Source organism: Pararge aegeria, chromosome 13 (genome assembly GCF_905163445.1).
Source record: "Pararge aegeria chromosome 13, ilParAegt1.1, whole genome shotgun sequence".
Classification (NCBI taxonomy): domain Eukaryota; kingdom Metazoa; phylum Arthropoda; class Insecta; order Lepidoptera; family Nymphalidae; genus Pararge; species Pararge aegeria.
The window spans coordinates 18,039,531-18,111,619 of NC_053192.1; the positions used below are offsets into that span (position 1 = coordinate 18,039,531).

The following is a 72,089-nucleotide window of genomic DNA, read 5'->3' on the forward strand; positions in this document are numbered from 1 at the left end:
TCTTTTTCAACATCATTTTACAGTTTACAATGAAAGTGAAGTGGAAGTCCTACCCATTGGGTTTAGGTTCCTACATTTATTATATATATATATATATATATATATATATATATATATATATAATAAATGTAGGAATTGTTGTTGAATGTGTTTATTATATATATATATATATAATAAATGTAGGAACCTAAACCCAATGGGTAGGATTTCCACTTCACTTTCAGGGGGGGGCGAGTTCGAATCCCAGCATCCCTTCCTCCAACTTTTCTAAGTAATGTGCGTTTTAAGCAATTAAAATATTGCTTGCTTCAACAGTGAAGGAAAATATCGTGAGGAAACCTGCATACCTGAGTTCTCCATACTGTTCTCAAAGGTGTGTGGAGTCCACGAATCAGCACTGCACTAGTTGGTGGACTACGGCCTCAACCCCTTCTCATTGTGGGAGGAGACCCGTGCTCTGTAGTGGGCCGGTAATGGGTTGATATGATGGGGAAACCTAAACAGACCTATAAAAATAATTCCAACGACTTTAGAATCTTTTACAACTGCAGTAGTGCAAATTTCAGACTAGGGTACTGAGATTTTTTATTTGCCACAAATATATAATGATGTTCTCGGTACCACAGAGCACCGCACCAAGCCGGATGGTTTGCTTGCTTCAATGCTTTTTAAAACACTCAATGTCAATGTTTCCTACTGTTTCCATTGTATTGGCCGATACGTCATATTATTTATATTTGAAGTAATAAGTTATGTGCGATTGGAGTTATCAAAATATCACCTGCACGTTGAAGGAAAACATCGTTTGACAGATTATCGGCGCAATGGGCAGTGACCTGAGGGTTCTAAGGGTTCGATTCCCACAACTGGAAAATATTTGTGTGACGAACATGAAGGTTTTTCATTGTCTTTGTGTTTATTTAAATATTGTATGTATAATATAAGTGTTCCTGTCTATTATTCATTAAAAGCTACAAGTTACGCTTACTTTGGCGCTAGATGGTGATGTGTGTATCGTCGTATTATATTTATTTATTTATTATAATTACAACTGCTACACGGTTCGCGCCGTGTGATGACGGCAGGTTAGAATACAGTTGTTATCACCCCGCTTGTTTCCACGGGTCCCGTACAAAGCTAGTTAATAATATAACGGAAAACGGTCAGCATCGTCTTCTGTGCTGTGCTAGTTTGGTCTAGCAGTGGACTGTTGTAGGTTATTGATAAATATTAGTCAACGGAGCAATCCAATTATTAAATTTTTAATTTAAGTGGTTACGGAAATTTTATCAAAATTAAGCTTAATTTGCTATACTCCGCGAAAAGCAGGAGTATAGCAAATTAAGCTTAATTTTGATAATATATCATGGATTTCCGCAAAGTAACGCCTGCTTCTATCAAATATACGGAGATTTTACTAGAAATAAACTAATTGTTTTATATCTCTATTAATATTCGATTAACATAAGTAGGTATGTTTTATGAACTAAGTTTCTTAATATGCAAGTTATATGATTCTGTCAGACAGACTGGTAGTCAGACGGAATTCCACTAAAGTAAAGTTTAAAACCATACTTCTGATAGCCTCCGATTATTAATTACGAAACAATTATTTAAAAAATAATTAAGTGCAAACATTTGAAAATAACACATGATTGGGTAAACTCTATTTTCCTACTACGTAGCAATGAGTTTTTAATGGCGGTGTCACTGGTCATTATATGCCGTTAATGATTTTGCTTAATAATGGTATTTTAATGTGGTAAATTAAGGCTAAAGGCCAAGGTTGACAGCATAAACTGGACCTCAAAATCAATAGTCATTTCATGGAAACCTTTAAGGCTTTACATTATCTTCTAATTTTGAAGTGCAGTACAAATTAATCAGGAAACTAGTAAAATGTAAATTAATCTAAATCATATAAATAAAGAAGTTAAACTAACCTAACTAACTTGTGGCATTGCTTAAGTGGCAATGTTTTAGGTAAATAGCTCGGAGAACCGCAGAGCGTTGAGAGCCTCGCTATGGAAAACACAATACAGCTATATCGGCCCTCAGGTCTCAACAAACTCAAGGGTGAGAGTGTTGTCCAGTTTGGCGAGATGATAAATTTCCTACTTAATAGAAATCATCACGGGTTCTCACCAGTCCAGTTTGACGCGATATTTATTTAAACATAATATTTGGACGTAAATGTAACAATGCATTCAAAAATATAAATATATAGAATCATTAAGTGGATGTATTTCCATCTGTTAAGATGAAATGATGACGAAAATGTAACAATGCAAAAACAGATATTCACTTTATAAAAGAAGTTAACTAGTTTACGATAGTGTTTACTCGGGTCAAATCATTAACAATAAAAAAACCTGTTCAGGAAGATAGTTAATACAGCCACTTACATGCAAGAACAACGTACTGATTTGCGAAACTCCGCTCTTTTTCGGAGTAGGTCGTACCTGCAATTCAATTAAACAGACGTCAAGTAAAGCAACTAGGATATACAAAATAGTGTAGCGTTAACAGGCAATGAAATACCTACTTTAATGATGCCATAAAACATGTTAATATTGCACCCTTGACCGACACTTTGACGTGCGGTAGTGATAAATAACTGCGTCTAATGGAAACAGTGTTCGATTGTAAAAAAACCTATCAATAACGTGGAGTGCGGTGGTGACAACAGTGCTAGGCGCACGCGCACTGTCAACGCAAAAATATCAATCGATTAGTCAAAAAAAATATACTTTTTCCGTCTTTTAAGTTTTTATTACTGTGATTTTTTCAAACTAAAAATGGGTTCTGAGGAGATTGTGATTAAAAAGCCAAGTGAGTTTTTTTATAAACTATAATAGCTGTACTGCAGTCAAAATTAGAGTTTCTGAAATCGCGTGTCTTCTAATTAGCATCACTATCACCAGCCTAATGATTGTTAGCCTGGCTACGCTCTTACAGAACAGAATAATGTAGAGCCTAGACCCACCAATCTGCTCTAATACTTTCAAGTCCGTATCCATATTTAATAATAATAATCCTTTATTACTCCGTACTCTACTGCCATACTCTATTGTTAATACAAGATCTTGAACTAAATTATTACCAATTTATTATTAACAATATGGCAAACGGCCGCAAACTCAGCCTTATGCTGTGCATTGGCAACAATGCTCAGCGCTGATTTTCAGTCTGCTCCAGTATCAAACTGATCGAACAACCGCGTCGCCTGTTGCGTTTTTATTATAACTAAGAGTAAAAATTTTAAATTGAAATAAACGGTAAAAAAAACGAACGAAATTAGTACATAATATTTAAAAGTAAAAATTAAAAACAAGGTGTAAAATATTAAATTTATCAGTCATCATGCTCATTATGGATCTTCCAAGATACTTTAATGATAAATTGTTTTTAAGCCTAGAAAGTTTTAATTAGGCCCCAATAACACTACGAGATCACACGATATTATTCAAGGATTAAAATTCCTAAGGAAATCTGACTTACTAAGGACAAACCTTTTACCACCCGGAAGAAGCTTTTCACAGGATACAACACATCCACTTCTCTTTCTGCCAGCTTACAATAATAACTGACTATTCCCAGTCTCTATCTGCATTTATTTCGATTTCTTGTACTTTTATTGAGCGGTGAAAGCGGTGATAGCCTAGTGGGTAAGACTTCGGATTTCTTTTCGTGGAGACCGAGTTCGAGCCTCGGCACGCTTCTGTGAGGAGATCCGAGCCCTGTATTAATGGATTATTGATGATGATACTTTTATTAGCATTGGTTTAGCTGTTATATAGAAAAGTCTGAAAAAAAAGAACTTTCCCATGCCCGGGAAAATTATAATTTTAATAACAGTTTTTTTAGTTTACTGTTTCAAAACGTGTGGTAGAGTCAAAACATACAGATAACAATATAAATATCTTTCAATACCGTCGATTAAGTAGAAGCTGCAGTAAAAATGATTTTGTAGTTGTTATTTCAATAGTGGACTATGTTGCATTCGAATTGCAAACTAAAGCGAAAGTTAAATTTAATTCGACCTTTACTGAAACTGAACAGCCTTAAAAAGTTGTCACATCGTTTTAACTTTCATAATTGGGTCGCGTTGTAATCCATGTTTCATTTCAGTAACGTTATTTAATTATAAATTTAATCCAAAGCGTCCTTATCTGGCTGCGTGGCTAGTTATTATGACTAAAATATATTACGACGTCTGGAACCCCATAAATTGAATGACCGTTAGCTATTCATTGAAACCTTTGAACCTAATATAAAAACACGATATAAACATCTTCCAAGCAACCCCCTGGTGTTCTGTAATGTCAACCAAATCATAATATAGCCAAAAGATATTTATTATAGAAATTACAATAACATTTAATTCAGGTTTTCTGCGTAGAGCATCCCAAACTACGAAGCTGCTGAATCTCCCAGGTAAAACCAAATAAAAATGAAATTGATTCATTAACGACGGCTTAGAGGTATAACCACAACATATCTTATTGGCTGGATAGGCTGGATTGGCACGACGGGGTATTTTAAGTGTCTTTGTGTATCTTTTTGCGGCATCGATTTTCCCAAACGTATAAACCGATTATGGTTTTGTTTTTTGTTTGAAAGGTGAATTAGTCGTTAGTGTTCTTAGCTAAGTTTGAGAAAAATCAGTCCAAGATGGCTGCTGCCACGAAAAAGTGGGTTAAATTTTTTTCACAATTTCCTAAATATAGGTTTGACTAGTAGTATACTAGGTACTATGGTTTCAAATCCAAGACGGCCGCCAACAAATAATGGCGAATTACGTTTTATTTTCACGTATCGGTATCAAATGAATGAGCTTGACTTGTTGAATAATGCATAGGATAATAGCATTCCGTTTTGTTAATTTATTACTCCTTGTGAAAACAATGTGATTTATATTTAAAGTCTTGATTTACACAAAATTAATTTGAAGCAGGTATGGTACAATGTTATGATAGTTGGCCTTGAAGACTGTTTTTGCTGAGAGTTCCTTAACAACATCAAAATAGCGTTCATTCCTTACTAAGATTATTTTTAATGTAGTAAAAACAGCAGATTCCTAATCACAAGGTTATTGAGTCCGTAACTGTTAGTGTAACTAACGTCTGGTAACTCAAGGACATTAAGCTAACATGCTGCCTAGATGTGGTTTATCGAGCTTATGAAGCAAAATCCGACTCTCAGATCGCGATCATCATTATCAGCATCTCAGCCCATGGACGTCCACTGCTGGAAACCGGAAAGTCCAGTGGTGGATGGAGGAGTTTTTTAGTCCGCAGGTCACTCGATAATTAATATAGAGGTGAAGTCGGGCATGCCAGTTAATGATATCCATAAGGATTTTCCTCCACCATATATAAAAAAAATAACTGCTGATTATAGATCTAGGGTTAGAAATAGGGTTCCAAACACCAGTCATGTCCGCTTGGGTCATCAAGCGAGTTGCAGGGAGTCTCGTGCGACTCTCTTGATGACATCCGACCATCTCGTGCACGGGTCAACCGGTTCGAGGTCGCCATTCTGGGATCCCAATCGTCCATCGGTTCTCCGGTGAATCCACCCTCTGCCTTTAATTTCGCGACTCTCCGAGCTATGTCGGTTGCTCTGGTTCTTCAACAGATCTCGCCATCCTCATTTCTGATTTGATCACGTAGAGAAACTCCAAGCATAGTTCTCTCCATCGCCCGCTGAGTGAACCTGAGCCTTCTCGTGAGACCCACAGTTATAAGTTATCACTCTTACATATCTAATGATTATCATAAGATGCCAGTTATGAACAAGAGGCACGCAGGAAAAGTAAATATCAATTTCAAAAGAGTGAATCCATTGAGGTAACTGCCTTGTATGACGTCTTCACATATGTTAAACTAAACTTCCGGTCAATTAAAGGTCAACAATCCTACTCAGAAGTGCCGCTAAGCGATTCAGCGTTCCTGTACGATGTCGCGTATAAACTGTTTAGGAGTATGGGTTTAATATGACTGCCATTTCACTAACATCTCAGCCAGTCATCATTTTAGACTGCATCATGAATTACCGGCAGGCGTTACAGCCAAACAAAATGAATTCTATAATACTTGACCTATTGTAGCAAAACTAAAGTTATTTTAATTTTAATTTAAAAGGAAGGAAAAAGTGGTTGGAAAGTGGTTGATTCTTACACAATCATTAAGACGCATTGGCTGAGATTCAAGTCAATTGCAAGCTTGTGTATAAAAAATTAAATGAGAAGTTATTCATTCACAACGTAACTATAAGGACTGTTGGTTTGACTGCAGAACCACAGAAAGAAAACGGGACTAGTTAACCTTGCTTGTAATAAAACAAAGCTTACGATACCACTTTCATACCTATGATAGCATTAAATAGATCTCTGTATATATACATATTTTAATACTAAAGCAGAATAGTTTTTTTTTATTGAACACAATAGACAAATTAAGTTTTATCAATTCATAGTTATAAAAAACAACAATTATCCGATTATTTATATAAAGGAACATAGTGGTAAGAACGCACTTAGCTCGAAAAATACCAGTGAGTGATTTAAGTCTTTTTTTTGCGATCGATATCGATAGTTCCAAAAAATTTTTTTTTTTTGATAAATCATGTTTTAGTAGCTGTAGAACTTATTTCTGCCCTTAAGCAGCGTTTCCGGTTACCGGTGTAATTACAGACACATGAGGCTTAACACTTTTGCCTTGATTTGATGGGCATAGGGCGGCACTGTGGAGAACATGTTCCTTGCTTACCCAGCGAAGTGTTACTCTGTTTATGGGCGACGGTTTTGTTTGGTGGGAGACTTTGCCCTACCGACAATGACACAGGTTAGCCCGCTACCATCTTAGATTGCATCATCACTTACCACCAGGTGAGATTGCAGTCAAAAGTAGTATAATAGTTACAATAAAAAAAAGGTTATGAAACTTTAAAGATGTACGCAGACGAAGTCGCGTGTTACAGAGAGTTATATTTTAATACAATTATTGTAAAGCAATGTTGTAATTACGTTCACAATATTTATGAATTGAACAACTTCCGTATTCTGATTAAATAAAAATAAATTGTATCAGAACTTGCTACTAGTTGAGACAGCAAATTATCAGTCACTGGCTAAGATACTCTGGTGGGTGGATGATCGGACCTAAAATAATCATCATCCTTAGCGTGATAAAGCCATTCTGCTGGACCCAGTGTTTTTCATTTATATATAAATTCAAAAAGGTTTTATTCATGTAGACCTATCACAGGCATTTATGAAGCGTTCATACATAAATAATTCCCATTGCTGGAAGGTGATGGTGATAACTACATTTATTGAAACTAAATCTAGAAGGGTTCCAAACGAGGCCGGGTCAAAGAAGAGGTCGCAACAAACTTAGGCGGGCGTTTTATTTTTTGATAAATTTAGCTCTGAAGTTAGAGCAATTCATACCAAGGCTTTTTTTATCATACATGAATTCCTTAATATTATAATAGAACTTTTCTATAAGTTTGCGTTTTATATAAACTTAGATCTTACTGAGAGACATCTCAAAGATATCATTCGGTAATTCGATGTAAAATAATACACAATTTTCCTTTGAATGAATTACTAATTATATGTAGCCTAGTATACTGACAAGTTTATTTTTAAACGTAAATTGTAGACGTTAAGATTCATGTGCCTGTAATAACACCAGCAACTTACGGCCTTTAAGACCGGAACAAAACAATTGCAACAATGCTGATTAGTGGCAGAAAGCATGAGACAGCTGTACTTCTCCGGACCAGCTCTATCACATAAAGTTCTACTACTGCTAAAAACAGAAAACCCAGCATACCTCAAAATGGATACCTCTAGGAGTAATTACAGAATAATTGTAATGATGATAGTATGCGTGACGTCACACAGCACTATCAACAACCAATTAGTTGTCAGATGATTGCTCCGTTATAGGTCCTTTGCGCATACCGCAGACGCAATCAACCGGTACAATGCATTTGCTGGTATGCAGCTGTACATGTAGCTCGAATAGATAATTGCAACGCATTGTCGCGTTAATGCTTTTCTGTCTAGATAGCCCTCAGTGTAAGCGTTTGTTGTTAAACAAAACTTACATATAGAATGCCTATTCACTCTTGATTTGAAGGTACTCATATTGTAGGTACTGGGGAAAGTAGAAGCTGGAAGGGCATTCCAGATCTTAGCGGTGCGAATCAAAAACGAAGATGTAAAGCGCTTCGTACGCGTCCGCAGTATATCAACCACGTAGGAGGCAGATCCTTACTCTCGATCTCGCGGTTAGATGGTAAAAAGGTGAAGCGGGAACTAGATCAAACAGTTCTTGAGCACACTCTCCGTAATATAACAAACACTAAAATAAAACACAACGGAAATATAATCCTCCTCTTTTTGGAGTTAAAAATAGCTACATTATTTTGATAATAATTAAGATATATTGTCCAGAGTCCGTGCTGGGAGTGCGCCACGTGCAAGTGTTCATGCTGTTTATGGCGCTGGTGCTGGCGTTCGCGATGCGCGTCAATATGAGCATGGCGATTGTCGCGATGACCGACAAGAATCAGGAGAACGTAAGTCTTTTTTCCTTCCTCTTAAACGTGAATAACAATCTTAGTTTACATTTAGCAACATCTATATAACCCATTACCTGTCCCATACTAGGGCATGGGACTCTTCTCAGAATAAGAGGGTTTTGGCCGTAGTCCACCAAGCTGTTGATTGGTAGACTTCACACGCCCTTGATTAACTACTTGAACGCCTTATGTTAACTCCCAGGCGTGCAGGTTTTCTCACGACGATCTCCTTCATCGTTAAAGCAGGTTATATTTGGTTGCTTAAAATGCACATAATTTCGAGAAGCTAGAGGCACTCGCCGTGGATCGAACCGAAGCCCGCCGAGCGGCATTCGAGTAGCCTGGTGGGTCTGATTTGAGTACCATTAACTGGACTTTTAAATATTTAAATATTTGCAGTTTATAGAGCTGATATGCTGTATTTTGGCTAAATGTTATTGTATTCGTCTTAAACTAAATGATTAGATAAAGAATTTTTGAAGTATCTACTGAGTGTTTTGTATTTTACGAAAGGCACGTGCTAAGCGCACATTACTATTTTTGGAGATTGATTTTTAAGTGAATTTCATAGGATTACTAGCGTTGCCGTGACTTTGTCCACCGTGGTCAACAGGCCGCATTTGTACCAACATCTTTATCTTCGCTGTAATCATATCAAACATTCACGTATGAATGGATACAGGTTTTTTTGTAGAGACTTGCGAGTGTTTGTGACAAGGCTCTCTCTGTGACTCTATAAATGGCGTATGTCAATCTTGTTAGGGTTTACCATAGAAATTTTAATAACCAGAAATGGATTTTAAGTATAGAAAAAAATTGTAGCTCCCAGCAGCCGAACGAATACGCGCACGCGCTGTGAGTCGTACATTTCTGTTTTACACAACGGCGAATACTAATCGTTTTAGAGCGGAAGAGGCAATGTAGTTTAAATATTTCGATACAGTCGTTAGCTATTATAAATATTTTATTAAAATTGGAGTACCTTAAGTCTAGTTTGCAGCGTGCAAGTCGACGCGCACAAAACATTTCTAGTGTTATTAAGATTGCTAAGGGAATGTTACATTTTCTTGACATCTCTAGCACCTTCTAACAACTAACAAATGAAATGTTTCTATAAATAGTCCAACGCAGGTCATCATGGATACCTTCTAAGATGGAACCGAGATAATGTGGAAGCCAACATATCCAATATCACAAAATTATTATTTTCAGGAAAACATTCATAACGTGCACTTCAAACACATGATTGCACTGACTACTAAAAATATAACATGATTTAACAGTGAGGAAAAAAAGTAAGAAACCTGCATGGCTGAGTTATCCATATCGTTCTCAAAGGCGTGTAAAGTCCTCCAATCCGCATTTGGCCAGCATGGCGGACCATAACCTAAACCTTTCTCAATGCTGAAAGAGACCCATGCCTTGGAGAGGTCCGCTGATAGGTTAATATGGTATGATGATTTGAGCAGGCTAACTTAACTAAGTTTCATTTACTTTCTTAATATCTATCAAGTACAATATTAACCTGAGCTAGGGATCAAATCCAGGACTTTCCCTTGTAAACTCACTGCGCCATAGAGCGCGGCAGAGTTAAGACAAATAGCATTTAGTTCAATCCACTTATAAGATTATCAGGTGGACCAGATAAACAACGTGCGGGAGATATGTTAGTGACATGTTATTTGACATCCTTCATCTGATTACACTTTGAACATTTCAGTTTTCGAAACTAAACATAAGACCGATTTATCGCTTATTACTGATTGCGTATAAGGGCGCGTACACAACTTGTCGTGACGACAGGCACTCGTGCAGTTTAGAGCGCGTGGCTTGTAGTTTAACGACAAAAACATTGTCAATACGATGATGACGAACAGTATTTATATGAAAAAAAATCTGTGGTCGATAAATTATTAGACTATTTTGAACAAGTAAAACGTCTATTGTTTTGTCTGGTGGGAGACTTTGGCCGTAGCTAGTTACCACCCTGCGGACAAAGACGTGCCGCTAATTTAGTGTTCCGGTGCGATGTCGCTTAGAAACCGATTAGGGGTATCACTACCACGGCCTAACAGGTTAGCCCGCTACCATCTTAGACTACATAATCAATTACCACCAGTTGACATTAAAATTAAGGGCTAAGTTGAGTGGTGGAATAAAAAAAAAACTACCTTCATTTGATGAAAATTTATTTATTATTAATACAAATGACTTAAGACTTACTGCGTTCCCACTAAACCTTAAGCTGAGAGGATCGCAAATAGAAAAATTACGAATTACGTCCACAATAAGCCTTTTTCATCATCCGCATCAGCCTACTCAGTTAAACATCCTTCTCTCCTTTCTCAAAAGAGATATGCAACTAAAGCTTATTAAACTCTCCATCATACTTCGAAGTGGATTACAGAAAAAGTTGATACTAGAAAGAGTACTGTAAAGTTCAGAATCCACAAATTCATTATTCATGTAGGTTATAACATATTTGTTAACATTATTGCCAGCTGATGGTGAAAGCATCATTTAAAAAAAGCTGGGATGGTTCCAAACGCTTACTGGTGTACGAAGAAACCGACAATACAATTTTTGTTATCTTCATTTCACAGTTAATTAATACGTAAAGTTATATATGTAATAAGTTATAAATATTATAATCATTTTGATGACTTCTATGCAATTATAAGAAAAAGATCTGCATCAATGATGAGCAGAATGCGCGGAAGCTTAACAATATTTTAAGAATATTAAGCAATAAGTGGGAAAATCCCTTTATGGAGCACTGGGTTCGTACACACTCACACACCAAGTGCTCAAGAACCCTACTTACCTTAGTTAGGAGATTCCTAATTATTTATTATTTATACGTTTGGCCAATTTTAATTTATTATATAGTAAATAAGATAATTGTTATTGTTGTAGCTATGGATTTTATCTGAATTAGCCAAGCTTTCTTATCATTTTGGTAATCCTTCATTTCATAATAGGAATTTTCTACAAGGATACGTTTTAAATAAGCTTTGCACTTATTGAGAGACAAACGACAAACTGTTTGTAATTAATAATAAAGTCAATTATTTTGATAAACGCAACGTATTAATAAGGTTTCCCACCGTCGTTTAGATGTTTTTTCTCAAATGGTTACACAAATAATAAAGCCTAATGTATTTTTTTCGTATTGAGTACTCATATCTCATGAGAAAGAAATTTTTGCCACAAACTCACCGAAAAATAAATTCACAATACATTAACTTCACTCTTTTTTCTATAAATTAGAAAAACTCGTGCGAAGTCGGAGCGTGGTTGTAATAAAATAATATAACACCATTTCCCTTGAATGAATTACCTTAGTGTAGCCTACTAGAATAGTAAACTATATATGTAAGGTAATTTTTAATAGCAGCAAAGCTTTTTGTGTTTAAGCTCGTCTGGGGAAATATTGATGTGTTCAGGTTTACAGGTTAAGGTTGCCAATGTAATTATAGGCGCATGAGGCTTACATACACCTTCTAAAAAAAATTCAAAATTCATTTATTTCAAGTAGGCCTAATATAAGCACTTTTGAAATGTCAAGTCTGTCTGTGTGTAGTGACTCTACCACCGGTTCGGAAGGCAGATTCTACCGAGAAAAAGCCGGCAAGAAACTCAGCAGTTGCTCTTTTCCAACATTAACAATTTACATTTTACATTTCAATATTCATTCATTTTGTGAGAGATGAAAGCGGAGCCAGATGCTTCCAAGCAACCTTGTCATTAAGAAATTCATCAATTGTATAATAACCTCGCTGTAATAAATGTGTTTCAACACATTCTTTAAACTTATGCATTGGTAGGTCCAAAATTACCTTAGGAATCATATTATAAAAGCGTATACTCAGTCCCACAAATGAGTTCTGCATCTTTCGCAGACGATATGCAGATGTCACTAATTTATGACCATTTCTTGTAAGTCGACTGTTTATATCCACTTTTTGTTTATAAAGACTAATATGTTGTCTTACAAATACTATATTGTTATAAATATATTGTGAGGCTACCGTAAGTATATTAATTTCTTGAAATTTTTCACGGAGGGATTCACGTGATTTAAGTTTATATATTGACCGTACAGCTCTTTTCTGCAATATGAATATAGTTTAATATCAGCAGCTTTGCCCCATAATAAGATCCCGTAAGACATCACACTATGAAAGTACGCAAAGTAAACAAGTCTTGCTGTTTCTACGTCAGTAATCTGTCTAATTTTCCTGACGGCTTGACCCACTAAAGCTTGCAATCTAAGGTCATGCCCAAAAAAACTGTGGAATCTTCCATTTTTAGTGATTCTTCATTTATTATTATATTTTTATTAACTTTCTTTACATTTGGTAAAATAAATTCCACACACTTCGTTTTTTTTTGCATTTAAAAGTAAATTATTGACAGTAAACCAGTGCGACACATGCGACATAGCACGGCTTACATCGTCAGAGTTATCTCTACCTCTATCAGTTTTAAAAATTAGAGATGTATCATCTGCAAACAGTACAATGTCACAGGTCTCACTGACATGGTGTGGTAGATCATTTATATACACCAAAAATAGGAAGGGACCCGAAATTGAACCCTGTGGGACATCCATTGACGTAGCCGACCGCTGCGACTTAATGTCTTTTATGCAAACTTTGGGTTCTCTCACTGTCACTTCAGTTTAATAAACACAGAGCGGCGATTCGTAGGACATGTTTCTTGCATGTCCCGCGAAATCTTGCTCTATTTGTTTCGGTCTTCTTTATATAAGTCATCTGCTTGGTCTGTCAATTAAAATAATAACAAAAATCCTATGCCATTTACACTCAGTAGAAGTAAAACTTCTGAACAGTAGCCTACGAGAGATTGGGAAGGATACAAAGTATCAGGACTATTAGGATCTGTTTGTCACCTAGTAGGATTTTGATGTAAAATATATATACATACGTTTCCTACTAGATGACGCTACAGTCGCTATAAGACTGACGTGAAAGGCATATACGAATTCCGGCATCGACGGTAGGAGAGCCGTAGCTTAATTGGAGAAAGCGCTCAGGCCGCGATAGCTAGAAAGTCGCAGGTTAAAATCCTGTCGGTTCCGAAATTTTTTATATGCATTTTAAATTTATAAAATTGATAATTCCTCCAAGTGTAGGTAAAAACACTAATACAAATTATATACATAATTTATCACATTTTATTCAGTTTCCTTGGCAACTAAAACAAAATGTGTGATGTGGTCTACCTCATTCTAATCCTATACATTTAAATGTTTGTTTCTTTATCGTGATGAATTTTCGTTTCATCAAGTTTCAAATCACAACGATTCTAAAGAAGTTTCACTGCAAGAACTTATTCGTTTTTTTTTTTTACTAATTATGTTTTTGTTCTATTTGCAGTCTTTCGACTGGAACATGCAGGTCCAGAGCGTGATCCTGTCGTCGTTCTTCTGGGGCTACATCGTGCTGCAGATCCCGGGCGGCGAGTTGGCAGCGAAGTTTGGCGGCATGGTGCTGGTCACCATCTGCATCGGTGTCAACGCAGCCGTGTCGCTACTAATCCCACTGGGCTCATACTATGTAGAGTATCTCTCTTATTACTTAGTTACTACGCTGTCTTCCGCCTGTCTGTCAATCGGTCCGTCTCTCACCAGACTTTATCTCATGAACTGTGATAGTTAGATAGTTGAAATTTTCACAGATGATGTATTTCGGTTACCGCTATAACAAACAACAACTACTACAAAACTGACTAAAATAAATATGTTAGGCGGGTCTCATACAATGGATAACCACGATGGGCACACTTATTGGTGATCGCAGTAGATGGCAGTAGTCACTGATACGTTCTCCGTTATATTTCCTAGGTCACCTCGTACGATACCCATGCGATAAGGAGGGGTGGTGACAAATAGATTCTACTCTCAGCACGAGGCATAGCAGTTATATTCTAACCCCAATCGGTTTCTACGTGGAATGCTAAATCGCTTGGCGAGACTTCTTTGTCCGTAAGATGTATCATGTTTATATAGGCTTTAGTCTTGCACTAATGGACCACGAAGCCTCCAACCAGATAATAACATTTGGAAATATTTTGTACAGTGATTGACACCGATTGGCGCAGTGGGCAGCGAACCTGCTTTCTGAGTCCAAAGCCGTGGGTTTGTGTGATACACATGAATGTTTTTTAGTGTCTGGGTGATAATCTGTATTTTATAAGTATTTATTCATAAAAATATTCATCAGTCATCTTAGTACCCATAACACAAGCTACGCTTACTTTGGGGCTAGATGGCGATGTGTGTATTGTAGTAGTATATTTATTATTGTTATGATTAGTAATACTTATTATATTTTTAGGGTGGGTGGAAGCTGATATGCGCCTGTCGTGTGCTGCAAGGACTGTCGCAAGGGTTCATCTTCCCTTCAGTGCATAACTTGATTGGCAAGTGGGTGCCCTTGGAGGAGAAAAGTCGACTGGGCACTCTTATTTATGCTGGTAAGAGATTGTCCTGTGTACATCAATTTGAGGCGTAGGTGTAAAATCGTGTGCTTTTACACCAGCAACTACGACCTTCAGACCGGAAAACAGCATTGCTACAATGCTGCTTAGTGGCAGAAATAATCATAGCGATGTTACTTCCCTGGACGAACTCTGTCTCAAAAAGCGTAAAATTAAAAAAACACTTTATTTTCGAATAAGTTGAAGTGAGAAAAATGTTAGGATCATATAAATATATCACTTATAATATTAGGTGCACCAAAAATAATGATAATACCTAAATTACAGAGTACGAAGAAGTTCTTATAGGAGACAAAAAAATACCTTGACGTTTCAAAAGTGCTTACATAAGGTCTACTTGAATGAAATGAATTTTGAATTTTATAGCAAAACGCCCCAGATTTATCTCATAGCAACCATACCTACATTTAATCAGAATTAAAAGTGCAAAGTACCGAATGTTATTAAAAAAACAAGTTAATTCATTGCTTGAGGCCTTTTAATAAAAGAGCATATCTACAAACACACTTTCAAATACTATGAAGATTTACGTACTTGCTAGCAGCAATCGGGAAGGCGCTCTACTGAATTATAGCACTTACTTTTTCTTAAACTCCGCTCTTCGAAGTAGAAAGCTTGAAACTTGATGAAATTGCTTTCCAAACTAATTTTTATTATTCTGAAGCTGCTTAAGAAAGTAGTTTTATCAAAGATCTAGTCTGACGACTAAGTTGCTAAAAGATAACTTACAACTACGACTTTTATGTAAAGCTTATTAAGTTTTCATCTCACTGGGTAATATTTTACGTTTTTGGCAAGGGAAATTCGGGATTTTTTATTTTTTTATATCTCAAAAAGTTAGCCCTTGATTGCAATCTCACCTGGTGGTAAGTGATGATGCAGCCTAAGATGGATGGCACCGGAACACTAAATCGCTTAGCGGCACGCCTTTGTCGGTCTTTGTCGGGTGGTAACAACGGCCAAAGCCTCCCAACAGATCAGACGAGAAATTATAAATTCCCAAATTCCCTGCCGGGAAACAAACCCGGGACCCCCTGCTGTCCAGCAGTGGACGTCAATCGGTTGAAATGATGACGGTGATGATTCTAATTAAAGTAAAATTTATAAAAACTACATAAAAAAATCGATATATGTACCTAAAACATAATAATGTTTCAGTAACAAACAACTTTTTTTATTTCTAAATAACAAATTCATCTTTGAATTGTTGGATAATTTCTTATTCCCTCAGGCTGTCAACTAGGGACAGCTCTTCAGCTCATGGTATCGGGCTTCATCGCTGAAGCGTGGGGCTGGCCCGCCATCTTCTACGCGAATGGAACCCTCGGCGTGCTGTGGGTCGTGGCCTACGTGTTCCTTGGAGCTGATTCCCCCAGAACCTCCAGGATGATTGGTGAAGATGAAAGGATCTACATCCAGAGCTCCTTAGGGCATATTGGTACTGAACATAAAGTACGTGTTATAATTAAAACATTTATTGTTATTATTTGATAGTAGTAACTTTTGTGGAAATCTATGTTAGATATTTATAGATATTCGACGACCTCCCCGGCGCAACGGTGAGTGATGTGAATTTAATTAGGAGATCCCGGGTTCTATTGCCGGCAGGGGTAATTTATAATTCCTGAATTCTCTTTGATCTGGTCTTGTGGAAGGCTAGTTACCACCCTACCGATTAAAAAGCCGCGAAGCGATTTAGTGTTCCGGTGCGATGTCGAAACCATTAGGGGTATGACTACCATAGTCCCTAACAGGTTAGCCCGCTATCATCTTAGACTAGCATCATCAAACTTAGTTTGCAGTCAAGGGCTAACTTGTAGTGGAATATAAAAAAGATAGATAGGCAATTTGTTAATGCATCATTTACATCATGCGTCTATTAGATCAAACATCTGATCAGTATTTAAGAGAGTATACACAACATCAATGCCCACATACATTTATGTCTGACAAAATCAATAAATTGTGTTACTTTCTTGTATTTTACTCTTCCGTTATGAGGGTCCTTGCAGTTTCAATTCCACATTAATTAAGGTCGAATAAAATTTAACTCAACTAGTTTAATTTTGAAACCAAGTAAAATTAAGAAGCTTTAAATATCTAATAGAACTTCACTTTATTAGCAGTTTTCGATTACTTATCTCTAGAAACGTTGCTGAGTGAGCATATAAAATTATTGGAAGTTTAAAACTAAAATTTCATAGTGAGTGTTGGACTTCGTCCTTTAGAAACATCGGAAAGTTGGACTTTAACCCGCAGAATATTAAAAATTAATATTAATGTAACGCAATTCCCATAACATTCCATTTTATTCCCATTAATATAAGCGCATTATTTTTTACGGTTTGAACCATGATTTAGTCAATGGAGTTGTCATATTTCTCTGTGTTATCTATTTTTGGGAACGGTAAACTCAATTTTGCAGTTCTTGCTTCAGAGAAATATCTTATGTTAATCCTATCTATTGAAGTCAGGCAATAATATGTTGTACCAACAATATTAAACATATAGCAACTTCTTAGACTAACCGCTTGGTTAGAATCTTTGAAGCTTCACTTTAATGTTAAACAAGTAGTAACCACAAAACAATTTAAGAAATTATTCATGAAAGTTTTTATCAAATTATTTAATTAGATGCTATATACCAACAGTAATAAATCGATTAAACCAATACATTGCAGGTTTTAATCGCATTTATTAAGTCTTGTAAAGAAAATAAATAAATCATTAATTATGATCTGACTTTTACTTTGCCGTATGGAGACGGCAAGTGAAAGTACAGTTGTCAGCACCCCTTCTCTTCCCACGGGTGTCGTACGAGGTGACTAAGGGAATATAACGGAGAGCGGGCAGAAGCGTCCTCTCTTTTACTACTTCTTTATTCATGCAGGCCTATCACACGCACTCATGAAGCGTTCAATTGAGTAACAGTGATAGCTTCGTTCGACAACTTAAACCTAAAGCTACGTGCGCTTCCAACACGCCCTGGTCTAAGAAAAGGCCACAACAAACTTAGCCTGGTAATTTTTTTGTTATCACCATCTCACAGTCAATTATATTTAGCAAAGAAGCTATTAATTGACACCTAAGCTTTTTTATCGTTCGTACTACGATACTACGATCACCAACCCGTCAAAACAGCGTGGCCATTGTGGGCAAACCCTCTCGTTGGGATAGGCCTTTAGACTTTTATAGGCTAATGATTTATTGAATTTTCCTCTTTTCAGAAACTGGCAACGCCCTGGAAGGCTATATTCACATCGCTACCGTTCATCTCTCTGATCGTGACCCACTGCGGTCAGAACTGGGGCTTCTGGACCCTCATGACAGAGATGCCATCATACATGAAGCAAGTGCTGGGCGTGGATATCAAAGCGGTATGTATGGGTTTACTTTAGATAAAGTCTTTATTGCACAAATTACAGAGAAAATAGAAGAAAAAATAAATATCTTAACAAGAAAAAACAAAGGAGGTTTTTTAGGAGGTCTTATTGCTTTTGCGGGTTCAAGGGATCATTTATAAAACAGTCGCCTATAACGGGCATATAGTAGACGGGTGCGCAAGATTGTTCTTGGATTTATCGAAGTCCAAGTTCCAGAAATCTTCAGTAAATTCTATGAAAATACAAGATTCATTTCTTTTAAGTAGACCTAGGCTTCGGTCTACTTAAAATAAAGCACTTCTGAAACATCAAATCTTGTATCTGTTTGTAGCGACTCTACAAACGGACAAACTCGATGTTTACTTGACGTTAACAGATATACTACGAACCGGAATGCAGATGCTACCGAGGAGAAGCTGGGAAGTAACTCAGTAGTTGGTTTTTTCAAACATCATCAACAATCATTGTTCTACCTTGTGTAGGATTAAAGCGGAGCGGCTTGCTTCCAAGCACCTTGCCATTATTATATAACTATTTTAAAGCAATAATGTTACTCTTTTGCCTGGGCTTCCTTTCTGGTGGGAGGTAAAGATTAATAGTTTAGTTCCAATGAGGATTATAAGCGTACCCTCCAAGGCACGGGGTATGATAACATCAATTTTACTCAAGACCAGAAGATAGAGACGAAACCAGAACGACTCTAGAATCACTAACCTAACTTAACAACTTTGGGCCGGACTTGGGAAGAGAAACTCAAAACCGGTTGATTCGTAGTAAAACTTGGTCTGCTGACCAAGTTAAAGACTACAATGTTATATAATGTAAATTGCCATATGTTCCAGAACGGCGTGATGTCAGCACTGCCGTACCTCGCCATGTACATGCTAAGTTTCCCAATCGGCTTCGCGTCCGACTACATCCTCAAGAAGAAGTGGCTCAGCATCACAGCGTGCAGGAAAGTCTCCAACTCTCTCGGTGAGTTACACTAGTACCACAAAATGGTAGGCACTCAACCTCAGGTACCAACCTACCACTTTGCAGTGTCGTATACAGGGTTGTTGACCAAGTTTACCATAAAACAGTAAGAATGCCTAGTATAAAACATCTACGAGTTTTAGAATTTTTTTTTGAAAGGCACTAGGTGCATTTATTAAGTGAACTGCTGACCACTGGGAATGTTATTTGAAATGGTGGCATGGGTACTTGACGGTGCGGTACGGAGAGGCACGGTGATTATGTCGGACTCATACCGACCAAAACCTCACGGTGTTCCAACCAGTAACCTGGTGGATGGGCCACTGGAGCGCTTTCGCTCGCACCCACGACCCAGACGGTGCGGTACCTACGGAACCCTTAAATTGATTCAAATTGATCTGAATCAAATCAAAAACATCGTTTCGACTTCCAAAGTGACTACGTTGTCTAACCGTTACTTTTTTAGCTACGTTCCCACCTTTTATTCGAAAGGGATTTTCTACTTGATCTCAATTGAATGGAGATTTGAAAGACCAGACACAGGAATCATCAATGCACGGCAGCTAATCTTTAATAGTTTTTTATTATATTGAACAGTCGTTACTAGTAAATAGTGTAATACTATTCGGGAAACGGAGAAATTTCCTTTTTATTATGTGATTAATGTACTGGAATCTTAGCATAAAAATAAAGATTACTCAAGTATAAAGGTCATAAATATTTGTTGTATGGTTTTTTAATAAATCGCGCACGTTTACAGAGGCGCACATAATATTTATTTATTTATTTTTCAACTTACGACTAGTGTAACAGGACTTTTTCTAATGCACTAGCGTAGAATCTGATGCTCCTATCAACAAACATTAAAACTTCATTTTACTAACCTACATACTTAACATTATCAATGTGGCAAATGCACCATAAGGCACATATCTACACGATAACCTTCGTGGTGTTGTCGTTGATTACAATGTCGTTATACTTTGTTCCAGGTCAGTGGGGCCCAGCGTTGGCCCTGATCGGCTTGTCCTACGTGCCAGCGGGCCACGTGGCTCTCGCCGTCGCGCTGCTGACTGTCGTCGTTGGGTTGAACGCTGGACACTACACAGGATTTTTGGTAACAACATAAACACTTACTGGCCAAAATTAGCATACATAAAACACCTCACTAACTAATTTATTAATTCGTTTACGCACAAGATAAAATAAAATTGCCAATAAGCATGGCCAATTGACATATTGCCATTTTATGATAACCATCCCAAAATGTAAATTAAATAGTTCTTATACAACGTTGTGTAGTAACAAAGCCAAAGTCATAACTTACTTTACTGGTTTGAGGATAAATCAAACAGTTTTGTGCTTCGCTGCTCTTTGTATATTAATAGTAAGCCAACAAGCAAGCTCAAAGCATGCGCAAAGAAGGAGTTCTTCTTCATCCTGCCATTATCTAATGATATGGGGGCAGTCCAACAGGTCTTCTTCAACCTTGAGATATAATAGCACTTAATATTTTCGGTTCGGATAATTTTTACGACCTTGGTAGTCGTTCTTACGAATTAGGATGGAAAATGAAACGAATGGGATTGTTGAGGGAAATATTCAATCGAATGCTTCCGGGACACATGTTAGGGAGAAAGATCTTCCTCCGAGCTGGCAAGCACAAAAGCTTGGGAACCGAGGTCATTCATGTTTACAAGTTATATGTATCGCGCTCATGTGTGAAGCCACATCCATTTTTAAATATTGTATGACATTGCAGATAGTGCATATTGACATGGCGCCCAACTTCGCGGGCACGCTCATGGGCATCACCAACTGCTTCGCCAACTGTATCTCCATCGTGGCGCCGCTGGCGGCCGGCGCCATGCTCACCGATGAGGTAACTCATCCAACTCCACTTGTATAGCTTTTGTGACAGAACTAAATAGTTATAAACGACAATGTGATATGGTGATAAAAAAACAACCGGCTAAGTTTGTTGTGGGCTTCTTTTTAGACCAGGACGTAGTTTTAGTTTTAAGTTGACGAATTTATTTATCGCCATCAACTCTCTTCTATGTCATATATTACGTGTAATGTACACATCAAAAGTACCATCTATCAGCCTATTTGACACTGACTTGACTTTGACTTTGAGCTCGTCTGGGGAAGCACTACTGCCATGCTAGTATTATAATATATTGATAATGATTATTCTCTCTTAATATAAAGAAAGTGTGGTAACGCTAGTCAGTCCTATAAGAAGATAAACTTTATCAACGCTGTAATCTGTTTTATAACCTATTAGATTATGTGGTCTGACCTAGCCCCAGTATAAGCGCAGTAGGAAGATACATACCATAGGTCATTTGAGTTTATTTATTACGCACATTCACGTAAAACGGATTGTCACAGTTATTTACCAGGACTTTTTTGGAAATGATCGGTCGAACATTTCTAGTTAGAAGTAGTAGTACTTCCATGTGGTGCTGGAGGAGAATGCTGCGAATCCCGAGGACGGCACACAGGACCAACGCATCGATTTTGAGACAGATTAAAATTACAAGAAGGCTATCAACAACCTGTCTTAAGAAGATTCTCGAGTACTTCGGTCACATTGCCAGAAGAGATGGAGACAATCTTGAAAAGATAGTGGTCACTGGCAAAGTGGAAGGAAAGAGCCCTCGAGGGCGTAGCCCGATTCGTTTGTCGGTTAAAATCCGCACTGCTCTCGACACCAAAGTGCATACTGCTTTAAACGTTGCTCAAAGCCGAGTCAAATGGCACAAAATCGTCTAAAAGGTTGTAAGTGGAAGGGGTCACTACCCTCAGCAACGAGAAACACGACGTAGAGAGAGAGAGAGAGACTTCCTGTGAAACAACTCTTCCGGGAAATTCATACAGCTATACTTATTTATGCCACGAAGCAGTATTGCTGTGTTCTGGTGAGTTGGTGTGGTTGCGAGTGTTGTTATCACAGGCACCTCCATCTCAGGTATATGGAGACAGTGCGGAAGTTTGTTTGACGTGTCTCTTGATAGCCTCGTGGAGAGTTTTTAGACGATGATTTCCAGCTGAACATAAGCTATCGTCTTGGTCCATAAATTATTGAATTAGTATAAAAAACTAATTGTTAAATTTACAACATTCGATAGACCTATACTAGGCACTCTGGATGCATTTTCACTACCGCGAGATGATGATACCTATTAGGTACATTCGTTAGCGCAAAGATGCTATGAGAGCTGCTCCGCATGCTTAACATATTCGCGATTTTGGTATACTTTCTTCTGTTCTACTGTAATGTCTGACGGCCGATTGGCGCAGTTTGCAGCGACCCTGCTTTTTGAGTCCAAGGCCGTGGGTTCGATTTCCACAACTGGAAAATGTTTGTGTGATGAGCATGAATGTTTTTCAGTGTCTGGGTGTTTATATGTTTATTATAAGTATTTATGTTTTATATTCATAAAAATATTCAACAGCTATCTTAGTACCCATAACACAAGCTAGGTTTACTTTAGGGCTAGATGGCGATGTGTGTATTGTCGTAGTATATTTAAAATTTATTTAATTTAATACGTGCATAAGCTGCGTAAAAAAAGGATGTACCAACAAACAAACAATCATCATTATATATACATTACCGGGCCACTAAAGGGGTCTCGCTGAAAGAGAAGGGTTAAGGCCGTAGTCCACCACGACATCCAAGTGCGGATGGGTACACTTCACACGACTTTGAAAACATTATGACAAACTCTCAGGTATGCAGGTTTCCTCACTATGTTTTCCTTGCATTTGAAATATTAATAGGTTAGTTAGTAACAATAACTAACATTATTTCGTTTTTGGTAGGTTCCATAGGCTCAACAAAGTCTTTGTGGCTAAATTCAATTGTTTAGGATCATCAATAATGTATCAAAAATATTCAATTCCCTTTTACTTATTCAGATGATATCCCGTTTGAATTGGATCCTTCTATAGTAATCTGAAAACTTCAGAACTTATTTGCTTTCGTAAAACAGGCGGAGGCAAACCTCATGAATAATAAATTGAGACTTTGATTGCTTCTCAATGTACAGAGTATGTAGACAGTAACATCTCATTTGACCAGTGTCATCAGGGTACGAAATAGTTCAAATTATATAAATATTCATTGTTTGTTAAATTTACTTTGTTGCGACGTGATAACTTGATTTTAAGAATTACGGACGTATTATAGTCCACCAATCCGAACTTGGCCAGCGTGGTGGACAGCAGCCTACCTAACACTTCTCATTCTGAGAGGAGACCCGTGCCTTGTAGTGGGCCGATGATAATGCCTGATGATGATGGCGATACTATAGGTTGAGGAGGAAAGCCGGAAGGATATCGAAATTCAGGAGTTTTTATCCTCCTTCATAGATATACTTACATAAAGTAAAATTATGTGTGGGATTGTTCTAAAGTAAACCCCTTGTTCCAGACTGATCCAAACCAGTGGCGTACAGTATTCTACGTGTCATCCGCCATATACTTCTCCTTTAACCTATTTTTCGTTATATTTGGTTCGTGTGAGAAACAAGTTTGGAACGACGTTCCCGAAGATAAAGATGAGGAAAAAAGCGCCAAGTAACATTGTGAACAATACCTTTAGTTAACAAACTCTAAAGTCACTGTTAAAATAATTTAAGAGTATCGAAATATAAAAATATTAACGTATACTGGATCTAGTGTACATTGCGTACTTGATGACTTATAGCTCCGAAGGCCCAGAGTCACTCATCAGGCAATAGAGTATCGGAGTATTCCACGAGTGATAGAACTAGAAATAAGGGAATTGCGAAGCTTAGCTATATCAGGGGACGCTCCGAGACCTATGATGAAGAAGATGTATGTTGGAGTACATAGCTCGGACATGCATAGAACAACGTTAGGGTCCCGAGGTGCTGGTAACCAGCGCAATGTAGGAAGAACCCCGTCTTGGTGGTCAGTCGACTATTCTTAGGGAGCCGATAGATGCAAAGATATATTAGTTCCAGCAGTAGACGTTTATCGTTAAAACAATGTGTATTTATTGATTAATATTATTTAATAAACATTTCTCAGTTAGCACAGTCTGTGTCCGGATAATAAGGCCAATAACCTATTGACGTTAATGATTCGATACTCTTATTTTCGAGCGCATAAAACTTATTCTAAAGGTAAAATGGTGTTAAATCTTAAGGTTGCACTAGCCACGCTTTTCTCCATGCGTATAATGTACACGCACATATTATTGTTTGATAGAAACTGGCGTTACTTTGCGCAAGAAAACCAACGAATTCGCGTATTTGACTGAAACATGCACTATCTCTAAAAAAAAAAGCAAGCCGTCAACTGTAAGCCTGACCATAAAATGTATGATGTTCCTAAAGTTTACAAAAGCTATTCGGTTGAGGTCACAAGAAAATATATCGTCAGGTAAGAAAAGATATAGTTAGTCAGCTTTTCGCTTAATTATATTAAGTTAAGTATAGATAGAACTAAAACGGTGCATTGCATGATACATCGGTGCATACATGGACCGTACGGATGTAATAAAAGCCGTGAATTAAAAGGGGATGCTTAACAATAGATCAGATAAACTTAAAGATCGCGCGGTTCTCTTGAGCATTCCGCGAACTAAAAGTCCGGTTTTAGTTACCGGTCAGCGTACTCTTAAGGCTGTGTTTATTTACCTCCAAAATATTAAGACACAAACTGGTTTCACTGACCTCTATTATTAATATTGGAGTGGCTGTCTTTACGACAGCTTCAATTTGTATTTGAAGCGACGTGTCTCTGGAACTAACAGTAGTGGTTTTGAGTGTTTCTAATTTTAGTTCCTTAGAGTAACAACAGAACTGAAGTGCGTGATTCCCGGTGTAATTACAGGCATATGGGAATCAACACCTACGCCTCAGGTACATTGACACAGGGCGGTCTTTTGGTCCTTGCATTTCCTTACATATATTTCTTTGGTTCCATGATTTTCCATTTAGTATCAAGTGGGTCCTCTTTTTAATACTTATATTAAATCTGTCCTGTGGTCATAAATGAGGTCAGTGACGTGATTTTAATTGGCAAAATGTTAAAATTATTTAGTAAATATATAAATTTTATGGCGTACATTGCATAAAATATCTACGTGTTGCAGTTAGGAAGTATAATTTTAAGTAGCTTATAATAGCATGAGTACTTAAATTTTACTCACTAATAATATTTATTTATGTATAAAATGTAACTACAGTGATAAAGTTCAGTATTGTTATATTAATGTAAATATGTTATGTAAATTTGTAAATAAAATTTTTGAACTAGAACATGGTTTTGATTTTTGAAAAGGCAATCCCCCGTGACTTCTTCCGCATAAATTTTTTATTGTTTCCTTTACTTTCCTACATATCCCAATTACCCCGACCTAACACGTTGGCTCGCACGCCTTCCTTGTATAATAACTTCGTTTATTTATTTGTTTGTTTGTTACATACGTTCGATTCAACCACTGCACTGCAACTTAATGAAATTTTATATAATCTATAGTTTGGGATCTGACGTAATATTGAAGGTTCAAGCGGATGACGCACACAATTATTATAATGATAAAACTAAACTGGAAATGTTTATGTGATGAACATGAATGTTTTTCAGTGTCTGGGTGTTTATATATATATATATATATATATATATATATATATATATATATATATTATAAGTATATTTACATAAAAACTTTCGATATAAAGAAAATTGAATTTTCTAGCTGTGGAAACATCAGTACCCACGGTTTTGGACTCAGAAAGCAGGGTTGCTGGAAACTGCGCCAATTTGCCGTCATTATAGCCATAAAAACACTTTTACTGCCTCACATCAAAACTTATCTATGCATTAAGGGTGTTATATTCTAAGAAAAGATATAGTGTAAATTTCATCCCCGCAAACGTAACGATTCCTACGGGTGCTTTAAAAACCTAGAAAACGTGCATGTGCTCGTGCTCTGTAAACCTATGTATAGGCATTTTTTTATGTAAATTTATTAGGAGCAAAAAATTGCCAGCATAGACAGAATGGCTTGTTTAAAAAATGTTGCAATGCCAGCGTACTGCGCGAGTGTGTAGCTAGTAATTTGAAAGTGCTGCGGCTGTGGAACGACAAGATTTTGTTCAACATTTTTAACCAAAAAAAATAAATTTATTTTTATAACAGCTCTGCGGTCAACATGCGCACGGGGATTAAAATGCAGCACAAAAATACTTTCAATTTTTAAAACATATTGTTGAATAGGACCTTTTTAAGGGACTCCTAAAATTAGTATATTTTATTTAGAATTTAAGCTATGCTTCGGGAATCACTGGTATTAATAGTGGTATACATAGTCGTTCCAGTCAATGGTCTTCTCGCGTGAAGCTTCGACCAACACCTTAACAAGCTCTCGCTTGGTTGTTGGATCAAGGATCAGATACAGAAGGCACTACGAGGTTCCTACGCTCGAGCCCTGACCGCCGATTGCTAGGGCATTCAAAAGCCCCGGAGTTGATGTTTTTTTGTTTATAAATTTTAAATAGTGTTGTTTTTTTCGGCTTTCCTTTCGTGGAGACCGAGAACGAACCCCGTCACGCATTCCTGACTTTTCGGAGTTATGTGCGTTTTTAATTAAAGCCATTTAAATACCACTTGCTTTAAATCTTGAAGGATTACGTCGCGGGGAAACCTGCACGCCTGAGAGTTTTCCATAATGTTCTCTACCGTGTGTGAAGTCTACCAATCCGCTCTCGGCCAGCGTGGTGGACTACGGCCTTAACCCCTTCTCATTCTGAGAAAAGACCCGAGCCCTATAGTGGGCCGGTAATGGGTTGATATGATGATGATGACACGAACATTACACAGTTGACATGTCACAAATGATAACCATTTCTCACATAATTTTATGTCTGACCCCCAAGATGTAAACTAAGCAACGCAAAAGAAATAATGGAAGGTGGTTGTACTCACTATTACATTGGTATCGTTGGCCTTCTGTTAATTTTTCAGCTGAACGAACTAATACGACTGTATAATTATAGTACTGGTGACATCTGTCGTTATACGTTACCCACAGCACCGTGTGTCTTGAGGAAACTATTATTGTTTAATGGAATAAGCTTTATAATTTCGTCTGGTTGAAGTCTTCGGCCGTGGCCACCCTGCCGAGTAAGACGTGCCTTATAATAAACGTCTCAGCTGCAGGATATTCACGATAGGGCATAGGTTTTTGACGAGATCCACTAGCTACAGTTATTTTATGCCTCTGGTCGGATGCCTCATTGCGACAAGTTTTAGGTTATCTGGTCGCCTCGTGGGAGGTTTACCAACACTAGGCTTTCCATTGCGGCTTCAGTGACAAATGACAATGTGAGACGGTGATAACAAAAAGAAATCACCCGGCTAAGTTAGTTGTGGGCTTCTGCTTAGATCAGGACGCGTTTGGAACCCTCGTAGCTTTAGATTTAAGTTTACGAATATGGTTATCGCCATAATCTCAGTACCGTGTAATTCTAATGTAATATACGCATCAAAAGTGCCCCCTATGGGTCTAGTGGAACAAAGATATTTTTGACTTTGACTAGGAATTTAGCATCTTGAGACGCCAACGTCCATCGATTCTCCGATCTAGTTCGAGTTGTCGCCGAAAGATTTAAATATTATTATTTTTAGCAATTTTAATGTGAACGCCAGCCGCAATTAATCTAAAGTTATGTACAAAAAAAGGCAATTTAAGAAAAAAATTGCATTTTATATAGCTAGAGATTAAAAAAGATTTATATATAGCGATAAATACAGACACTATAGAGAGTTAAATAAACGGAATACAAAATATTGTAGGGCGAAGCTGGCAAGTTACTCCGCAGTTGAGGTGATTGGGCTGCTATAGCCGAACTATCCGAGAATATCCGAATGCATGGCGCTACTACCCGTGATGAATGAAATATGTTAGAGCTGCGTTGAATATTTGATCAGCCGTAAATATTGTTTATTGTTTCCAAATAATGAACGTACAGATCAACTTCATTTCATTACATTATCATTGTTCAAACATTATCCCTACGGAGCTTTTATTTAATATTTATTGGAGCGGTTCGTTAAAAAGTGCGTTTTTATTTCGAGAGTTTTAGCGGATGTATTATTTTCTTGTCTCAACATACATACTCGTAATTTAATATCTATATATAGCCACTACAGGGGAAATTCCCACAATGAGAAGGGGTTAAGGCCACCAATTCGCACTGAGCCAGCGTGGTGGACTACGGAGGCTCAGTGCGGAATTTTCTTTGTTCGTTAATTCATAAATTGTAGGGCTCTGGTGTGTCTCTGACAGACAGACGGACTAAGCGCAATCCCACTCGACTGTGAGAGCTCGTTTCACTCGGCCAATTACAGTTTAAGTAATGGGCGCTTTTACGCAAGTTGAATGCCCTCCAATACACTGTAGATTTGAACTACTGCGGATTAGTAGTAGTAGAGCTTCGTGTCAGAGCTCATTCAGGGGAATCCTACCCCCATGCTTACTTCTGACACCAAGCAGCACTGCTTATATTCCACTCTGAAGGGCTTAGTTGCCGGGGTTATTACAGGAAAATTAATCAGATTGATGTACCGCAGTAGTAACTCTGTACTACTATTTAATCAACCTTATCGCGGTATACCGTCGTCTAAAAGGTTTGCTAATGCTATAATCATAATAATCCTAGATTTATAGATAAGGCGGGAGACAATTATTTCCCCGGGCAAAGGATAAAAAGTTATCCTCTCCCACAACTTTATCAAATCTCAGAACAATTAAAAGCAGAAAAAATGGAAATTTTGGAAATAATATCCAAATAATATATGTGTGTGAAGCGGTGATGGCGCATTTGGTAGGAGCTCGATCTCACTTTCGGGGGGCCGAATTCGAATCCCAGCTCGCACCTCTAACTTTTCTAAGGAAAACCTGCATGCCTGAGAGTTCGACATAATGTTCTCAAAGGTGTGTGGAGTCCACCCAGCCGCACTGGGTCCAACCAGCGTGGTGGACTACGGCCTTAACCCCTTCTCATTGTGGGGGGAGACCTGTGCTCTGTAGTGGGCCGGTAATAGGTTGATTTGATGATGATGATGAATATATGTGTAATAGTAAACGGGGGTAAACTTCTCCTATTCCATGTTCCCGTGCTTGAGCAGGTGGAACATACGTACTACTACTGCATTCGCCAATGTTTTGTTGGTTAAGTGAGTAGAAAGCATGACGACGGAGCTCGAAATCCTGGATTCGGATTCCGAGTTGGGATAAAACAATTTTAGGGGTTTTCTGTTCAAAAATTTACATTACCAGCGTCATTGTTAACGCCCACCACTACGCTGTTAGCAGTGCTGGAAGTTGTGGCACACTAGTACAGAGCGAATCCGATTAAATTATAATATAATAATAATAAGAATTTATTTATTTCTTACTATTATTATTATATAGAAAAATGTATACAGCAGGAATCTCCTTATGGACACAGTGATACTCTAGTGATTTGTGCACAAAGGAGTGCTTAAACACTCGCACTTTGGTAACTTGTGTTACGAGTGTCACCACCTTCCTTCAAATTCTACCGGCGATACATATTTCAGCCGCAGCAGCTGTGTTCCGGTCTGAAGGGCGTGGTTCCCAGTTTAATTACATAAGAGGCTTCACACATTAACCTCAACGCCGGGTGGTATTATTTAAAAACCGCATTACAGCAGCTTAGTAAGTCTATATTGTAAAACCCTCTCACATCAGAATGCTTTTCAGTGCCAGCCGAGGAAAGCTAGTAGGCAGATGACGATGGTGATTTACTAGAGTAGCTAGCTAAACTCTAAATATACTATGGTGTTGTCTTGTGGCTACAAGGCCAACAGAGCAAAGACGTCTTAATATAATAGAATCGAATAATTTTGGCTACATTTATGTCCAACTGGTCCTTTACACATTATATATGTCAATGTCTTAATGTTATATTATTCATAAATAAACTAAAGTAAATCCACTGATAACAAAGCTGATAAACTATTGATAAACTACATCATTTATAATTAGTAATACTCGTTATATTACGGTTAAAATATTATTATTATAATTTTTTGCCAATATAGTTCTTAATACCCGGAGTCACGGATGTTTTTGTTTTGATCGCAATAATAATAGTTTTTTTTAAATGCACAGATTTGGTTTTCAACCCCTCGATAACCTCTTGTATTGATATAAATTATTTCTTGACCTTGTAGAAAAACTTTATTTATGAGTTTTAACTGAAACAAAAATGCATGGAGAGTCCAATCTTTCATATTTTGAAATGAATTCGATTCCATTTATAATTAAACATTCCTAAATTGAATTTTCCATCAAAGAACTCGTGATAAAAATGTATATATTGTCCAAGAAAATTAAATCTGGAAAATCTGTCTTCATAAGACACATAGAAATGAATCCTTTATACAATATGTTTTCAATCAGTGGTTTTTTTATCTCATTACGTGTTGCTTTCAAAGTCACTTTAAACCAGTAAAAAGTTGAAATTAATGGCTCTTGTAAAAAACCAGTTATTAGAAAGTTTATAAAATCTTTATAAACTGGACAAAATTATATTATTTTAAACATCGTTTATTTTAGAAGTTTTAAAACTCTACAAACAAGGCCAGGTTCGAATTACTTTTGGCTGATAATAAAGTTTGGAAAACCAACATTGAAAAATTAATTGAACATCACTAGTTGTTATAACATTGAATAAAATGTTAAATGTTTTTACTTAAACATGAATCTGTTTTTAAATTATATTCGACACTGCATCGACGATATAAAGAAAGGATAAATATATGAAATGGGGAAAATTAAAAACTCAGAATAGGCGGAACAACCACTGTGAAACACTACATATTATTAAAATTATTATAATTTCTTTTTTAAATACGTTAGCCCTTGGTTGCTTTGTTACCTGGTAGTAAGTAATGATGCAGTCTAGGATGGTAACGGGCTTACCTGTACCTTTAGGTATGGCATTATGTTAAACCCATACCCAAGGTCCTATAAAGAAGAAGTAGAAATCTAGACAAGAGAAAATACAGGAATTAAAAATTCCCAAATAACCGGGCCTCTGCCGTGAAAAAAAAATAATAAATATACTACCGCTATACACAAATCGCCATCTTGCCTCAAAGTAAGCGTAGCTTTTGTTATGGGTATTAAGATGACTGTTATTTTTATTAATAATATACATAAATACGCATATATATATTATATATAATAATATCCTGAAAAACATTCGTGTTCATCAAACAAACATTATCCAGTAGTGGGAATCGAACCCACAGCCTTGGACTCAGAAAGCAGGGTCGCTGCCCAAAAAACATCCCTTATAAAACCACAGTGCTGACCATTGTGAGAGGTAGAAAAAAGTACAGAGAGTTTTACATTACGCTGAGTTTCCTTAAAATCAGTTAAATAAATACCGCTGTAATACCTTAATACAAACTTAAAATACACAAAAAAGGAACAAGTAAGAAAAAAAAAATTAGCATACGTCCTCTCCACGGATGTCTGCGTTGGAAATGATATGCAAGACCTTAGCAATGCGTGTGAGTATATTTCGCACTACGAAGTGATCGCTGCGAGAGAGATACCGCATCTCTGAGCGCTGAGATGTGACAGCGTGGTACAAGCATATTATTTTGGAGAAATACCATGGGCGTCCCGGTGGAAGTTGAAAATGTTAGACCTAGTAAGTTTTTGTAATTATTTTTTTCCTACAATAGTTTTATCGACCAACAAGAAAGCTTTTATTTGAAACTATTAGATACAACATTTAAAAGCAGACCGTGACGTCTTGATACAATTTCTAAACCTTCTGTAGCTTTCGCTTATTCATAACCTGTTGTCACTGATCATCACATTATCCCGTACTTGATTATTCACATATTACATTACTGGAAAGATATGTTTTGTTTGTTTATTAATATTGTACGTGTTTATTAAACCGGTTCGTGGCACACGGAGGTCTGTATCGTTTTTTAACCTATGATTGTTTATTTATTCATCAGATTACTTGGAGGTTTAATTTTTTATATTAACATACATTGCGTTGTAAAAGGCAAAATTGTAAAATGTCTAGCATGTAATTTAAAAAAAAATGTAGGTATTGTATAAAATGTCTAGCCTGTAATTTAAAAAAAAATGTAGGTATTGTAGGAAGAGTAAAAATATAGTTTAGTTTCGAGGTCAAAATACAATTTAACCTTCGGATACCTCTTTATTAGTTTGATTTCATCTTCACCATCATCATCCCATCAACCCACTACAGAGCACGGGTCTCCTCCCACATTGAGAAGGGGTTAAGGCTGTAGTCCAACACGCTGACTCAGTCGAATTGGTGGACTCCACACATCTTTGAGAACATTATGTCGAACTCTCAGGTGACCTGCATAGGTTTCCTCACGATTTTTTCCTTCACCAAGCAAGAAGCAAGTTATATTTGAAATACTTAAAACGCACATAACTTAGAAAAGTCAGAAGATTTGAACTCTGGGATTCGAACTCGGTCTCCCGAACGTGACGTCGAGCTATCACCGTACCTAAATTTGGTACTTTGTTAATTGCTAAATGTTGCCTGCGTTTTTCGTCCGCGTTTATAACGGTTTCTTAAAAATCCTATGAACCATTTATATCCTGGGATGAAAAGTAGCCTATGTTACTCTCCATCCTTTCAAATACCTATAAACGCCAAAAATATAAATAATTGATTGGTTGATAAGTTAGTGCGTGAAGGCAAACAAACAAACACAACTATAATATTACTTAGTTCATCCAACAGACTGACATTGCACAAGCATCTTAACCATCATCTGCATCGTCCGTTTCAGAGCATAGACCCACCCCACTGCTCCGACTCGGTTTGGCGGGCTAACTTCTTTCTGAAACGTGCTCCCCACATTTTATGCCTGCCACTAGACTTATCGAAGATAACAAAGTAATTATAGATTTCCAAACTGCCCCCGCTGAGAATTGAACCATCCCGGGTTCTATCTTATATTACGTATTATTTTTTACGAGCCGAGTGCTGTTTAAAATCTATATTTTTCTGTATTACAGAAGGCTGGGGGGTCCGGCACACGCAAACCCTGCTTCTCTTTATCGGCATGCTATTGGCATTCAGCATGCGAGTCAACATGAGTATGGCCATAGTCGACATGACCGATATGCATTCGACCAATGAAAACACGACCGATGTGGACACCACCAGTAATAACTTCACTGAGACTAACATTACACATTTAGAAGAAAACAGAGGCGTAGTAAGAACAACTTCTTTATGTTATACATGTTAGTAAATTATAATAATATGATATGAAATCAATTTGTATGTATGTGTCTTCCAATTCATAGTAATCATTGACAGGTCAAGCAGATGACCTCTGACCTTGTGGTAAGTGTAAAACTATCTAGCCAATAAACAGTGCCACTTAAGCCAGGGCATGCAAGGAGCACGTCTTGCAGCGTGCCACTCTGTGTCCACCAATCTGAAGTATAGGTCTTAAGCCTCCTGTAATTACAGTGGCAACCTTTCAGACCTGAACACAGCATTCAAACAATGCTGCTTGGCGGCAGAAATGGTGGTAGTACTTCCCCGGCTGAGTTCAGTCACAAAAAGCTGTAACGGTCATAATTCATATCATAATTTCTCTAAATATTATATTATCAATGTTTAAGATAGCTTGTTATTATTAGGGTTCTATAACTTAATCTCTACACTGAAAAATTAGTCGAAGTCAAATATTTCAAATAGGCACAAAGTAGCACTTCTGATGCGTTCATTGAAAAAAAAAACTACTATGAGTACTAAGATGACATTTGAACAATATTGATAAATACTTATAAAATACAGATAAACACCCAGACACTGAAGAACATTTATGTTCATCACACAAACATTTTCCAGTAGTGGGAATCGAACCCACAGCCTTGGACTCAGAAACAGGGTCGCTGCCCACTGCGCCAATCGGCCGTCATATGTACAAAATAATAATAATAGCAGTGTGATGATGGCGATAACTACATTCGAAAACTTAAAACTAAAGCTACGTGATTTACAAAAGCACCCTGTGCAAAGATGAAGTCCACAACTAACTTAGCCGGGTGTACTATTTGTTATCACCATCTCACATCGTCATTTGAAACTATTTCACTTGTTACCCTACTTTTGCTAGTTACAAAGGAAAACGCCGAAGTTTTTGTGCGTAAAATCGAAAATGTAATAAAGCAAAGTTGTTTTTTTGCGCAAAGCATAACCCACGCACTTCTTGAAATGCTAACATAAATGCATGCTGCAATATTATGTAAATGAGATGTTACCCAAGATATCATACTATTGGGGTCACTGGCAACATAGCGTATTATTATTCGCGATTGTGTTTTATTGATATAAAATTTCCATTTATGGGCCGATATAAAATAATGTTTCTGCGGCATAACAGGGATTCACACGCCTCTCGCTACCGGACACTACACAAGCTCTCTACGGCCTAAGGGGGGGTTCGAGCTGTCCTCCTCGCTAGCGCGGGTGCCCTAGCAATCGGTTAGGGTGGTGGGTAGACGTCCGAGAGGTATAAAACGGGTTCCCCGGGCGTCTAACAAAGCCAACAAGATCGACATGCCGTGGTGGTTTTTAATTTGGGTATACCTGCTTAAGAGCGGGGAGTCCCTCGTAACCTCCGTCCTGCCCAAGGGTCGGAGGTAGCAACAAAGCTTTTCCACCAAGCCAAAAAAATAAAATGAGCTTACTCTTTGACCTAAGTTTTTTATTAGTAGCTTTTTGTGACAGAGCTCGTCCGGGGAAGTACTACCACCATGCGTAATCTGCCGCAAAGCTCTGTGCTAAAGGGCGTGGTTGTCGATGTACTCACAGGTACATGAGGCCTCAGGTTGCTGGACCCGGGCTGTAATCAACAATGTGGCTGTTTTCTTATTTTTTAGTACATAGGTACAGAATTAGAAACGATAGGTTTCCACCCACTCGCTAGTTTCATAAAAAAACCATATTATTATATATTTTTATCTTTTGCAGCACTTCGACTGGGATCACCAGAAGAAGACAGTGATCCTTTCTTCCTTCTTTTGGGGCTACGTGATCCTACAGATCCCCGGCGGAGAGCTGGCTAAGAGGCTGGGGGGGAAGATCCTCATCACCATTTCCATCGTGGTCAACTCTTTGATATCTTTTGTGCTGCCCATTAGTGCTGTAATTGTAAGTACTATTTTTGATTTAGTCTTATTATGACCCTAATTTCAAACAAAGCGGGTAAGGCTTCGGCTACATTTTAGGGGAGACCGAGCTCAATCAGGCACCTCTAATTTTTCTGAGTTATGCGCGTTTAAATGTTAGTAATTAAATATCACTTTCGTTGACGGTGAAGGAAAACAGCGTAAGGAAACAAAGTCAAAGTCAAAAATATCTTTCAAGGTCCATAGATGGCACCTTTGATGCGTACATTACATGTGAAATACACTGTAGTGAGATAATGGCGATAACCATATTCGTAAACTTTAGAACTAAAGCTACGAGTGTTTCAAACGCACCCTGGTGGTCTAAGAAGAAGCCCACAACAAACGTAGCCGAATGTTTTTTTATGTTTAATTATTTTTTTCTGGCATGCGTTATGGCCTTTTTCACTATACCTAGGAATCGCGTAAATTGGATGGTGGTTCCTAGAGATAAAAACGATTACCAACATTTATGTGATGACTAGGGACGTTACGCGCCATTTAAGTTTCGACACCGATACGCCGGTGCGTAATGTTTAGGGGACTACGAAACTGACACTTGACATATGAAACAAATATTAATTCGATTTTCTTTACTAACCTTAAATCCATACAAAGATGAAAAATATGATATAAACACAAAAAAACCACACCTTGTGGCAAGATGCATAGACAAGCTAGGTTAGGAAAATCGATTGGTGAAAGATAAATGTATGCCTAGGATTTTTTCTTTGATTAAGCATCACTTATTTAGCCATTGTTTGTCGTTAGTGAAAACGGGCATGAGACTGAGAGTTCTCCATAACGTCAAGTCAAGTCTATAAATCCGCACTTGGCCAGCTTGGTAGACTACGGATTTAACTATTTTCTTTCTGTGAAGACCTGTTCACCGTAGTGGACCGATAAAAATGATGATGATGGTCATAAAAGTGTAATTAATATTTTGGTTCATTTCGCAGGGGGGTTGGAAGTTCGTGATATTCTGGAGAGTGCTGCAAGGCCTCACGCAAGCCTTCGTGTACCCCTCCATGCATCATCTCGTCAGCCAGTGGATTCCGCAGGAGGAGAAGGGGAGGTTGAGCACCATCATCTATGCAGGTGATTATTTTTTTAATAATATTAATTAACGGATCAAAGAAATGGCCCACATGATGGTTAGTTGAAAACAATCTAGAAAAACAGAGCAACATTCGCAAGTCATGTAATACGTTATATAATTGCCGCCCTGTGTCCATCAATCCGAGGCGTAAGTGGTTAGCCTCATGTGCCTGTAACTGTATCGGCAACAACACCCTTTAGATCGGAATATGTAATCTGTATGTAATATGTAATCTGGTAATCTGTTGCGGCGACCATTTTAGACCGATTTTCATCAGATGTAGCTGAGAGCACTCCCGACGATTTCACCTTCCAAACATAAACAAAGTAAAGTCCATCCGTTTGGGAAACAGTCCGTCCGTTTGGACAGACAGAAACACACACATACACACAGAAACGTCGAACACAACGTCGTTTTTGTGACGAGGGTTAAGAATAAAAATACGCTGTAAGCATATAAAAGGATATTAAGTTGTGGCAGCACTTTATGTATATAGGATAACTAAGCTTTAAATGACGGGTTTTGTGCCGACCGCTGAGCAGTTCTGTCCTCTATCTCCAATCACATTCATCAGATCTACATGAAATTTGGCAAAATTAAACCGATATTATAACCTCTAAATAACAAAAGTAATTATTTAAATCAGTTATCGTTTGACGGCGTTATGGTGTAAAATCACACTTCCGTCCTAAAAGAACTGAGCTTAATTTCTAGATAAAAAGCCTCCTATATTACTTCTAATACCTTCAGAAATATGTGTACAAAGTTTCGTGATGATCGGTTTAGTAGTTTTGGCGTGAAAGCGTAACAAACAAACTTACATTCACATTTATAATATTAGTAGGGATTGTATATATATAAATGTATATATTTATTTCTGTATTACTTATTCTTGTATTACCTATAGTTGATGTAGTTTATGTGATGACCCATTTTTGACATATTGCACTATCCAGTTTCCATAATTATTTATTTGTATCTTTCACTAAGAGTTGTCTGGAGGAGATCGCTTAAAGCGATAATGCGTATTTTTCTTATTTTTCTTTTTTTATTATTTATTATATTTCTTGTTTTTATCTTTTAATTGTGTGCAATAAAGAATTTATCTATCTTATATTATTTTTTGTTAAGTTTGATTTAAATTTTGTTCATTTGGCGACGTTAAGCAAGCAAGCTCAATGCCTAAGCTTCTTATAAAATTCAAAAATTCTAAATTTATTTATTTCAACTTTATATATATAATAAATAAGCACTTTTGAAACGTCAAGGCAGTCTGTTCGTAGTGACTCTAAATAAAATCATTTATTGCAAAATACATGTCAATAAGATTTCACATATTGATTTAAGTTTAGTTACATACAAAAAATTAACTGATGTAAAAAATAAAATAATAATAATACTTAGTCAGATGAATGAATTGTCAAATTAATGAATAGCGATTAAAATATAATTATGAAATATAACATTTAAACTATTAGGCACATTGGAAATAGGCAAGCTGCTCATATATAAAAATGTGATAAACTTATTATTTAAATTACATATTATGTAAAATGTTATTTACTTAGTATTAGGGAATTTATTGCACACGTTATATTATGGCTATATTTTTAGGGTCTCAATTTTTTTCCAAATAAATTATATCCTATGTTACTGATTGATAATTAAATTTTCTATTGGTCAAGAAATTGCTAAAATCGGTCGGTAGTTTCAGAGCCATTTCGCTACAAACAAAGCTACAAACTAACAAAAAAATCATATTAGTACTTAATCATATTAGTTTACAATAATAAATGAAACCCCTGAATACAAAATTAAAGAGTTTCAAAGAGTATAAATATGCTGATTCTTGCTTACTCTTTTCAAATTCCGAAAAATTTGCTGATATTTTAAAAATACCAACAAAACTTGTTTTCATAAATTTGTTGCTTTTATCGCAAAACAATACTTTCCTAGAAAGTTTCAAAATCCGCAATAATTCCCAATGGCGACATATTGGTACTATTATAGAACAAAGTTAAATCCTTAAGACAAAAATAAACTACTGAATGATGATAACGGTGTTCGAAGTTTGTGTAATAGTAAGCTTCAAGAAGAACTTATTACATAAATAAAACTGAAACGATAAAAAGCTTGAGTACGTAAGATTTTTTCTAACAAGATATCCAATTAGTTTAGTTTATTGTGAGATTAAGCTTAATTCTGTGGTACCTCGTTATCTTCGTCAACTTTTATACTTCGTCTTACTATCCCGTTGTTCTAGTGGCGTATAATGTGTCGTCGTCTAGTGTCGAGCATGTTGGTCTGCAGATCTTGAGTTCCTAGATTCAACCCTCGGGTCGGGCCGAACTGACGGGTGAATAGTATTGGATTTTTCTATACGAGCCCAAATATTGGCGGTTGTTCGCCCCGTGCCTCGAAGAGCACATTACGCCGTCGGTATTGCAACACTCTTTCCAGTCCCTTCGGAATATGGAGTGAGGGAATGCAGAGTGCATCTGCGTTTGCGCACGTACAAGCACTGCAATATATTCGACCGCTTTAATTACTATTCCCAAAGGTTGTCTGGAAGAGATTGCTTTAGCAATTAAAACCGCATTTGCATACGAATCAATTACCAGTTAATACAAGTGTTTTATCTATCTATCTATCTAGCCCGAAAGGCATAGTTAGTCAATTACAGGCACATGGGGCTAACCACCTACGCCTCACGTTGATGGACACAAGGCAGCATTTTGCAGGACGTGATTCTTGCATGCCTTCTTGTTAAACTTTAGCACGAAGGCACCTATACCGCGTTCATCATCGTTATTCAACGCACTTTTGGACCGCAATGTTAAATGGGTTCTGTTCCATGACGGGAAGACACCATTGTTCCGTGAATTATTGCGGCACTCTAAGAATATTGAATGACCTTTATTTTGCAGGGTAACACTAAAGTACACAAAAATTGTACTATAGTACATAAAATATGTAGTTACATCTAGTAAGTGGCCCTGCCGTTTTAAAAAGTTGTAAAAATAAATAAATAATCTCACGTGCGGTTGGAAAATATCTCTGGATTGAATACCGTAGCCACAATAGAAAAACCGTGTGTTTAGTTAACAAATGTTAATTGATAGTTAACTATCAACACTGAGTAATTAAAACATTTAAAGTCCTGGCGAGTGTTATGCATATTATGAAATAAAAAATTGGAGTGAACCTTTTTTGATGCTTTAAATCCGAGTGTTTTTCTCAGGTGGCCAGCTAGGACTCGCCATACAGCTCATAGCCTCAGGGTTCATAGCAACAGCTTGGGGCTGGCAAGCCATTTTCTACACCAACGGCATCCTCGGCTTGATCTGGACCGGCGCCTACTTCTACCTTGGGTCCCAATCTCCAGAAGCTTCCAAATTAATTTCAAAAGAGGAACTGGCTTATATCCAAACTTCTTTGGGAAGAGTTGGGAAGCAAAAGGTTAAAAGTAGACTCTAACTCTTGTATCCTTTCGTCATTACCGTAATTATATCTGTAATAAGATTCAATGTTTCGTTGCTCCTGCGACTATCGGGTGTGTTAAGCAATGTCGAGTTGGATTTGTATGGTTGGGTGAACCACTTTGGGTGTTGGCGTCGGGCCTTTAATCTTTAGCATTCCGTGTCCGACAACCTTATTAATAATTGGTCAATTATGTGTTGTAGCTCTGGAGTAGTTGCGTAGAGTTCTGTACCATTCTGACATTTAAAAGGTGCTGTCAGTTGACGGTATAGTAACCTCCGACCGCTCTGCTCCTTCCAACACAGTGCCCAGGCACGTGGATGGAAAATACCAATGTCCAGTAGTGGATATCAATCAGTTGAAGATATGACGATGATAGTAACCTCCTTTTAAGAAATGTTCCCCCCCCACTCCTTCACTTTCGCCTGTAAGATGAAAAAAAGGAGCGGGGGTTAATGTGTAACCTGTCTGTAATCGTTTTATACTGTACTTTGTTGTTTTTTTAAGTATAAAAAATATCAGTTTACACTTAAAAAAAACAACAAAGGCGCAGCACTTTAAGACCCCAACGTCCATCGGTTCTGTGAGCTATGCCCCGTCCATTGGCACTTCAGCTTCGCGCTCGTTGAGCTATGTCGGTCACTCTCGTTCTACTACGGATCCTCATTTGATCACGTAGTAAGATACTCCTAGTATTGCTCTCTCCATCGCCCACTGAGTGACTCTTACCCTTCTGAATGAAATTTAATATCATTAAAAAAAGATCGTAAACTTATATAACTTTATTTTTGTGTACAGAAATATCCAACTCCTTATAAGAAGATTGCCCTTTGCTTGCCCTTTTGGGCCGCGGTCATCGCGCACTGCGGCCAGAACTGGGGTTTCTTCACACTGATGACTGAGATGCCGTCCTACATGTCCGACGTACTCCAATTTAAGCTGGCCAAGGTATGTATCGAATTATCAGGTTTTCACGGATAGGATTGACCTATCGGCTTCCGTCAATTCCCAACTTAACGGATTTATGTACGTTTTTCATTTAAACAATTAAATATCACTTGCTTCCTTAAAATTTGTTTGAATATTTGAAAGAATTTTTTGCTACATCGTAGTTCAGTTATATCAATTTCTAATTCAGATATTTTTTTTTTTTATTAATTATCACATTTTTGTCTAGTTTAGCATTAATATAGTTTGAAAAAAAATGTTACAATGTAGTTATATACCAGACTAATGATTATCGACGGCGTAGGGTGCGCCGGTACAACTTATTAGTTTATGTTTAACACCTTTTGAATAGAAATTGAAAACTTCGTTGTAATTTTCGACTAAATGAATAAAATGGAATTTACTTTTGTGTTTCAGAATGGAATGCTTTCGTCGCTTCCCTACTTGGCCATGTTCCTGCTCAGCTTCCCCATGGGTTCCATGACAGATCTCATCATCAGGCGCAACTGGCTCAGTGTCTCCAACACCAGGAAACTCTTTAATTCTATCGGTATGTTTCAAATTCGTTTAGACTGATTGTTCGTTATTATTTGGAAACAGTGCACTCCACCCTTACTTTAACACTTCATACCAGTAGCCTTATTAAAAGAAACTTTTTCGGTCGACGGTTGACGAATTCGTACCGCTAAGTGATTAGGGGGTACGTATAGGTTTAATATAATTACAATAGTTTGCCAGCTACTATTTTCGACTTCATCGTCCCTTACCGCCAGGATTCTAGGCACCGGAGGAATGTAGTCTAGGGTTTTGTTTTAGTGGAATTAAAAAAAAACCATTAGAGAATCTAATCTATTGGACTCTCAAAAAAGTTGAATAATATCTTTAATTATAAAAAGACTGTAACGGGTCGATTCTGGACATTGACGATAATTTATATTTGTTTTTGGAGGGCAATCTATAATCGATACTGAAGCAAAAACTCTATCTGTAAAGTCTATCTGTATCTTGAATGCAAAACAGTGAAATGTTATTCGTTATTTAAACTTCAATTGCCACCCAAATCTTTATAACATCTATAAATTATTTCTTGATCAACTTATTAACTTAATTTTTTCCTTTCCAGGTCTTTGGGGACCAGCGTTAGCATTGATCGGCCTGTCTTTGTCACCATCGAGTATGTACTGGCTGCCAGTGGTGATGCTGATCATAAGTGTTGGTATTAACGCTGGCCAGTTCACCGGATTTATGGTAAATGAATATATATTTTTTATGTAATGGGGGAATAATCTAGCTGATATTTCCACCTTCGATGGACCAGCTATTAGTAATAAGAATGAATGCTATTAATCTTCAAGACTCATATATTTTTTTTAAACAGTAATAATTGACCAAGCAGACCACCAGATTAGTGGTCCTATTGTGGAGTACTATCAGGGGCGTGCATACAGGGTATGCACAAGGTATGCAGATGATATAAAATGAAGAAAATCTGTTGCACAGATTTATTAAAAACTTAAGAGTTGGTGTTGTACGAGATACAAATGGCCTACCCTAAAGGTTTTATATCTCGTACTGTGGACTTTTTCCACTTTATATCATCTACATACCTTGTGCATACCCTGTATGCACGCTACTGAGTACTATTGTGCTTGCAAGGAATACTTCCTGCACCGCGCCACCCCGTGACCAACCTGGGGGTTAGACCGTGTTAAGTCACATGTGCCTGTAATACTATAATTTACCCTATTTATGTTATTTTCGTGAAAGCACCTATAGTCCAAATAGACCAACGTAACATAGGTGAGGGCTTTACTAGAAAGTCATTTAACTTTCAAGTTGTCAAATGTCTTCTTTAACGTAATATTATGTAATAATGGCACTAAAAAAATTAAAATCTCTGCATGCAAAATATTAATGTAAAAAAATTACCCTTATTTTTTACAGACATACTGGCTTATTAGTAATTAGAAGATAAAGAGTCAACAAATAAGAAAAAAGTTGCAAATCATTTTTACACAGGGATTTTTAAATTCCAATAGCATCTATTGGAATTCAAAAAATCTTTTGTAACTTTAATTATCTTCAATAAATAACTTTAAATTAATCCTTTCATAAAGGCAGTGCTTCAAATGGGCCCGTCCTATAATAAATCTTGAGAATAAATTACTAAGACATCTATAAATTATGAAGTTACTAATAAATTATACCTAAACGTTTTCGCGATTATAAATCAATTGATTAATTTGTTACTCTGCATTCATTGCTAAACGGTTGGGGAAATTGATAAATTATTCAAAGCTTGCCGGGATAAAATTGAATAAAATAAAGTAAGAAGGAACTAGCTTATATTATTTTAATCAGACGGTGGCTCGCGACATTTGCGCAGCGAGGTCGCGAAAAAATGTGATTTCACGGGTCCTACAATCTTTAGTATGGGCCCGTGAAATCATGTTTTTTCTTTCGCAAGTAGCACAACTTTTATCATCATTAGATAATTGTCTAAAAAGTTTAGAAAACATTTAATTAAGTCTCCAAATAGTAACCTATTGGAGATATTATGACGGTAACTGTTTTGTTCTGCCTGTGAGATTCCTGTAAAAATTTTGCTGTTCTTAAGATTATTCTGATCCAGTATATAATTTATAACAATGCGGGGAAGAAAGAGATATTTACTTTGAAATCACGGAGAGACATTCATGTATACACATATATTTATATATGAGTATGCGGTGTAGAAACGGCAGATCATAATACAATTGTCACCACCCCTTCTCTTCCCGCGGATATCGTGCGAGGTGACTAAGGGAATGTATCAGAGAACGGGCAACAGCGTCCTCAGTGCTACTACTAGCATCTACTTCGATCAGCAACCCGTCTGCCCAGCGTGCTGGACACGGGCCTACCCTCCCGTTGGGAAAATCCTTTTAGCCAGCAGTAGACTGTTGTAAGCTACTGATGTGATGTGATACATGAATATTTATCCTTAAATCGTTTGATAGTTGATTTTATTACTAGTAGTTTTTGATCCGGGGAAAAACTACCGCTGTGCTTATTTCTGCCGCTTAGCAGCATTGTTGCAATGCTGTGTTCCGGTCTGAAGGGCTTGGTTACCGGTGTCATTTCAGGCACTTGTGACCGGGCGGCATGTTGCAGGACGTGCTCCTTGCATGCCCTGTGATGTGTTGTCTTATTTATAGGCGCTGGTATCACTATAAAAATAAAAATGATATTTTTTTTAACCATCTGGTCCACTTTTAACATCTTATAAATTGTTTATACTATTAACATGGAATAAAGATCCATCAATTTTCAGTAGTCTAGGGAGATAGGGTTCTTTCAAATCATTTATTTTTCAGAAACAGATAAGATATTTTTTATAATAGAATAATACATAAGATGATATGAGAGTCAGGTTGATCGCACACTGGCTACAATTCCTTTGAATTTTCTTTCCGGTCGCACAAGCGTTTGTAAATATATTGAAGTCTTTTAGACGCGACTTCTCGTCGCGTTTACAGCTAATATGCGGCTAATTTTAGCTTCCAATTTAAAGTATGTGTACTGCCTTATGTTTGTCTATAAATAATCAAATATTGTAATATTGGCATTAATGAATATTTACACAAACAACATAAACGAAAAAAGGCCGATTGATACTTAAAAAAATGAGTTAAATGTTTCTTTACATATGTATATGTACTGAATAAAATAAATTAACAAATAAATACCCTACGACAATACACACATGGGCCACCTAGCCCCAAAGTAAGCGTAGCTTGTGTTATAGTTACTAAGATAGCCGATGTATATTTTTAAGAATATTATACACATAAATATTTATAATATATCTATGAACACCCAGACACGGAAAATCACTCATGAGCTTAGGCGGCGTGTAGATTTAGTGAACTTTAGATAGTGTATTTTGTATAGTCCTTAGATATTTTGACACTATCCCACTAAAATAATAAATGCGAAAGTTTGTATGGATGGATGTTTGTTACTCTTTCACGCAAAAACTGCTGAACTCTTTTTGACTGAATTTTGGAATAGATATTATAGAGTATACCCTGTATTAACACCCTGGCTGTATATTCCGGGAACCTGCTCAATCCATCAATTACGATATAAATGTTATCGTTTTTCAATAGCGGTTTTCTGTAGGCAGTGTTTTTAGGCTACATTTATTGTTCGTTGCAGTTGGTATTTATCGACCTGGCGCCAAACTTCAGCTCAAGCCTGATGGGAATCTCTAATTTCTTCGCAAACGTTGTATCCATTATCGCGCCGCTCGTCTGCGGGCTCATTGTTAAAGACAAGGTGAGCAAAAGTCTCATTTTTGTACTTTTAGTTGTAACACTATGCTTGCAGTGGCGTGCATAGAGTGTTTGCACCGGATATGCAGATGATATAAAATGAAGAAAATCTCCAGTACCAGTTATAAAAAAAATTAAGGATAGACATTGTGATACCTGTAAAAAGCCTACTCATAAGTATTTATAACTCGTGCTGGAGAATGCATTCCCTCTATGCACGCCACTGTATGCTTGTCAATGTTGCTTGTGACAAGCATACTCGTACAGTACAGCAACATACTGCCAGTGATGACTTATGGATTAGAAACGTTGTCGCTTACTAATTTCTTCAAGCGAAGGCTCAGTTACGCTAGGAGTATCACTACGTAATAGAAGCGGTAAGTAGTATAAGCGGTAATAGGAAACCTGCATACCTGAGAGTTCTCCATAATGTTGTCAAAGGTGTGTGAAGTCCACCAATGAAACTAAAGCTACGAGGGTTCCAACTGGTCTAAGAAGAAGCCCACTACAAACTTGCTGGGTGTTAGTTTGCTGCGGGGATTCAAACACAATTGTTTGCTACTTCAATAAATATTCTTTGATTTATATGAGAAATTTACCAATCCAACCTCACAGTGCTCAATCCATCAATTACGATATAAAATGTTATCCTTTTTCAATAGCGATTTTCTGTAGTTTTAATAATAACGATTACAAATATCTTTGTGCGTATGTTGAAGTGGTTTTCTCGATTTCAGACGAATGCCCAGGATTGGCACAAGGTTTTCTACTTGGCAGCAGGGATATACTTCTTCACTAATCTATTCTTCATCCTCTTCACCACCTCCACGCGGCAGGCCTGGAACGAGCCCGAAGTTGATCCTGATATTGGTATGTGAACATCATTACTATCAGTCTATTTGAGCACAGATTTCCTCTCTTATAGAAGATATTTATGTCTGAGTATGTTCTTAGATCCATCATGAACTCCCTCAAGTAGGTAATTTTAGTTTATGATCGGATGTTAATGATGGTGACCGGGATCGCTGGCCCAACGTGCTCTCATAATCATGGCTAAAGGCATGGCATAAAGTTGAATCATGAAAAATCTGAATGAATTCGTTTTACTTAAATATTATGTAGATGATACAATCATTTTCTAAAGTACATACCTGTACTCGTTAAACTGAGAAATGTCTTATCACTTGTTTAATGTTAAATAATATTTGTTTCAGAAAAAAGAACCCGTCAGAAATCCAACAGTATCCACTAAGCGAAATTGAAAAACGTACCTGAAACTATTTTCCCTGTTTGTAAATATTTATCAATATAGAATTATATTTCGACAAAAGTATCCAAGAACTTTCATTTTATTAAAAGTCACTGTATTTAACGGTAGGGTAAAACACTGTACAAAACCGGCTTGCCAGAGAATTCTGCATATCTGCGAAGTCCACCAATCCAGACTTGACGAGCATGATGGAGCACGGCTTTTATCATTATCCTTACTATACTACCTAACAATCTTCATTGCTCACTCTAAATTAAATCTATTTACTAACCCGGCTGAGGTCAAGAGGGCAAATAAAACATTTCGCTTCCAAAAGGGACCAAGGATACCCTCTCCCATAAATAATAGGCTTTGCGAAGGGCCCATTTACAAACCTTATGGAAAGTCAAGTTTAACAAATAAATTGACTTTGCAACCGCTGAGCTAACGTCTTATAATTACTCAGTAACCCAGTACATTTGTATCCGCAACGCCGCATGTTGCATTATAATCCAAAAATATTTATTTGTTACTAGCTGTTGCCCGCGACTTCGTCTGCGTTTGATTTTGGTTTTTGATGTGGCATTCAATTGGCATTCAAGTATTCAGTATGGCTAAGCCATAAATGAGGGGTTTGCTGCTGTCCGTTGAGGAGTTCTGTCCTCTATCTCCAACTACATTCATCTGCACAAAGTTTAAAACATAATTTGTCGGAGTTATGGTGTAAAATCGTCAAACACTTTCATCCCTTCTCCCAAAGGAACCGAGCTTAATGTCGGGATAAAAAGTATCCTATATTACTTCTAACACTTCCAAGACTATGTGTACAAAGTTTTATGAGGATCGGTTAAGTAGTTTTTGCGTGAAAGCGTAACAAACAAACTTACGTTGAGATTTAAAATATTAGTAGGGATAGGGATACCTAGGTAGGTATTACAAATAAATATTTGATATAGATTCAGTTTTGAAGTTATACGAGTGTTTAATTTCAAAACTGATTCTAAACCGGTTCAGAATTTTATAAAATTAACGTTATCATGACCGGCCCGCTACATAGTCCACCACGCTGGCCTAGTGCGGATTGGTGGACAAATAAATAAATAAGTTACTACCATTATATATAGAAATAATATTTACTTAAAAATAATATAATAAATTAAATATGAAACAAAATAAATAAAATAAATAATTATCCTCAAATATAAATAGTAAAAAATCAAAAAAGAGAAGAAGGGAGCAGTGAACTGGTCATCAGATGATTGAGACAAAAAGTGATCTTTCACAAGTTTTTTAAATATTTGCATAGATTTTGCCTCTCTTACAGTCAAAGGCAAGGCATTTTGGATACTGATCACGGGAATATTGGACGTAATATTTCGTAGCCAAGTTATCCCATGTACAGGTACCGTCCCTTACGCAGTTCTCAGTTGCTAAGTCTATTAATTAGAAAATCGTTCCCATAAACCTGTTTACGGCCGCCATCGCCTTAAACTATGAATATTAAGTAACGGGGCATTACCCCGGGCATCGTTAGCATGCAAATCGAAACTTACCAAACATATTCACTAAGATTGTAGAGTGGATAATCACCAAACACAATCTTTATTCATCAATATTTTGTTTGAATTTGTTGAAACGATGGAGAACGCTTTATCATCATCATCGTCAATAGCTTAGGAAAGTTCACTGATGGATTTAAGGCCACTCCCAACGGAAGGGCTTGGCCAGAATCATCACGCTGGGTAGACGGTAGGTGATCGAAGCAGATTATAGTAGTTGCACAGAGAACACCGCTTCCCTTATCCTCAATAAATTTGACTTTATCAAGTGCCAATTAGAAGCTTGGAAGCTGAAAAGCGGAAGGCTTTTATAGTTTATATAACAATATAATTGAACATTTTTGTTAGGTCACCATTCTTTAGATATTCAGAGGGTATACTCACGAACTTTTTGAGTCAGTTCCACCCTTATACTTCTACAATCTCATTGGTTGGAGACCGCAAAGATTTGCCACATTACGTGCGCCGTGGATACAGCGTGTAGCACTTTGCAATTTGAACTTGGTTCATGGTTTTTATACGCACTTTTCTTTGCAAGCGCATTCTATCATCGTTACTTAACTTTAAATGTAAATGCAGTCAAGCACTAGTCAAAAACGTAATATTTTGATAAAGTACTTATTATTCCATAACAATTACTTTGAATAGTAAATTAGTTTGTGTATTCGTTTACTTTGTGTAATATTTTTTTTTAAGACCTATAAGAAAAATTTAAGCAATAAGTCCTATACACGAAAAAATAATGTAACTTTAAAAGATGCAAAAGCGGCCATCAACTTTCAATAGAATATTTCTTAATTGGAATTTATTTAAATTTCTGGAAAATAGAGATATAAAATAAACACTAGAAAGAAAAGTAGCCAAATTGATCGATTTTCTGTCTTAATAATAATGATCCTTTTTCCTATCTGCCACTAATATCCCATTTTAAATATCAACGTAAGTAATACATAAATTATCGGAAATCAATCAAAGGAACCAAGACCGCTGTTATGAGCCTAATAGAGAAAAAGGTTAGAGTGTAAGGTTTACCTTTTACGAGAACCTCCGATGAAATGAATTTACATAAGGCCTCTCTTCGGCAAAACTTTCCTATGGCTATCTTTCCTCTATTTGGTTTATCCTTTTTTTGACGTGACAACATCTTATAATTCGATGGAGTCGGCTGCACGCACGAAAAAACATGACGCATGCGGCGTTACCTCGCTCTGAGGCGTTCCATTCAAGGCTTGAAGTGCAAGCGAGAGCGCGGAACGAGCGACAAAGAGGCACAGTCGGCCTCCGCGTTCGACATCTGTCTCTCTCTTACTGGAGTGAGCGATGCGTCCGCGGACAGCTTCTATACAATAATACATTTACATGTTTTCGGCAAGGATGAAATGCAGTGATAAGCGAATGTGGTGTAAATTGTTTATAGCAACGATAATATCTATCAAACAAATAAAATTTAAATTTTCTTTTGAAAAACGCAACCATTCCATCAGTATTTTCGTACGACGTTGTCACGTTCAACTATCGTCAGTAAGCCGACTTTACAGACAACCAATTTTTTTACGTAGCAATTTACAGACTTAGCAGAGGGCCAGCATACCAGCATGGGTGTGGAAAACTATCGCCTGAACAACACTTCAACACTTAACAGGGCATGCAAGGATCACGTCCTGCAACGTGCCTGTGTCCATCGACCTGAGGCGTACTGCTTAGGTGTAAAGTCTCCTGCATCGGGGGAATATTTTCTCCCGGGACATGCTCTACATGCGCTGTACGAGGGAGGCGCCGGTGCGTTCTTAGGAGATCCCGGAGCCTCCCAAATATGTGCCGAGGATGGCCACCGAGGGGGTTTCAGTGGGTAAAACAAAAACCCCCGTAAACAAAAGAAAAAGGTGTAAAGCCTCATGTAACTTTAATTGTCACCCATTGTAACAAAACAGCTTAGCGGCAGAAATAAGCATGGCGATAGGGACGAGCGCTGTCTCAAAAAACTGTACTATGAATCTATACCTAATGGCGGAAAATGGGAGTAAGCAGATTGAGGGCAAAATAGAAAACGAATATACAAATGTAATTATTAAAAAAATTTTAAAATTGACAAGGCAGGTTGCAAATGTTCGTCACATTGATAAAAATGGCAAGAGCATGAAATCGATGTGCAGCTTTGCATTTTTAAATTCAAGTTGGTATCCCGGTTTATGAGTTTGACATCCATTATTTTGAGATTCAGTATGATCTTTACCAACATCCGTTTAGAAAGTTAGTTATATCTATAACTTGTTTTAGAATGGTTTTATTTAGTCGTAAATTATTTCTGTTCACTTATTTTAACATACATTTCGTGTGTGTACATTTTTTTCTGTTTCATAGAAGTTTTACTATAATTGTTGTTCCGTATTCGAAGGTTCCGATGATACAACGTGCTGCGCGTTGAAACAAATAAACAGACAAAGTGTAAGCTTTACCTTTTACGAGAGCCTTCAGAATGAATTTGCATAAGGCTTTTAGGGCCTATCCTCAACAAAGCCTAGATAATGCCACGCTTCTACAATAAAAAAGGATTTTTGCACAAACAGCTTACATGGAAATACGGGCACTAAAAATAAAGATCTTTTTAGCGTGGATTTCGCGAAAGAGATCCTATCTGATGGTAAGTAATGATACAGTGTAAGATGGAAACAGAGGCTGGAAATATCGAAGGTAAAATAGCGAGCCTAATGTGGTGCGTGATAAAACATTAATAAAATATGAGAATTTTAGACTTTTCTGTGATATTAAATGAAATGAAATATGAAAATCCTTTTTTCGGTTATTTGTTTTGTTTTTATTCCTCTACAAATCAGCCCTTGACTGCAATCTAACCTGGTGGAAAGTTATGATGCATTCCAATATGGTAGCGGGCTAACCTGTTAGTGAATATGGTAGTCATATCCCTAATCGGTTTCAAAGAGACTTCGCACTGGAACACTAAATCGCTTAGCAGCACGTTTTTTCACCAGACCAGACCAGAGAAATTTCAGAAATTATAAATTTCCAAATTGTCCCTGCCAGGAATCGAACCCCTGACCTCCTACTTAAATTCACAGCGCTTAGCGTTGGGCCAGAGGGGTCGTCAAAAATAATGCGCAGGTGCTTATTTTACAAAATTGTATTCTCACAGTTACCTCGATGTTATAGTGTTTAGCATGCTTCACTACGGATCACGAGGACCTGGGTTTGAATCCCGGGTTGCCCAAAAATTGCAAAGTATTGTGTTTTTCTTGTTAAAGAATTTTCAGCACCAACCCAGAGTTCCAGAAAATTCGCGTTGTCAACCCCCGGGCCTCGGAAAGCACGTTAAACCGACAATAATCGTTATACTGGGTCTATGGTAATTAAGGTAATTTTGGACCTACCAATCCATAAGTTTAAAGAATGTGTTAAAACACATTTATTACAGCGAGGTTATTATACAATTGATGAGTTTCTTAATGACAAGGTTGCTTGGAAGCATCCAGCTCCGCTTTCATCTCTCACAAGATAGAAAAATGAATGTTAAAATATAAAATGTAAATTTTTGATGTTGGAAAAGAGCAACTGCTGAGTTTCTTGCCGGTTTCTTCTCGGTAGAATCTGCCTTCCGAACCGGTGGTAGAGTCACTACACACGGACAGACTTGACGTTTCAAAAGTGCTTGTATTAGGCCTACTTGAAATAAATGAATTTTGAATTTTGAATTTTTGAATTATGCTCTAAAACCGTGTCTCATATGAGACACGAGGCCTGTTCCCAGCTGTGGGACGTTAATAGAGTGCGGATGATGATGCTTGGATGTTGGTACTTTTAATAGAGGTTGTAACTATAGGAGTAGAAATTTCAAAAGACTGAAAAAAAAGTAAATCTGCACTACACTATTGCCATGCATAGTGTGCGAGCTTAAGTAAGTTCTAAGACATGTGTTTCATCAATACTTGAATATGTGGGTCACACCAGCTTATAGAGTTGCTTGTGTATACATATAACTATTTGTATAATAGCTTCCAAGTGGTCACGTTTGAGTTTAACTATCTTTTGTGAATATTATTAAACGTTAACTTTGCATAATGTATTTTTAACTGTGTGTTGTAAAGAATATACTCCTTTATCGGAACAAAACGTGCGTAGACAGAATAATTTGGGAGATGAGTTTTTGCTTATAGAATCCTAACGATAATTTTAAAAGCGTGTGTTTGTTTGTTCTTCCTTAACGCCCTAACTAAGCAACCGATGAACTTAATTTTTTAGGTAGAACTAATTTACTATATTTCTCCTCCCACAATGAGAAGGACACGACCACTTCTATCTTATCTTTTATCATATTTAATCCAATAATCAATCAAAACATAACAATACATAATAAATAGAAATTACAACAATAAAATAAAGTTATAAGAAATAAATTGATTATAAAATAAAATAAAGAATAGCAATTAATGACCTGCATACATAACCACTTTCCAAAACACTCCAGACACACGCATGATCTTCATATACCGTCATAACAAAATGTACCGAATTATACTCATTTATGATTCGCACATTATGTACTCCCGATTTATAACGATTTTTCAAAAGCGAGAATTTTGGACAAAAAGTTTGAAGTTTAAAACAAAAGGTATATGTACCAACACTGACGTACTCGTATTTCATTTTAAATGGCACCGTACAGATTTGCCTAGTTATTGAGGATTATAGCAAATTGAGCTTATTTTACTTAGATTGTATAACATGGAATTTCACGAATGAACGCTTTCATATATCCAATTATGAAGTATCCTTTGTCCTCAAAAGTCGTTCATTTACGCTATCATGACTGTTATCAGACATCCTTCAAATGTTTGGGTAGATATTTCGTGTCATGCAATTGTTTTTCCCACAGTGAGAAGAATTTAAAACTCCTTTCTACGTATCATGGGGAAATTGGAGTGCATACAAGTTTGTACACTGTCATCCGACTCAGTATCTTATCTGTGCATGAAGATAATCTTTTTATTTGTTACATACGTAAATACCTTGGAAAACCGGCGATTAAGCTGGCCGTATTTTCCGAAGTATGTTATTAAATCATAAGTATATAGCTTCTTAAAGAGTATATAGTAGAGGCAGGATTCTCCATTCGGGCAGAAGCTAGTTTTGAATAAATTTGGTTACTTCGCTGCATGATTTGGTGTTTCATTCTTCTCCTTAGTACCTGCATATATAACATATAAAGCTTTCCTAGAATAAACATCAATAACACTCTACTTTCGTATCTTTTAGATAATGTGTGCCTAAAGTACCTAGCTCAGACACAACAACTTTATGAAAGGATGTCTTAGGATGTGTCCAATTTATCTTCCATCCAAAAAAATAGGTGCGCCCCGAAGGCACGCCGCACGCAAACATTTCACTCTGATAACAACACCCTTTGCCCCGCGGCGCCGCTCGTAATTTGCCTAGATTGCGGCCTGTAATGACCGCCATTTTTTGTCCTCCAGTCTTGTAACTCGTTTGCATTTTACCCGAATATGTTGTTATGGCGATAGGTTGAGATTCATCGAGAAATATTAATAGTAACTTCTGCTTTCCTCGATTTCCTGACTAGGTCTAGCAGTTATTACAATCGGCCATAGATCATAGGGTATTGAATTTCTGGGTCAGACCTGTTGTCAGGAATTGAGTTTTTAGTAAAACTTGGTATCAACCCGGAGTTAGGAAATTGCTGTTTTTGCCCCTTCGTGCCTTACAGAACACGCATTATATAACATAACACGCATAATAGTTAACTCACAAACTATTTAAGAAGAAAGACAGAAAATACGTGAACGAAGAAGTGGCAAAACCTACATTACAAATTTTATGAAGGTGAGGTTTTCGTAATACCACATATATTCGAAATAATTTGCTTACAAATTTATGACAAACTGCTTTTTCAAAAATTTAATTTTATCGTACCCGCCCTTGTATTTTAGTTCGCTTCAGACGTGCGCCACTATGCCAGGAATCTCCAGCCATAACTTGAATTTTGGAAAATGCCGCATCTCAGAAAAGATTTTAGAAAATTTAAGACCTTCATTTCTACGGTATAATGGCGAAAATTTACGGGTAAAGCCCTTTTTACTTAAATTAGCGCTGTTGTTTCTTTGACGCATATTAGCTTCGCATAATATCTTGTTTTGTCATAGTTGAAAAACCAGGGTTTTAGAATGATAAAATTAGGTTTGGTCTACTCTTTGGACCAAAACTCATATGTACTAAAGCAAAAACCATTCTTTCGCGTCAAATTTACGCCCTTAGCCGTATTTAAGTTTGTTTCCTGTGTACGAGCAGTCACTAGACTCTTGTTCGAACGCGCACGACCGAAATTAAAAGAAGGAATGAAGCAAGTCTCGAGCGCGGCTTGCTCTTTTTCTGTCATCATTCTGTAAACCTTCAAAAAAACTTCTAGTAACTTTTAGCAGATCCATATTCACGCCGCAGGGGCGACTGAGAATGCACTTGGGCTGCCTTTTTTATGCAACGTAATGTATTCTTTGCGTGGTTTGGCTCAAACCACTCTTAGGTACGTCTTGGCCAAGGGGCATTCGCACCCTGTCAAGACCCCGTATTGCCACCAGCTGCTACACGTAAATTTATTGCCATATTCATTTCCCATGGCCACGAGTTGCGCGTCACGTTTTTTGGCACTTAAGGCCTTATTAATAAAATAGCCCTTACGTCAAAACAACTATGCAGTGTTTTTCACGCTCTTTCATTTGAAAAGTAATGTCAATTGAATGGTGACAAAACCCGTAGTTCCGACGCTATGCCTTGTTTTTTAAGGTCGGTATTTGAAAAGAAATTAACTTCATATCACGAGATACGATACGAATTAACAACTGTAATAAATCTAACGTTTATGGCAAAACAGAACATTTACCCAACGTTACATACTTAACTAGAGTTACCTCTAGTTAAGTAAAATTCCACAGGTAGAGATCAACTCGACAATTCCCCCTTGATTTCGGTACATACGATTCATTCTTATTACCGTATCGATTTACGTCACGAAAAGATAAGTACGAGTATGTGATGCAAATAAGAATGTCGGGAAAATAAATTTGTACACGGAGATACTATGAACTAAACACAAAATAAAATAAATATGTATTGATAAAGGCAAAGGGCACATAGAAGAAATAATCCGAACAATAAATAAAGCCCTTATTCCACCACTGTAGAGGCACGTACGTCTGTTTGTTGCGACGATCGCCCTCTGTACACCGATAGCGACACATCGATACAATTGTAAAGATACTGTTTTTTTATTCTCAATTAAATTCATGGTAATGCAGTTCTTTAAGATTACGCAAGACTACCTATTTACCTACCTCATACCCGACCTCAAAATGACAAATATTATCTTTGCAATATTTATATTGTATTTATGACGTATGCATCTTCAAGTTTCTCTAAGGTAAAGAAAGGCATAGGTTTTGCAAAATTACTTTATAAACTATTACTTTACTTTTGTTTAGAGAGATATTCCTCTCTAAGAATAAAATAGAATAGAATATAATTTTATTGTTTACTGTTTACACTACTGTTTAGAAAGGCAGTTCACAAGGCCTAGGAAAAGTATTAACAAATGTATATTTTATAAGTTATTTATAAATTTAAATTTTTATCAATAACAAGCTTTTGCTAGTCTTTTCTTTTCATTCTTATTATTATTATTAAATTCTTTATTGCGCGTGTTAGGAAATAGGGAATTACAGCACTTTATCTATGATAAACCCGATGATTATATTAAATATATCAACAAATAATAGTTTGTATACTCATTGATAATGTATTGAAAATAGAATAATGGACTTTAGTAAACTGTCAAATAAAAGTATAGGATCTATGGCGGGAGACGCGAGTTTGACAAGTTAGATTGGCGGCAAAGAAAAAGTTAGGACGGGTTCGGCGGGAAACTTCGTACATGGCGGACGCGGTTTTTTCAAATTTTTCTTTGATTTTATTGTAAACTCGTCTTGAAAAGGATTTGGTGTTGTTTATATTGAACTGTAACTTGGCCTGTCAATTTGTGCACACGTGTTAGTGAGATTCCGGTGTAATTTCGGTGTTTTATGTGAATTTACACAGCAGCAGAAATAGTTGTCATTGGTGATATTCGTATAAATCTAACCGTATTTGGTGTTGGTTAAATATTTATTATGTGTCTGTAGTTATAGTGTTTCCAGTAAAATGGATCTAGATACACCTCCTGAGCCGCCCGACCCGGGGGCATCAGCCTCGTCTCGCAAACGACAAGGAGAGGATACCAACGTATATGCGGCCAAAAAAACTATAACTGATCCTACTCAGGTAAACCCATCCGTTCAAAGCCTTTACATACATCCTTCCTTCACCGAAGGCGCCAAGTCATACTCTGACGATGATAATGGGCCTTTTATTGTCCAAGTCTCACGGGAAGTGGAGGACCCATCCTCTGGAGCGTCATTACGGGCTATAAATTTCGGTCAATTCTTGCACAAACACAAAATTGGTTCAATTATCCACGACGGCGTCAAAAATATAGGCCGCAACAAAATTACTGTAGAGTTTACTTCTGCCCAAGCTGCCAACAACTTTCTGGTTAGTCCAGTTTTGAAGTTATGCAAATATAGAGCTATAATTCCCACATACAACATAACCAGAATGGGGCTGGTGAAAGGAGTTCCCGTGGACTGGTCGATGGACGAGCTTGTTGATTCGCTAGAGCTCCCGCCTGGCTGTGGTGAGGTTCTGAAATCAAGGCGACTGAATAGAAAATCTGTCACAGAGGGTGTCATCACTTGGGTGCCTACCCAATCTGTTGTCCTAACCTTCAGGGGGCAAATGCTTCCTGCTAAGGTATATTCATACCACACCTCACTGCCAGTTGAAACATATAAACTTCCAACAATACAGTGCCAGAACTGCTGCCGTTTTGGCCACATTAAAACAATCTGCAGATCTAAGCCCAGATGCTACAGATGTGCTCAGCCCCATACAGGTGACTCATGTTTGGTCATCAAGGAATTATCTACATGTTTACACTGCTCTGGTAGTCATTTTGCTACTGATAAAGACTGCCCAGAATTCTCCAGGCAGCAATCTATTAAAATGGTCATGTCTCAGAATAATAAATCTTACATTGAAGCATCATCTCAGTTTCCTCCTGTCCGCAGGTCCTATGCTGAGATAACAAAAGAAATGTTTACTCCTACTAATGTAACTTCCACCAAAACCTCCTACCGGCAAACAGTTTTCCGCTCTCCTCGTCCCCGAGCTCCTCTAGCAAAGGGCTACGATAAAAAAGCTGTTCAGACTATTGTCGGTGATTACTCCTCATCCCTTCCTAATGGATGCGCTCTCAACAACAATGTTGAGAACCCTCCCTCCCAAGGTAAAATGCTTGAGTTTATCTCCGAATTTCTACTTAGTATTGTCGCTCCATGTAGTGAAATTCCCTTACCGCCCAACGTTGCCAAAAACTTAAGCCAACTTTTTAAACTACTCCAAAATGGGCCCAATAACCCTGCTACAGTGGAACTGTAAAAGTTTACGTCCCAAGAAACATGAGTTAATCTCTCTGATTAACCTTCATAATCCCACCATTCTTGCCATCTCGGAGACATGGTTGAGGCCTGGTTCACGATTACGGGTGCCGGGCTTCTCCTGTTTGAGGGATGACAGGAGTGATGGGTATGCAGGCAGTGCTGTATTTCTACGGCACTCCCTCCCCTACACCCAAATCGCTCTTCCTTCCCACAGTCAACAGATCAATGCTGTTGCTGTCCGTACCCTAGACATATCTTTTGTATCTCTGTATATTCCTCATCCCTCATCTTCTATTATTCCCGAATTACAAGCAATCTTGTCGTCCCTTCCCAGCCCTATCATAGCCATGGGTGATTTTAACACCCACCACACGATGTGGGGGTGCCATGCTAGTGACGGGTTTTCTCCATTGCTGATTGATTTACTTGATGATGTCAGTCTTTGCATCCTCAATGACGGTTCTCCTACTCGAAGGGTATACCCCAATCAGAACCCTAAATCAGCGGTTGATCTCACCCTATGTTCGGCTAACCTAGCATCGCGCCTGACTTGGACCGTGCTACAGTCAACCTGTGGCAGTGATCATTTTCCTATAATTGTTACATTAAATAATAAATCCTTACCTACCCCTAACTATGATCCCCTTTTAAAGTATAAACTTAAAAAAGCAAATTGGGAAGATTATGCCCTATCCGTTGATTGCATTGTAGACACTCTGCCCGATTTGGAAAGTGATGGAAACATTCTGGTATGCTATGATCTCTTTTTAAAATCTCTTATATCTTCGGCCGATTCCCATATTCCAAAAAAACACCCTGTGAAAAATCCGCTGCTTTCCTCTCCTTGGTGGGATGATGAATGCAGCGATTTATTTGGTAAAAGATCTGCTGCAGAAGAATTATACTCAGCCTGCATGACTCAGGATAACTTTAATAGTTACCAAAAACTAGATGCTAAAATTAAAAGATTAGTCTTCAAAAAGAAAAGAGCAAGTTGGACGCAGTTCTGTGAATCGCTTAGCCCTCGTTCACCCTCCACCATTGTGTGGGAAAATATGAGGAGATTCCGTCGCTCCCTGAGCCACGTTGATCCTTCCTCAAATAATCCTTCTGACTGGCTTAACAACTTTGCAGACAAATTAGCTCCACCTTATGTTCCCTATGTGGACTCATTTCTAACTACTACGCCAGCTCCAGCTACGGATGAAATGGATGCCCCCTTTTCCTTTTCTGAGCTTCAAATTGCTCTCAATGGTCTAAAAGATACAGCTCCAGGGGAAGATGGCGTTCCATATTCTTTCCTGGCTAACTTAAATGACAAAGCTAAAATTTATTACCTTAAAATAATCAATAAATGTTTGGAAACTGGTTCTATCCCAAACTCCTGGAAATCTCAAATTGTTATTCCTATCCTTAAACCTTATAAAAATCCCCTTAATTCAAATTCATATAGACCCATAGCTTTGTCATCTACTTTAGCTAAAGTTACAGAACATCTCCTTAAAAACCGACTGGAATGGTTAATGGAAAGTAGAAATATTCTCCCCTCCTCCCAATTTGGGTTTCGGAAGGGTATGAGTACAACAGACAGTCTCAGTGTATTAACAACAGATATTAGATTAGCCTTTACAAAAGGAGAGTACCTTGTGGGTGCTTTTCTTGATATTGCTTCTGCATATGATAATGTCCTACTTCCGGTGCTCAGGCAGAAACTACTTAAGCTGAGTGTTCCCTCGAGGATGGTTCATTTCATATGTAATCTGCTGTTTTGCAGATATGTTCTGGTAAAGCATCAGAATAATTCTCTTCCCCCCAGATTAATCTGGAAAGGCCTCCCTCAAGGCTCTGTTCTCAGTCCTCTGCTCTATAGCATATATACCCACGACCTCGAATTGTCTGTTTCTAGTTTTTGTACCATTTTACAATATGCTGATGATATTGTCCTCTATCACAGCTCAGGCAGTATAGAGGAAGTATCCTGTCGTATCAATTCTGCTTTGTATTATCTAGGCCAGTGGCTGTCTGACCATGGCTTGTCCCTATCAGTGGGCAAATGTCAGGCAGTGGTATTTACAAGGAAGAGATACCTCCCGAACCTCAACATCTCATTTGAAGGTCAAGCAATCAACCTTGCAGTTAAAGCTAAATTTTTAGGTGTTTATTTAGACACACGACTGAATGGAATTGCTCATTCTGAACACATTATCAAAAAATGTGAAAAAGGCATCAATGTACTACGAGCAATAGCGGGAGTTTGGTGGGGTGCTCACCCCTATACTTTAAAATTATTATATAATGCCTTAGTACGTAGCCACATGGATTACTGTATGTTTGTTTTAGAGCCTTTTAATAAATCAGCTGCTGAAAAGTTAAATAAAATTCAGTATAGATGCCTTAGAATTATTCTAGGTGCAATGAAATCCTCTCCCACTAATGCTTTGCAGGTAGAATGCGTTGACCCTCCTCTATCCATCCGTCGACAATATCTATGTGACCGCTTTATCAGCAAGATGTTACAGCTGTCATCCCATCCTCTTTGGCACCGACTAAGCCAACTATCACATGCACCTTGCTCCCGTAACTCGTCTTCCTACTTGCTAGATAGTTTCCTAAAGTATACCAGCCTTCCTAATCCCCTGACATCTTTCACAATCAACCCACTATATTCAACCCCATTTGAAGCATTAATATACAACCCTTCCATCATCACAGATCTAGGTCTGAGTAAAGGATCCCCAGATACCAATATCAAACTACAAAAGCATATTAGTCAAAATTGGTCAAATCATCTTATTATATATACTGATGCTTCAAAGCTGTCTCCAGAAGGTTGTGTTGGTGCTGCATGTTGGGTTCCTGTTTACAGAATTGTTTTAAAATTTAAATGCCCTCCCGAGTCTTCTGTGTTTACCGGAGAGGCCATTGCTCTTTTGGAAGCAATCCTGTTTGCACTGTCCCATAACGTACAACAGACGGTTATTCTGACTGACTCTTTAAGTTGTTTAATGTCTATTAAAGAAAACCCCTTTCGCAGCAAATCACGATTTCCCATTATCTTAAAAATCCGGAAGGCTCTGCTCTCTTGCAATCAAAAAGGACTATTCATCTTACTGGTTTGGATTCCAAGCCACTCAGGTATTCCAGGAAACGAGACTGCTGACTCATGTGCCAAAACAGCTGTTGAGTCAGGTTCTCTAGATCATTTTAAAAATTCATCGCAGGACCTATGTACTCTTGCCAAAACATATATGGAAACAGCCTGGAAAATTTTTTGGAATGATTCCAAATTGGTTAAGGGTAAGTTTTACGCTACCATCCAACAAAACATACCAAGACAACCCTGGTTTTGTCACTCTCGGAGTACAAATCGCTGGACTTCATCCACAATTTCCCGATTGCGTCTTGGTCATGCTAGCACACCTGTACATCTGGCCAAACTCCGGATAAGGGACAACTCCATCTGTGAGTGTGGCTTGGATGAGGGCACTATAACTCATATTATTTTTAACTGTCCCAAACTTACCTATCCCCTCTATGACGTTCTTCCTCCCAAAGTCCCCCGTCCTTTGAGTGTTAAATGTTTTTTAATGTTTGTTTTCAGTCCTTATTGTAGATTTTTATGTAAATATATAGTAAGTAATAAAATTAAAGTGTAATGTACAAAAAATATCCGTGTTAGATATATATGCATGTGTTATCTGTGCTGCCTTAGGTTAAAGAGCTAACTAGCTAATAACAACTATTTCTTGGTACAAATTCAAAATTAACTTTTCATTAGTTTCACCGATCAATCTCCTTCGTGCCTTCTTCATCTACAAGACATTGGCGAAGTACCTTGTGCCCAGTAGGCACAGACAAAAGCCATAAACAAGAATTGAATTGAATTGAAAAGTTAGGACGGATTTAAAGTAATGAATTGAGAAAAGGTGATTAAGTAAAGTATTGTGGATAGAACGTTACAAATTGGGAATAGATGATTTATAATGGAAACGATAAACGTAACGAAATACTGTTGTGGCGGAACAAGAGTTGTATATACTGGTGATGGAGTTGAGATAAGTTGTTAAAAGTTGTTGGTACTATGGTTGTACCTGATGTTGCATCAGATAAGTATATCTCATCCTTTGGGTTATTTATTGGTATCATATATGGAGCCCTAGCATAACTTTATACCGACAGTTTATGTAGCAGAGGTTGCCCTATACAAACAACTTGTTCCAAAAGTCCTGATGTTATAAGTGATAATAGTAGTTATGTTCGACCTGTCTTATATGTCTTGTATCAAAGGGCCTAGCGTTATTACATATGACAATGTTGTAATTGTGTTTATAAGTTGTTTTAATTGATTGGATAAAAGAGCAACGGTAGAGTTTCTTGCCAGTGGTCTTCTCTGCCGAAGACAGCATTCCGAACTGGTAGTAGAGTCATTCGAAGGTAACAAGTAATATGAATTATAGAGAAGCCTAATATACAGTATTAGAGTCAGTCTAGTTGTTTTATTTCACTCCTTGGGAAGTCAGGTTTATAGAGTACCGACCCACAACACTGCTCTAAAGCAGGTTGGTGGGCTTTAATGATGTCTTTTATAAAATGAATACTTTAATAGGAAGGAAGAATAATAGTTATGAGAATAAATGAATACTTTAATATAAGAAACTAGGTATTTAGCTTCAATAATACTGTTAATTAATGAAAGATCTAAGTGCCATCCTGAACATTGTGGGTATAGAAGTGAATATCTGAATACCTTGGCCTTCCATTCTCTATATTTTTTTAGCATCAGAAGTTGGATCCTATTCATGTCCAATTTATGCCTTTCTCTAATGCAGATTTACTTTTTTTTAGAACCATCCCGTCAAATGTGGACATAGTAAAGAGTTTGATGTTTTTAATGATGCCTCAACTTTTTGCTGCTATGTGCTGAAACAGAAACACTCTGGAGACAAAGCACCATGCTTGTTGAAATTCTATATAAGGATATGTGGTCCGGAGAACCAATTGATGTGATATTTTTATTTTTTATTTTTGTTGTTTCTACTTTGCAAAGATAGTACTTATTATCTGAAACTGATATGGCCTAGTGGCTCTTTGTTTATTTTGCTGAAATGATTAAGTCCAAAATAGAATTGATTTAAGTTTGTTTGTGATAACCAACAAGTCAAGTTGGCCAAACAGAATGTGTAATAAGTTTGATAAATTTGAATTATCAAGTTTTATTTAACTAGTCTGATTAGACAAATGGAATTTGTGTTAAGCTTTATTTTATTAGTCTGTCAAGGTTAAAATACATAAACTGGTCAGGTTAGCCGAACTGAATGTGTGATATATTTTTCCTATGATTCTTATTTATTACATACAAGATTTCAAGTTTAAATTGAGCAACTAGTCAAGTTGGCCAAACAGAATGTGTGATAAGTTTGATAAATTTAAAATTTCAAGTTTTATTTAACTAGTCAGGTTAACCAAATGGAATTTGTGTTAACTTTTATTTTATTAGTCTGTCCAGGCTAAAATAAATTAACTGGTCAGGTTAGCCGAACGGAATGTGTAATAGATTTTTCTTTTAATTCTTATTTATTACATACAAGATTTCAAGTTTATATTGAGCAACTAGTCAGGTTAGCCAAGCTGTTGACTTTTATTTAGGAACTATTCTATGTACTTCGAGATCGAAGTACTTGTCAGGAAAGCCGAGATAGGAGAGATTGTGTAAATTATTCAGAACATATAAAATAATACACAAAAAACAAAACAAAACAAAAAAAAAAAAAAACAAAATTTCTTGGTAGAATAGAATAGAATATGATTATGTGTCAGAACAATACATATAGGGAAAATTACTACTGAATAGCTAAATGAAATAGTTTAGTTTCTATGTTGGGTTGTGTGAAGAAAAGAATTAGGAGTCAGCTTAAATGTTGTGGGTTAGGTTAGGTCAGTGATCTTTCAGTATGATGTTGAGAGAAGTTTTTAAAAATGATATAAATAAAATACAATATTAAACTAAATTAATGTTGCTGCTGCAAAGGAAAATATATTAGTTGCATTATAAATAATTAGATTATACTTAGGTTTACAGTTGTTTAAATTATCAAATTTTATGTGAAATTTTAAGCGTCCTTGCATGATAAATGATTCTGTTAAACAGGTGGTTTAATTGATGTTTAGATTGAAATAATAGAAATAACAATTAAACATAAACCTTGGCTTTTATGATGATATGATAAAAAAAAAAAGAGGTAAACCCTCCATAATAGAAATAATTCCATCTTAGCGTTTTTATATTAATTTATTTATATTTATCTTATATATTACTTGACTTGGACAGTGGAAAAAATATGAATATCACCAGTGGGTGATGATGTTATTGATATCACTTGAGAGTGATGATGATGTGGATATCACCAGTGGGTGATGATGTTATTGATATCACTTGAGAGTGATGATGTTGTTGATATCACCAGTGGGTGATGATGTTATTGATATCACTTGGGAGTGATGATGTTGTTGATATCACCAGTGGGTGTTGGTGTTTTGGTATATATTGGTTTGACTATTAGACTGTACCGATTGCATCTGTGACTAAATGAGACTAACAATGTTAATGACAGAATTGATGGGAAATACAATTACCTATGTGGATATTTTGATAAAGTTGGACTGGAGGCAAATGGATAAATTGTTTGAGATTTATATTGAGATGGAAATATTTGGATTGTGATTGTACATGTTAAAATGTACAAGATAAATGAAAATGAGTATTTTTGATTTACATTGTTGAAAATTAATCATTTTTTTTTTACTTTGATAGAAGTATTACATTGTTATAATTTGTTAAATGGTGTGGAATTTTGATGAAAATTTTTTTTTGGTCTCTTTCACTTTAATTATAAAATGTTATGATTATGCCTATCTTTTGATAAAATATTGTTTACAGTTTATTGATAAAAGTGTATACAGAATGTAACTGATTTGATGATTTTTTATGCTTATATACCATGAACTAATTTTATAGAGGTGTACATAAGATGATGTACTTATAAGGATGTTCTTTGAACCTAAAGACTTATGATACAATACACATACCTAAAAAGAATAACCCTATGTACTTCGAGAACGAAGTACTTGTCAGAATGGCCGTGTTAGGAAATAGGGAATTACAGCACTTTATCTATGATAAACCCGATGATTATATTAAATATATCAACAAATAATAGTTTGTATACTCATTGATAATGTATTGAAAATAGAATAATGGACTTTAGTAAACTGTCAAATAAAAGTATAGGATCTATGGCGGGAGACGCGAGTTTGACAAGTTAGATTGGCGGCAAAGAAAAAGTTAGGACGGATTTAAAGTAATGAATTGAGAAAAGGTGATTAAGTAAAGTATTGTGGATAGAACGTTACAAATTGGGAATAGATGATTTATAATGGAAACGATAAACGTAACGAAATACTGTTGTGGCGGAACAAGAGTTGTATATACTGGTGATGGAGTTGAGATAAGTTGTTAAAAGTTGTTGGTACTATGGTTGTACCTGATGTTGCATCAGATAAGTATATCTCATCCTTTGGGTTATTTATTGGTATCATATATGGAGCCCTAGCATAACTTTATACCGACAGTTTATGTAGCAGAGGTTGCTCTATACAAACAACTTGTTCCAAAAGTCCTGATGTTATAAGTGATAATAGTAGTTATGTTCGACCTGTCTTATATGTCTTGTATCAAAGGGCCTAGCGTTATTACATATGACAATGTTGTAATTGTGTTTATAAGTTGTTTTAATTGATTGGATAAAAGAGCAACGGTAGAGTTTCTTGCCAGTGGTCTTCTCTGCCGAAGACAGCATTCCGAACTGGTAGTAGAGTCATTCGAAGGTAACAAGTAATATGAATTATAGAGAAGCCTAATATACAGTATTAGAGTCAGTCTAGTTGTTTTATTTCACTCCTTGGGAAGTCAGGTTTATAGAGTACCGACCCACAACACTGCTCTAAAGCAGGTTGGTGGGCTTTAATGATGTCTTTTATAAAATGAATACTTTAATAGGAAGGAAGAATAATAGTTATGAGAATAAATGAATACTTTAATATAAGAAACTAGGTATTTAGCTTCAATAATACTGTTAATTAATGAAAGATCTAAGTGCCATCCTGAACATTGTGGGTATAGAAGTGAATATCTGAATACCTTGGCCTTCCATTCTCTATATTTTGTTAGCACGCGCATAAAAACAAAAAACAAAGAGAAACAAATAAGATGAAATAATAGGATTTGGTGTGCAAAAGCGGTCTTATCGCTAAAGTAATCCATGCCACACAACCTTTAGCAAATGTAGTTCTGCAATAAGACGTGTGCGGCACTAAAAAATGTATACCTGAATAAAAATATTGCAAACTAAACTACATGCTTGAAACTCTAATAGTACACATATAATTATTATATAAATTAATACATATTGTCCATACATGTAGTAATAATTAACTACATACTATAACGCTACATATTTATGTCATGTTCTGTTTGGGATTTTTGAGTTGTTATTGTTCATAATAACATATTTTGTAACATCAAAATGGCTATCGCTGTATTTCTGGCACCTAAATCATAATAGTATGTAGTTTTGAATAATAATGTAGCAAAATGAAGAGCCGTTGCAAAGAAAATATTAGGTATATTTATTACTTTTTATACTTCTACGGCTCTGAGTGTCTTGGATGCATTTGTATCAATGGCCAATTTCTGTTTATTTATTTGCCCGTCCATTTGGATGGAACGTTTAGAGAGCGATAGCAAACATTTATATCGTATACCTAATTTTTTGGGTTTGGGTTTTACGATCAATAAAATTCTAATAAAAACATGGAAAGTGGCAAATGTGGAGGAATATGTAAATATTGTATGATTAAAGTGTTAAACACTCTCATCCTGTCACACAAAACTTGTGGGATGATTTCAGAAGTCGAAGAAGTTTGTGATCTTCTCTCGAAAATCATCTTAGAGACTCATGACAACTTTAGAACGTTGAAAAGTAAAACAAGGCAATCATAGTTATAAAGTTATTTTTGTTTACCCGTCAGTAATGAGGTTTCCTCACTAAGTTTTCCTTCACTGCTTAAGCAAATGATAGTGCTTGAATAAAAATAAGTTCAAAGTTGTTTTTTTTTTGTGGAGATCTTTATAGATTTAATCACAGATATAGTAGCTAGATAAAAAGTAACTGTCGTGACGTATAAAATAAATGATGTTTGAAATTTTACATCATTTCAATACTTAAGTACTTGTAAATAAAAACAATTTTAATTTGGTACCTTAGCTCTATTATGTTGTTTATAATAGATAGATAGATAGATAAATTCTTTATTGCACATTATAACGGATAATGATAATATATATTGGAAACAGAAATACAAGAAAAATAAAAATGCGCCAAGGCGGTCTTATCGCTTCAAGCGATTTCCTCCAGACAACCCTAAAATAGGTATTTTTCGAGACAGAAATATTTAATTTACTATCAAAATACGGAAAAGAGTTTTTCCGGCAAAACCTAACGTCCCAGTGAGAACGACTATAGTATGCACGTGCTTATGTATTAGTCTTTTATCTGAGGATTTAATAATAGTAAATCTTTGAAATACTCCGAGTCCATAAGATACGTGTTGGCGCGTGTGACGGGCGCGGAGCCGGCAAGTGAAGTGTAGCTCCATGATGAAGACGATCACGTCCGCCATTTATCGTTTTACAACTTAATTGCACACACGTTGGTGGGATCAAGATGTTATGCGATGTTCTAAAACTTATGGAATTTTATGTCAGGGTAGGTATCTTTTAATTTTTGTCTGGAGTTCAGTCGTATACCTTAGGAGCTCTGGTGTTAAATTCCCATTGGAGCAAGTATTATGAAAATTAAGCTTAATTTGCATTACGGTGTAATTTATAATATCTTCACTCCTGTTTGGTGTGGAGAATATCACACCAAACAGATCTTCGGCAATGTACCCTCTACGCACGTTTCGCTCCGAAACCGGAGCATCCTCAGGAGTCGTTGATTTTACAATGAGTAATTTGTTTTGTTGAGTTTGTTTTAACATTGCCAAACATCTATTTGGTGAGCAGTAAAAAGATTGCTTCTATCCAGCAATTTTTGTTATCTTTTCTTGCTTAGAATTTATCCGGCTGTCCATGTGTTTGTTTTCCTGGGATAATAGTTGACTATGTTATTCTCCGTGGTTTCAATTAACTCTATGCCACCAAAAATCAAGTATGATTAGTTACTAAGTTGCACACCCTAGTGAGGGAAGGACAAACTAACAAACATTGTCACACATAATTTTAGTAAGAATATTACTGTTACATTCTTATCGTATCACTTTAAACGTCGATATGTCATATGAAGCATATCAACAAGCATATAACAAGGAAAAATGTACAAATAGAGTAACTACCTGGCAAGGTCCAACAAAAAAAAGGAAAAGAGGTGGACCGAAATAATAAATAGCTGGTGAATATTGGTTAATTAAAGCAAAGGACAGACAGTCGTGGGGCAAAATGGAGGAGGCCTTCACCCGTATAGGGGTCCATAGTGAAACTTGATTTTATTATTTATTACTAAGAATTTAATATATTTATATAGATGATAAATATATTAAATTCTTAGATTGTTATATGATAAATGATATGATAAATGATATGATAATGATAATGTATTAATAATTTATAAAAATGTATTATGGAAGTAAAGAGGCTATAATAATAAATAATGTCATAAAAAAACTTTGGTCTTTCGGTACCGCGGGACTGGGGTCCGAAACTAATGATCTATTAAGGCTCTGAATTACTATTCTGAGATGTTTAGCTCACTGGCCTAGACGCCGTGAGTCACGGTATCGCGATGATCTCTTACAGGAACTTCCTCGTCGCACCATCACTACTATTACGCTGTCTAAATATTAATGTTTATGATTTCGATCTCATCCAATATACAGGATGAAATTCTAAGATTTTTTTTTTATAGTTACGCCTCATGCGCCTGTAATTACACCGGAAATCACACCCTTATGACCACGACGCAACATTGCACTTTGAAATGATGCATGCTGTCGTGTGGTGTATAGTAAGCTTAGCCGTTTTGCGGGCTTAAAGAAGAACACCCGGGTACTGAGAGTCTGCCTCTTTGGTTATGTGGTCAGCGTATTCGATTATGCTGCCCAGCTTGATGAAACAATTGTTAAGTATTTTTTTAACAGACAAACTCGACTAGCGTTAGCAGGTTACCATTTTTCAACTTCTGCCTCAGAGAGTAGGTATATCAAGCCATCGGTCACACTGAATTCCGCCAAGACACTTTGATCAGCTGGGTGGGTCTATGCTCTAGAGCCCTCACTTTTATTGAATACGAAGCCTGCGCCTTGAATTGGGATTTAATAGGCTCACGATTAGAAGGAATAAGAAGGAACAAATTTTAGTAACTCACATCCTATATCCAAGCAATTTTAAAGAGGCCAGGCCAAAGTATTGGGAGTCAATTCCAAAACTCTCTCAAATTCCATGCAACAATATATTAACTTAGTGTTCTTTTGTACTGCGCGTAACACACGTGCACTGCTTTGCTTTTTGCACGGTTAGGATGCAATAATCATATAAAATTAACGTTTCCCCGGGATATTTGCAAATTTTTGTCTCCCGCTAATTGCTAGCCGTGCAGAATAAGTTACATCCTGTATATAGATATTTTCCGTGATAAAACGACTCATTACGATGCCGTTTTCATTCTTACTCGCAACCTCGCTAATGTGATGTCGCTCGATGAATTTAATGATTTATTATTAGCGTTTAGTAGAATTAAAGATGGGAAGTTTTCTCATAAACAAAATAAGTATTTATATATAATAAGTATTAATACCTAATTAGATCTTATTAAGTAAGTTTATATACTTAATTCAATAAATAGGTTTCCTATATTTTAAGGCTGCAATTTAAGCAATTAAATATTATCTAGGGCTATCGAGGGCGTGTGAAGTGCACCAATTCTCACTTGGCCAGCGTGGTGGACTACGGCCTGAAGCATTCTCATTCTGAGAGGAGACCCGTGCCTTGAAGTGGGACGGTAAGGTAGATGAAGATAATGAACTTATAAGGCCAAATTAGGTAAACATTGCTAATGACGTCATTAAATTCGGCCCGATGGGCAGGAAATAAGAATTTCATCAGAAATTTATTTCCGCTTCAAGAGAGTTTAAAGGAGACTATTGCTCCCTCTCCTTTGCCTGCCTCTAGCGGGCTACCATGCAAACAATTGCTTCAATTCAACTATTGCCTTAGAGTACTACAATTTATATACAAACTTTTTAATACACTGGTCTTATGCGTTCCGTCATACGTTAAAATGAGACAATTGACAAATTCAGTACAATATTTTCATTTATTCAATACCTACTATAAGAACAAGGCAAAATGCAAAACGCGTAATGCAAGACGAGCGGAAAATACTTAATGCACGCGAGGAAAATGTCCGCAGTAAACTCATTGTAGACATATAATAACAGCTGTGTTAAATTTAAAGTTTTCCAAATCAACAATTATAAAATTTGGTCTCACCAAGGACATCGTTGCAATTTTTTCTTATATTTTATGATTTAAAAAAAAAATATTATCTATTATATTATTCGATGCAACCTGAAGTGGTGATAGCCAAGTTGTCAGAACTTCGGCATTCCTTCCGAGAACCGATTCGAATCCCAGTACCTCGTTATTTTATAAGTTATATGCGTTTCAATGCGTGCGAAATTAAAATATCACTTGCTTTAACGGTGAAGGAAAACATCGTGAGGAAACCTGCATATCGTAGAGTTCTCCATTAAGTTCTCAAACGCGTGTAAAGCTCACCAATCCGCACATGGCGAACTACAGCCTAAACCCTTCTCATCGCGGGAGCCCTGTAATGTAATAATTATGTAAACCACTTGAAGCTGAAAAAATAAATTCAAAATTCAAAATTCATTTATTTCAAGTAGGCCTAATTAATAAACACTTATGAAACGTCAAGTCTGTTTGTTGTGACTCTACCACCGGTTCGGAAGGCAGATTCCACTGAGAAGAGCCGGCAAGAAACTCAGCAGATTGCTCTTTTCCAACATCATTTTAAAGTTTAACAAGTTTGACAATTCAAGTATAAATACAGTTTATGAGCCTGCAATGCAATATACTAGACTACATAAAATAAGTAATTCATTTAAAGAAAATTTTATACAATTTTACAATAAATTACCAGTTGATATATTGGAGATGTCTCTGAAAAAGTTCAAAGTTTGTATTAAACGTAAGCTTATAGAAAAGTCCTATTATAGTATTTAGGACTACGTCAACGATAAAAATGCTTGGGTGTAAATTATTGCTCTAACCAGGTTGCTTCTTTAATTATTTTTTAAAGGACAATGTGAGATGGTGATAACAAAAAAATAACAACTGGCTAAGTTTGTTGTGGGCTTCTTCTTAGACCAGGGCGCGTTTGGAACCCTCGTAGCTTTAGTTTTAAGTTGACGAATTTATTAATCGCCATCAACTCACTCCTATGTCATATTTTACATGTAATGTACGCATCACAAGTGCCATCTATGTACCTATTTGAATAAAGAAATATTTGACTTTGGCTTTGACAATACAGCAGCAGAGTTTTGTGAATGACGAAATAGTTTCCTAGGCCGTGGGACTTAAACACACTAACAATAAAGATTACATACGTTTGGGTATAAGTTGGTTTTGAGGCAACATTGATTTTGATTACGCGTTAAGTTCGATATTTCGTAATTCTTTGGTAAGCTCCTTATGGATAAATTTACAACAACACAACAACAACAATTCACACATTTTTTTTATTTATATAAATTTATTTCAAAGTTACCGCGACATGCGATTTCTGCCATCTTTGTAAAATGTCTAGTATCCATAGAACACTTGTCAAGTTTACTTGTCTACTCCTATTAGCTTTTTTTTATAAGCTCAAAAAAATAACTGGCCAAGTTTATTGTGGACTTCTTCTTAGACAAGATCGCGTTTGAAACCCTCGTAACTTTCGTTTTAAGTTGACGAATTTACTTATCGCCATCAACTCACTTCTATGT

The 72,089-nt window shown here is 36.8% G+C and overlaps 2 protein-coding genes across 2 annotated transcripts; both read left to right on the forward strand.

The window, feature by feature from the left end:
- Positions 1 to 2,766: 2,766 nt before the first annotated feature.
- Positions 2,767 to 24,161, forward strand: LOC120628925 (putative inorganic phosphate cotransporter). The gene is made up of 10 exons (XM_039897599.1): positions 2,767 to 2,832; positions 8,471 to 8,595; positions 14,001 to 14,180; positions 14,961 to 15,099; positions 16,355 to 16,575; positions 18,351 to 18,500; positions 19,349 to 19,481; positions 20,474 to 20,598; positions 21,244 to 21,363; positions 23,926 to 24,161. Exons 1-10 carry the CDS (start codon positions 2,799 to 2,801, stop codon positions 24,073 to 24,075), a joined length of 1,377 nt encoding a protein of 458 aa, XP_039753533.1. The 5' UTR covers positions 2,767 to 2,798; the 3' UTR covers positions 24,076 to 24,161.
- Positions 24,162 to 32,102: 7,941 nt separating this feature from the next.
- On the forward strand, positions 32,103 to 46,930 carry LOC120628923 (putative inorganic phosphate cotransporter). The gene is made up of 11 exons (XM_039897597.1): positions 32,103 to 32,218; positions 33,586 to 33,788; positions 35,558 to 35,737; positions 36,714 to 36,852; positions 40,095 to 40,312; positions 41,132 to 41,281; positions 41,699 to 41,831; positions 42,405 to 42,529; positions 45,482 to 45,601; positions 46,335 to 46,467; positions 46,812 to 46,930. Exons 1-11 carry the CDS (start codon positions 32,182 to 32,184, stop codon positions 46,847 to 46,849), a joined length of 1,476 nt encoding a protein of 491 aa, XP_039753531.1. The 5' UTR covers positions 32,103 to 32,181; the 3' UTR covers positions 46,850 to 46,930.
- Positions 46,931 to 72,089: the final 25,159 nt, after the last annotated feature.

What these genes read in the sequence shown, in the direction of transcription:
- LOC120628925 (XM_039897599.1), top strand. Translation starts at nt 2,799, where the DNA reads ATGGGTTCTGAGGAGATTGTGATTAAAAAGCCAA. An exon ending in ATATTGGTACTGAACATAAA is followed by an intron (nt 16,576 to 18,350) that starts GTACGTGTTATA and finishes TCCTCTTTTCAG; the next exon opens with AAACTGGCAACGCCCTGGAA. An exon ending in GACACTACACAGGATTTTTG is followed by an intron (nt 20,599 to 21,243) that starts GTAACAACATAA and finishes ATGACATTGCAG; the next exon opens with ATAGTGCATATTGACATGGC.
- LOC120628923 (XM_039897597.1), top strand. Translation starts at nt 32,182, where the DNA reads ATGGGCGTCCCGGTGGAAGTTGAAAATGTTAGACCTA. An exon ending in GAAGAGTTGGGAAGCAAAAG is followed by an intron (nt 40,313 to 41,131) that starts GTTAAAAGTAGA and finishes TTTTGTGTACAG; the next exon opens with AAATATCCAACTCCTTATAA. An exon ending in GAAACTCTTTAATTCTATCG is followed by an intron (nt 41,832 to 42,404) that starts GTATGTTTCAAA and finishes TTTCCTTTCCAG; the next exon opens with GTCTTTGGGGACCAGCGTTA.